The sequence below is a fragment of the Liolophura sinensis genome, chromosome 10, assembly GCF_032854445.1.
Source record: "Liolophura sinensis isolate JHLJ2023 chromosome 10, CUHK_Ljap_v2, whole genome shotgun sequence".
Taxonomy (NCBI): domain Eukaryota; kingdom Metazoa; phylum Mollusca; class Polyplacophora; order Chitonida; family Chitonidae; genus Liolophura; species Liolophura sinensis.
The window spans coordinates 30,633,159-30,690,790 of NC_088304.1; the positions used below are offsets into that span (position 1 = coordinate 30,633,159).

The 57,632-nt window shown below is 41.0% G+C and overlaps 1 protein-coding gene across 2 annotated transcripts; it reads right to left on the reverse strand.

The window, feature by feature from the left end:
* Positions 1-469: 469 nt before the first annotated feature.
* Positions 470-45,923, reverse strand: LOC135476390 (uncharacterized). Of its 2 annotated transcripts, none has more exons than XM_064756396.1 (2): positions 45,789-45,923; positions 470-3,134 (listed from the first exon to the last, which is right to left on the reverse strand). In XM_064756396.1, exon 2 carries the CDS (start codon positions 3,039-3,041, stop codon positions 930-932), a length of 2,112 nt encoding a protein of 703 aa, XP_064612466.1. In that variant the 5' UTR covers positions 3,042-3,134; positions 45,789-45,923; the 3' UTR covers positions 470-929. The 2 variants fall into 2 exon arrangements, with proteins under 2 accessions (XP_064612466.1, XP_064612467.1); XM_064756397.1 differs by lacking the exon at positions 45,789-45,923 and adding an exon at positions 16,784-16,898.
* Between the last annotated feature and the right edge of the window lie 11,709 nt (positions 45,924-57,632).

The window sequence follows — 57,632 nt, forward strand, 5'->3', positions numbered from 1 at the left end:
GGAACAATTTGTCCAACATCTGACAGAAGGCAATAGGTTTCGATAATACGTCTCTTCGCGTGTACGGAAGGATTCGGTACATTTAAGCTGAAAACACATATAAGAAATCATATACAGAAAGGCGGCACTTCCCATTGACAGTCCTGGTCACCTGGTTGCGAATTCATTATTTGTTGTGGACACATATTCAGAATAAATATATCCAATATAATTTCACTGCAAACATCTGTAACTGCTGTTTCATATCATGAACAGCGCGTTCATATGATATAATACAGGCTTTTCTCTGATTTTTTCTCCGAGCATATTTCAAGTATTTGCAGTTAAGTCTTGGGGTGATTGCATCACAATTGTCTGCTTATTATCCGTCTCAAGCAGAATGGTTTGAATTGGCACTTTAGAACGTTTAGAACGCGCTGAAGTCTTTGGGTTGAAATATCGCCCCCATCCCCACCCCACCCCCACCCCTATTTAAGACAGAGTTGTAAGCATATGTAATTTTCACCACACATTAGAAGTCAAAGCAATTGTATTTCCCTGCAGAAGTCGCCTTTTTAAGTCCGCTTGAGTGGGCTCGTGGATTCATCTTACGGTAGTTCTTTATCTCAGCTTGATATAGGAAAGCGAGCTTTTCGATGACAACCATACTTAGAACGTTTAAGAATGTTATCGCCATGCTCATTACAGGGGTATTCATAGATCATCTTTGGAAGTAGCACTTGCTGCTCGACATCACGACATATGATGAGCTGTAAGCATACCGGTATATGGAGCTCGTGTTAAAGGTAATTACCCACTGTTCGGGTGTTACTGGTTGTCTTTGCCAAAATGGGACAAACGGCGAAGACCTGTATCCATTTCAAAAGCCTGTAACCTACATGGGTTTCCTGTTTCTGTAACTCCTGATGAAGGTTAATTCACGCCACAGTCTAACTTCTTGAGATTAAATAACACATGAAAGTAAAACCCAAGAAGGAAACAGCTTCTTGTGTGTTGGGGTGAGTCAGTCTTGACCCAGAACTAGGCGGATTATCTCTACTCGGAGCTTCCACAACGGCAACGTTTCCACTATCGCTTTGAAGATTACTGTCCTTTGCTAACGACTCCGATGGAGGCGTGGCCACCCGTGTCACAGTTTTGGATCCCTGCCTTTGCCCGTAGAGATTCCTATGTGTGGTTGCGCTAAGGAGAACCTCGGAGCTCGTGAGAATGCGATATGTGGCTACTTGCGGGGGTCTGGGAGTCGTGGGTGGTTTCGTCGGGACGATCTTGCAAGAGATATCGTCCGTCTGAAAATTAAACTTTCCAAGCGCATGTCTCTTTCCACCGGAAGCCCAAACCCAGGAATTTCTGTCGCATTCACTGGCAGTCATCATCAACATTTCTCCGGCTCGTACCTCGCTGAAAATAATACACCGTGCGTCGGTAGGATCTTCCAAATTTTGTAGGATGGTTATCCGTTCCCAGTACTTCCCTTCGTACGTTGACAGACACCGGAAGTCGACTGATCCCGTTTTGTGGCCGCATTTCTCGATGTCCATTCTCAAGCGCGTGGGATCGTTACAGTCTTCATACAGTTCTCCTTTACAAGAATCTGTGCCGTTGAAGTTTCCTTGAATCTTGTGCACCTGGCGTAACTGACAGTTCACGACACTTCGTGGATGCTTCTGGGATATAACAGTTTTAAACGTGTCTAGGTTACCCCTGAACGTATCTCTCATTGGGGACGGATCCGCTTCGAACTGCGAATCCTTACAGACGGTTTCTGGAACATCTATCCTAGGAGGAAAAGGCCAGGCAATGCTTTTGCTCATTGTAAACGCCAACACCGAATGGCCGAAGCGACGAAACGCAACACACGTGAACCTCGGTCGACAGCCATTGGAAAATAAGGAAACTAACGCGTATTTCCTTTCCACTCGCTCTGTTGTTTTCTCCGAACGTACGCACTTAAAATTACCCATGTTCTGAATCGAGATCTTCGAGGAAGCTATCTGCACCTGCTGCTTGGAATCGAAATCAGTCTGGAGCCAGTCACCACGGTAAGGCTTTGGGAATTTGCACGAGAACATCTGTTCACCTGGATGGCAGAGTCCGCACGATTTGGGGCACGACTGTTCTGTGTACTCCGTGCAGCGCTTTTCTGTGCACCCAGAATACTCGTCCTGACAAACGTCATTGAACTGAGTTTCTTCCAGATTTATGGTGACAAACTTGACGCTGCTGTTGTAAGTTTCCTCGTCGCCACACATTCCCTGCAGGAAGAGGACCGACGTGAAATTATGCGTACGAATTAAAGGTGTTCTGAGACACCACAAATCCTTACGACCGAATCTGCGGAGCAGCGAATACGTGAAGCGACCGTCTATCCACGTGGCCGTGCAAAAGGTTCTTTGATCCACCTCCAGGGGCAAATCTTCTTTGCAAGTTTCATATCGAAACTGAAAGTAAATCCCTTCTCCCTTGATGCACTCCGCTTCCAGTCGCATTGGAAGCTCCATAGAGTTACAACCGAAAGCAGATCCTGATGAGGAACGGATCTTCATATTATACCCCCCAGAGAAGGAGCACACAGTGTGGTCCTTTACCACAGACTCAAAGGATACATAGAGCCACGGATCCAGTTTCATGTCGGCCGTATAGCAGAGAAGGGGGTCTATGTGCGTACTGTATCCAGATACACTCAACTGAAACACTGATTTACTTCTCATGATGATCTCCATACACAGGTATCGCGGTCTCTCGCCATCTTCATCGTGCATGACGAGAAATTTGTTAGCCGACACAGAATTTACACATGTTCTGTTAAACGTAGCCACTCCCAATGATTTAACATCCGGTATGTCGCCGGAACCCTTGTACACAAAACCGGACATCCGGTTTTCTCTGAAGTATAGCAATACGTCTCCATTGCGACCTTCAGAATTGTGAATATGTCCGGTCCATGGTTGCGTATCATTTCGCGTCAACACGTCAGGGAAGAAGCATCCGTGACTAACATCGATCAGGATTAGCAGAAATATTGCCGTGATTCTCCACATGTTGGTGATAATGGTCCTCCGTACTTCAACTAGGGCATGTGTTATGTCACCTTGTGCGTTCTGGCATATCTACTGGGGCGATTGCCTTGGCTTCTGAAAAAAGAAATTGAAAGATACACACTGAGTAATCGCAATTGCTACATAAACGAGATAGCGAATATTTCACATAACAGAGAGTAACTTTTAAGGCAATTTAAATGAATGCACACAAAGGCTCATAGTGCGATTTGTTAAATTAATCCGTCGAATGAAAATGGGCTAGAACACATTTTAGTTTGCGCGACTGATATCTTTTGACTAAAAGACTAATGACAAATTATATGTTTCGTTTTTGTGAAATTTTGCCAGTCTGTGCTATAAATCACACAGTGTAAACGGGGCTTAACTTTTCACAAAGTTCGAGTTATAGTCTATCTATATATATAGGAACATTTAAATTGTGGCACTAACATGTCACCCCGCACTTCAGCTTCAACGTAATTATATAGAAACATGTAATGTGTATCAAGGCTGGGAAGTGGTGAGTGGTTGATTTGCGCCGTTCTGATCGTGTTAAACACACACGCTTGTCACGTTGTGGGGCCCCGAGTAGATACCTAGGTAAGTTTGCGTAGCATGTATCAACCACCACAGTGTGTACTGCCACATGTCCGATAACAGGGCGTGCTGGCGTTACTTGCTTGAACAACTAAACTGGTGACATAAAGGATAGAGATAGAAATTCTACCTTCTCATTGGCAGACGCTCAACGGATTTAATGATACATTCACAATATGGCATCTAAGTGAGACGCCACTCCTTTGAATCTTGATGTTCTCAACAAAAAAATGGCAAGAAATAGAAGTCATTCTCATAAAGAGATGATGAATTTTCGTTTTGAATAGTCATCTGAAAATTTTGTTTCTTTTCAACAAATATAACATCCGTGGGAACGCTACCTTACTGGAGTAGCACATATGAAAATTTTTAGAAGTAATGTCACTACCCGAAACAAATATTTGACATACCGTCATTTTTTACAACCTACAGCAGATTACCTGTGTGGAATTTTGCGGCATAATGAAATATAGTACGGAAATGCCAATAGTGGTGAAGATTAGAATCGGGTAGGGCTATACTTGATTTACTGTAAATTAAATACAATTTTATATGATTTTTCACCAATTGTGGTAAAGCACGGTTATTACCTGTTGAAAAAATTGAGTAGAATTATAGGCGATTTACTGCACTCCGCATAGGTGAATAAATAAGATGGATTCAAACATTCGATGACATACCAATCGTCAAAATCCGCAATAAAATCTATATTATGGACACCGTACATGAAAATCAACTCTTATAGGTGGACGGTTTGCCTTTTTCCAGTAAACATCTTCATATGTATTGTCTACGCTGGCAAAATGCCGCCCAGTTCACGATTTCCTTGTCAGTTCGTATAGACCGGTTTACCAAAGCCAGACAGTGTTTATGTTATAGGATCTTCTACATCTGTTAAAGGGCTTACCAGACACAAAACAGATATGTTTTACACCCACACGTGGTCAGTGTAACAAGAACTTATCCGTTTGCCGCGAGCATTAATCTCCTGGTATCTGGAGACAGCCGGTTGGAAGTATAACTAATATAAGGAGATTAATGCTCTCCGGAGACAATCCCGGATACGTGAAGTGCTATCCCTATGAGCAGTGTTACTTATCTCCTACACCGCGATTTAATAAAATAGGAGTTTTTGAACAAAACCAGGACAAGGAAGATATATTTATGTTAAATTGAGAGATAAATCGCTCCAGGAATCCTCGGGGTATAACAGTTTTATCGTGATTCAAGTCAATGGGCATACATTTTGCATGAAAATATAAATATGAAAATATTACATGAACACGGACATTTTCAAACACTCTCCGGTTTTCAATATTGTGACGGACTTGAATTTTTATATGTAGGGGATTTGATCTCACGGCGATCGCGTCAGTGTCATTGCCCATGTGCCAATGTGCCGCGCTACACGCTAACCAATAGAGGTTCGTCGCTTAATTTGATTAGGAGCAACTGCAGAGAGGGTATCAGTGCTTCTCCCCTGTGCTGCGTCACTGTGACAGTTGAAAAACCGCGCCCGCAATAAGCATCAAGACCTGGATTTGAACCCGAGACCATCTCGGTTAATCCTCATTAATCGTATAGCTTGGTACTGGAGCGGGTGAAACCTTTTCCTGTGTAGTAGCAACTCGGGTCTAAGCTGTATTGTTCTCTTCCACAGCTTTAATTCGAAGTAATTTTGCTGGGAATGGCTCACTACTGAGCATAGAGACATTGCTTGTTTCAAACTGACGAAATATTACAGTATCAGTTACCATTAAACTTATCGGCATTATAGTTGTCAAGTAGTCACATTAAATGGTTAAACAAATGTAGGTTAAATAGCAGTGAAAACACAGTGACAACCTTCGGACGATAAATGTTAAACGTTTTGACCTAAGGGCTGTCTATGCTGAATGTAGCAGACATGATATGGTGAGAGTGGAAGAGCGAATTATTTTCAGCGAGACGGACACATTAAACCTCTAGGCCAGCGAGACCCCCAAAAGCACATATATTCTAGCTCAACAGATAAACTATATATAATAGCTGACAAGTGATAATACATGTATGTGCAAATTGGAAACCTTTTGCCCACTAAATCACTTGGTGTCAATCTCTATGCAGACTGTTCTTTATTTCTGGATAACATCATGTTTTACTTCTGGTCGAGTCAACATATATGGTATACACAGGTATTATGGCTATACTAGACCTCGGAAAGGCAATACTGCCACAGTGTCTAGCCAAATCGTCTAGGGATGAAAAACAGCGGTGTAGACAACTGGCGCCAACGCCATATAAATTAAAGCCTTTTTTGCTGATGTTAAAACTGAAAAGTTCATATCATTGTCCAGAAAATGTAAATTGTGACAGCTATTTCTCTCCATAACAGTTATTAATTGTTCGCACGTTGTTTTGTCGAATCGGAGTAAACGTTTAAATCCTGTTTAGATTTTGACTCTTTGGGATTGTGTGTATCGGGCCACGTTCGTTGATTTCGTTCGCATGTGTTTGATAATCAATCAATGTTTGCGCATCCAGACAATTAACAGATCCTTTGATATATAGATACAACCAAATATATGCCTGCTGAAGAGCAAGAATTATACGTTTTTTTTCCCATTGTTTTAGCGTCACACTGTAGAATTTCCCTTCTGCTCGAAACTGGTCAGGTTTACAGGTGGACGAAACATACGTAAGACTTCACAAACAACAACGCGAATGTCGCCGAACCGCTTATTGTCACCAAGATCCAACGAACAGTTAGAGCGAGAATGAGAATCTACCAATTCCTGGTCCAGTGCCGGATTTGAACCCACATCTCCTCTGTACTGCCGATTGAAACACTCTGCCCAGGCCTGCTCCCAAAACCACACATGTTAAAAACCACTCTGTCAAGGCCTGCTCCCAAAACCACAAATGTTAAAAACCCCTCTGCCGAGGCCTGCTCCCCAAAACCACACATGTTAAAAACCACTCTGTCAAGGCCTGCTCCCAAAACCACAAATGTTAAAAACCCCTCTGTCAAGGCCTGCTCCCAAAACCACAAATGTTAAAAACCATTATGCCAAGGCCTGCTCCCTAAAACTACGCATGTTAAAAAATACTCTGCTAAGGCCCCCTCCCCAAAACCACATATGCTAAACACCACTCTGTCAAAACCTGCTCCCCAAAACGATACATGTTAAAAACCAGTCTGCCAAGGTCTGGCCCCTAAAATCACTCATATTAAATTGGATCACTTTGCTTTGGGCTGAATGACTTGATATGTTTCCCTGAACATGATTATGAAACATACCTGAATATGAATTTTATTTATTAATTACGTCTTAATATTATAGTTACAATTTTCAGAATTATGAAAGTCATAACTAAACGGCCCAGTTTAACATGCATAGTTTCTTTTGCTCGCCATAGCAGGCGTATTGTTTCGCGGATGTAATTTATTTGCAGTCCTTGTCGTGGGCATGATTCTCTTGATGACAATGAGACTGAGTCGATGGTCGAGTCGTTGACTGAGTTGTGTATGGATGTTTGACATATATCGCTGATGCTTAGATGCCTGATTCTGGAGAGACCGGAGTCGGGTTTTACGTGCTATTGAGTAAGGGCTATACCCATAAAGTTCGTCTAAAAATATCGATTATACCACTAAATGTATACACACTCATTATGTTCCCCTGGTTCAGTGGAATTTCTTTACTTAAGGAATTTATGAGGAGTAGAAATCCGAGTACTCGGAGTAATCCACTGACCTTCGCAAGAATCCTGGCAGCCCTGCTGGCTTAAAAGCTTCAAACGAACCAGAGAGAGCTGGATTTGACCCTGTCACGTGACAGGGTTGATCGAGGCAAGACCAACGCTCCCAGCGAAAAAGCCAGTGAAAGTCCTTAACGTAATAAAAATCGTCGGCTTCATGTCTACATTAGAGTGGCGCTAATTATGCACACATTTGCCCTGCACTCGGCTATTTACAACCCGAAAAGAAATGGACACATAAGCTCTAATATTCAATCGCAAAAGTCAAAGTATTAATGGAAACAATAACTGTTCATCGCCGCGTGGCCTTTCCGTGTGTACGTACATGTACCCTAAGTGAATTCGAGAAATGGATGTGAATATCAACCCCATAAATCAATAATAAACGCTGTAATTTAAACGAATCAAGGTGGACATAATGTAGTGATTGCATTTAGCACATATTTGATGTAACGTAATCAAAGTGAAACGTCATCGGGACTTTCCACTCGACGGGAAATATTGAGGATGATAGACAGCTCGTGACAGTTGTCGTCTGCCTTATTCAGTGACATTTTTTGTTTACAAAATAGATTCAGCAAATGGCCAAGGCATTAAGTTCTGTAACGGAAACAAGAGTGGAGAAAACAAATGCGCTAGGCACCTTTGATGATCATCAAGTGAGGAAAGATGGACACCTTCATATAAGAGTGATTTCACCTTAGACATATCTCACGGTTAGAAATCGTTTACTTCTTAGTATACATAAAAAGTTACTATTTAGAAACAAAAGCAAATCTTTTGAAGTATCCTTTGAGTTAAACTTCTGAATTGTTCACTATATGTTGTCCTACGTTCGATTCACGAAATATAATCCATCGTTCACCATTCTTCCGAAAGATTGTTTTAGCTACCTCTGCTCCACTGGGATGATGTAAGCAGTAACATGAGACAGCAGGGTGGGGAAATAACACAAAAAAGTGTATTGTTGAGTGCCAGACATAATGATGATACATGATTGTATTATCCTGATCGTAGCAGTCTCTGTCGTGTTAAACAAAACTAATCGCTTTATGGTCCATGGAATTACGCCGAGAAACCCGCGCCAGTAATTGCTCCAGAGTAAATAGCATGGCTTGTTCCAGCCCATTATATAATACAGTACATTAGCCTATGTGTGACCGTGACGCTGTAATACACTGGTGTGGCAGAGATTGATATATGTTATATTACAGGGCAAGCGTCCAGGAGTCCAGACAAGACACAGGCAGGGAAATTGATGGTTAAACCGAATCAGACTTATCCGTCTGGGCCGAACAGATACCAGTTGCCATGCAATTGCCCTTGGCAGACTTGACCGTCTGCTGGTTTCATGTACTGACAGAAGCTGCCGAGAAAATCAGCGGAACTCCTTAAACGACAGTTCTTGGTTCGAATCCAACTTCTGCCATTTATTAGCTGTAGAACGCGTAAAGCAAGAGAGGCTACCAAACACTACAGTATAGAGAGTAAAAGTGACACAAGCAACGACGGTGTGATAGCTGGCAAATGATCATACGCAACAGGTGAAATTCGTCCTCTTTTTAAATTTTCAATTTACCTCAGTCAGGCTTTCATATTAACTGCACATGTAAATTCTTAAATAGTGTCAGTAGTACTAGCACCCCATTGCACAATTTTGCAGCTCTATATCCAGTATAGTATGTATAACTCAATATAGTGGTCTAACAATATATCTGTCAAAACACTCCAAAAATTATAATCTAATCATCACCATGGTTAGTACGGCGTAAAACACCAATCAAATAAATAAATAAATCAACACGGTTAACCTTCACGTAATACAAGGAGCAAAAACAGAATCCAACACGTGGTAGAGAGGCAAGTCAGTCGTGAAAGAAAAAATTCCTCTGCCCAAAAAATCGGCCAACTGTTTCTCCAGCCGAGTCGAGGCTGGCAATGTCATCCAAGAAACACACGTTCCTGCTGAATATAGCTGTAGTGTCTACAGAGTTCCTCAAATGAAAAACAACAATACATATTTGTACCAACATGACAACCTACATCTCTGACAACAGCCCAACTAGGATGCATGTTATACCGTCGTTTACTACGCCAGTGCTTGGATTGGCTTGCACATGTATTGAAGTATTTCGTTTACTCGCATTCCAATAATGTTACATGCTTGTTTGTACAAAGGCTTTTAAATGTCATCAGTGGTGTGTCATGATGTTTTAGTTTTAGTCACTTTCTGACAGATCAGTACTTTGAGGATGTAGATATTTTCAACGATATAAAAAAGCCCTCTTCCTCCCAGCATAATGATGACAGCCGTCGTATAAGTGAAATAGTCTGGAGCACGGGGTAAATCACCAATCAAATAAATACATCAATATCTACAAGACTTAATTAAACAAGAACCAATGAGGACAGGACAAAAATTACGATTAAGAAATATTCTTCCCGTATACAACTATATTTGATTATACTCGCAAATCATCCATCAGTGACATACTTAATAATGTCTGACAGATAGAATCGCTTCTATTAGTTGTGAAACACTGAAATGTCGGATATAGAGTTACACCATTCAGAATACATATATATAATAATTTGCAACAGTTCAGGGCATTATGAGACTGACACAAATTTACCTGTGCGAGATTTGAACTCAGGCCGTGATGTAAGCATTAGAACACCTCAGTGAACGATGCCAGCTGTAAACCGTATGTCCTTTCTCTTGCCTGAACTTCCCAAAACACCCCGTGAGAAAAGAGGAAGCAAACACATGAGCGCATGGTAATGAAAACTAAATATGGCGTTTCGAAAACTAATGGAGAGTAAACGAGGAGATATTGATACCCGACTTAAAAATAAACACAGCTACAGAGAGCGAGCAGAAAGCAGACGATAACAGAAAATGCCAGCAATTTCGAATGTAATCAATTTATCGCGACGCAGTGATGCATGCGAAATCAGACATTATACCAAATAAACACGACATTAAGTTCTTAAGCAGATTTAAAAAAGGCGAAGGCTAAAAACACAATACAGATATCACATGATGCTTTCCACAATTGCATCTGTTTATAATAAAAACTTAGCAAATATCATCGGTTGATACCAACCATGACAAAGGCCATTAAACTTTCCCCACCTTTTTTATGTCCTGCGTGGAACGTATAACCTGTCCTTCAGCAATATAATAATGCCACAAAACAATGATTAAAATATTTTTATTGACTTAGACCAAAGTCTTAAATCCTATGAGAGCCGAGTAAAGCTAAATCGTGCGTTCAGAGACCACATCAGTAGTGTGGCCGCCATCATAACGCAACCATCTCAATAAAGCGATCACCTGAACGAGGCCAAAATGCTATCCACAACATTAATGGTCGGTAGCAATGTAAGATGCCAGTTTGTCAGAGGTTACAAATAGATCGACGACTTAAACCTTAGACACACTATCAACGTACCTAAGCTTTTCGAGTTAGGTATCTTTTATTGCTGAAGGCATAAAAGAAGTCTTATATTTACCATATGACCTGTAATGTTCTGCATCTATTTTTGACCACATTTACTGTAACATAGGCAACTTGAAAAAAGCTCCACACAAAGTTATATAATGTACAGGAAAGATGGAAATGGAACAGAGGAGGTGAACGTTTGTGAGCTGTTCTGTCTCCGGAACACGGTGAGAATGGTGATCGGTAAATTACCGTGAAGAAATGTTGCCTAACATTTTTCACAAGTAACATGGTGCAGTAGTAATTTCGTTACCTTTAGCGACAAAGGAGTTTGATCGGAAAACTCCCCTATATATGGACTCCCAACAAAGGCATCAAGGAATATTAGAAACACATTGGCATTCACACAGTAAAAGTGCGCGGAGGAATAACGTGTGTTCTGATATTATATGATATTATCAAATAATATACCACCACACATAGTGAAATAGCAGACAGTAATACATGCACGGCGCCTAAAGCAAAACACCTTATGAGAATCCACGCTGTTGCCTGGCCGCTTCTGGGAATCTTGAGAAGCTTTTAAATCACTATGACCGGAAACATTGATCACTTTATTCTGAAGTGTATGTACTAGTCAGCCGCGGCAAATGTATCAGTCTCAAGTCTATTAATACAAACCCTATATATATATATATATATATATATATATATATATATATATATATATAATTGGCGTCTGTTACATATATATATATATATATATATATATATATATATATATATATATATATATATATATATATATATATATATATATAACAGACGCCAATTCTCACTTCGGAGTTGTAGTAAAATGGGTGAACGTATAATTAAGGAGCAAAACCCATGTCTGTAATGAAATATATGGCATTTGGCTGCGTAACTATCGTATATATCTATTAGCACACACATATACATACATACATACATACATACATACATACATACATACATATTCACGAGCGAATTGCCCGCTTGGCCGGCAACATTCAGGAAATATAAAGGCGTTAATTAAGGTGAAGCTATTTACAGAGAAAACTGGTCCGAAGTTCAGAGAAAACGGATCCGGGTAACAGACTCTGAGAGTGAAGAAAGCTTCCATAAATAAATTAAAGTAAGGTTATTATAGCATTCAGTACTCACGTAACATACATTAGACTGCAGGAGCCCAGAGAGATATACGCACTAACACTGCCACGCAACTCGTGAAGTACTAAATGTAAAATAATTCATCTGCACGTTAAGAGTAATTATAAGCTTGATTCCAGCTGCCGATATACGTTACCAACCTATATTATCCTCCAATGACAAGGTATATGTATAGACACTTAAACAAAAATGGCGACTACTTAATTAAGTGTCCGTGGCGTGTCGGAAGACACGACGCCCAACAACAACAACAAAAATTCTCAGTGACCATGGAACTGATTTACAGTTTAATATACGTCTTCCAGCTAGTCATTTATGTACGTGCCTGGGACTGCAGTCATCCCAGTTATCGTAGACACAGCATTTCCCATGCGGCATGCAGAGAGAAGTTGTAACGTTTATTTACTGTGACATTCAGACCGTGTTCTGGGCGGCAATTGAGTCTGTGATTGAGAAAATCTCCACCATATGTCGACACTGACCCCTAACATTTTCTACGACCCGAGATGAGCCACAAATCAAAACATTTCAAAGCCGTATGTGATACGAAGTCGCCCTCTAGCCCGAGCTCCGTCCAGATGGGGCTGTTTTCAATCCGGGCGATTCGTCCACCAGGCAACGCTGGCGTTTGTGTGGACTAGTTTTTGCAAGCGTCTTGCGAAATCATACCGTTAACGCTGCTATGATGTTATTCGTAGCATTTAGTGGAGTTCGGGAAAGTCCTGAACAAATAACTCATGATGTTCCATTTAAAGTGCTACACACCTTTCTAAATGTCTGCGTTTTGACTAAAAATATCTTTGGGCAAGCTGATTAACACGTTTAATAACTGAGTGAAACACGACGCATAGATATTCCAGAGGTATTTTTGTAAAAGCATCACAGATGACAGGCTAAAGACTGATATATAATGAATGCCCTTGTTAACGGGGTTTTCTTTTGGAATCCATATTATCACAAAAGTTTGCCAATGCATACTGTTCATATACAGCATTTCCTGGAGGAAATGGGCATAGCGAAGCACTAAGTGACCACAGGACGGGGTAGTTGGGCCCAGTTGCTGCTTTGTGAAAGACACGGGAGGCAATTGTTCAAGTAAGGGAATAGTTTTGCACTCACTGTGTCTAATAGGTCTTGAGGGATTTCACCAAGACAAGAGACTGACAGGGGGTTAGATTCTCTCTCGGCAGATCTCGCAACTCGAGTCAGAATCACCCACAAAGACAGCGAGCACTTGGCTGAAAGATACCCGTGTAATTACTCCTGATAACGCTATCACGAGGCCCCGTCACGCGTGGTAACCAGGGCAACCCGATACGCCATCGAGGATTCTGGGTAATTTGTCAAAATATTGACTCTGGCGTTTGTTCGGGTGACGGGTGTCATTTGCAGGGGACGTTCCAAAGTGTCTGCTAGAAATCCAGGCAACCCGATCGGGTCTGAGTCTGAAGCCGGTTTGGAATGCGTATTAGTTTGTGGCAACCGTGGCACGCGGCAGTCATGCTGAGTCTTTGTACTTCATGTGTTTTGTGACAGCGGAGGCACTGCAGAAAATGACCTATAGCTGGCGGTCATATCTAATTTGCATAGAAATTCACTGAAGTTCCAAACAATATTATAAACGCAAAATCCACGACAGCTATGAAAGCTGCCGTTTAGTATTATTAAACAAAATAACAACCTGGTATGTATGTACATATATTTGTCTGTGTGTGTGTATGTGTGTGTGTATGTATGTATGTTTGTTTGTATGTGTGTGTACGTATATATGATTGCCTGTGTGTGTGTGTGTGTGTGTGTGTGTGTGTGTGTGTGTGTGTGTGTGTGTGTGTGTGTGTGTGTGTGTGTGTTTGTGTGTGTGTGTGTGTGTATGTATACATGTTTGTCTGTATGTGTGTATGTATGTATATTTGTCTGTATGTGTGTATGTACATCTGTTTGCTTTGGGTTTTACATTTTACTTAACAATTTTTTGTCACATGACGGGGAGGAGTCATTAGGCGTATGTGCATATGTCTGCCTTGTGGCAGGGCTAGTGATCAGGAGATTGGAACCTTGTTCATAAGTGATTTGTACAGTGATCAAACTGAATTTATTAATGAAACTAGACAAAACACACTAAACAGGCTTCAGGAAGTTCTTAAATTACCTAATCCAGTGGTGTAAGAAGCGATAAAAAAAGAACACCGAAGCGAATTCGCAGAAAGGCCACTCTGGGTGAAGCATTAATGCATATTTTGAGCAGTTATAGTATCTTATGATCCTATGCCTTGACCGCAACGGTACGATCATTGGTTTTGGAAAACTGGATTTGCTATGGTTGAAATCATCATTTCCTACAATATGTTTCAAGATTCCAGAACTTTGCTCAATCTATAACCGTCCGGGCTAGGGGATGTATATGTTTCTTTCTGTCTACAATTGCGGTTGGTTATATTAACAGTTGCAATAAAAGCGCAAATGTGATACATATTTGTGATTCGCAAAGACGCATAAATTAGTATTGTACATTTAGATAAGGTTTAAATGTTACACGTTCCTTGCATCGTCTCCGCATTTAGAAAAATGTTGGCCGCATCTCTTTCCGAGAAACCGTCCTAAATTCATATTTAACTTACTGTCTTAATTTTTTGGTGGTTTGCGTTGAATATTGTTTTAGATATTAGCCTTGTAATTCTTGGCCTAAAACGTCCATTATGGCTGATGACTGTTACGTAAATGTCTGATGCGACGCAACGATTCATACCTTTGCATGTTCGTTGTAACAGCACAGACAGCATACACTGACCTGTATAATCTTAACTCGGTTCGGTTTTACAACCACTCAAAAAATTAATTTGTTAATTCTAACAGAAAATCTGTTATGTGAGTGATGCTAGAATGTATTCTGTTATTGTAGCAGATTGTTCTGTTGTTGTAGCAGATTATTCTGTTGTTGTAGCAGATTATTCTGTTAAATACAACACACATGTTCTGTTAATTCAAAATAAAGATTCCAACAGGATATTACGTTGAATCTGACGGAATCTTGTGTTATAATAGGGAATACATTCTAGCATCACTAGGATGACAGACTTCCTTTTAAAATTAACAGATTAATTTTTGGACTGTATACGTTAATTATACATCATTTCTCACACATTTCCAACCAAAGACTAACTCGTAATTAACTAACTAGTACTTTGTACAAACACCTAATATCACTGGTACTGCAATGTGTAGATTAATCATTCACTTTTCCGTATATACAATGATTTATTATTCGCGACCTTGTAAACACGCTCTGCCTGAACTGGTCCGTATATCCCATGGCATTTCCACTTCAGTTGTACCCGTCCGATTTGACTCCGAAATCCGGTGGCTAAAGTTTCCCTCATTATCACAGGCCTAATTTAGTACATGACACAAATACACCGGTCCGCTACACGTACATGTATACAACATCAACGCTGCGTGCGTGAAGTGGCCAAAAACGCTGTGACATAGGTATGTGTGCGTGTCCTCACAGTTTATATAGTTTGTACAAACTATAATTAGTAACCTGGTAACTGCCAGGAAGGCGTATCGCCACGTACCAATCCATCCTGAATCAGTAATTAACACAACTACATACCAGATTGGGAAATTCCACGATTTTATAGGAAGCACGGACACATGGCATATCGATGTCAACGGTAAATTATTGTCGGTGTTTCCGACTGGTGTCTTTTTTATGTTGAGTACATTGGAGTTATGCAATGATTCTTTACTCTAGGCTCTCAGTAGTATAAAAATCCAGGAACAATTTCCGGCAATAACTTACATAGCGGAACCATTCCGGAAGTTGGGGTATTAAACACGCATAGGCTGAATTACTAAAGCGGTGTAAATCAATGTACCAGACGAAACCGTTATACATGTATGTATGCACAAATGATGTGATGTATGTATCAGCTGATGATGAACGCTGACGATTTCCGCTGTGAAAAGTTATAGGTCTATGCGAAGATGTAACTTCCCTTTACAAATCTTTACAACTTTGATACTGCTTAAGACTCCACTTGATAATGATCCCGGCATCTTTATCGAAAGCTTGTGAAACCTTTTACGTTTACGTGGTGATGCCTGGACTTCATTATGATTATTAACTTTGATAACGTTACAGCTTGCTGTGTAGACGTGTTCCTGTTAGGCAAAATCCTGTACATCAGTTACAAATGTTACGTTCCCTGGGTTGCTTTAAAACTTTTGAAATGATTTATAATTGTAAAAGAAATTGCTTAGAAACATATCTGTTACATATATTATCGCCATGTTTTATAAATGGAAAGAATTGAAATGGTCTATCAGTACACGTTTCTCTTATATTTTAAAGTAATTGACATGCACCGCAACGTCGTTATCCCAAAGTAAAATAAGATCAGCAGTAAAAATGCTTCTAAAACTCTGTTTTATTGCTAAAACTTTTTTGAAACCAGAACGCCTGTATTCAACAACATATCCAGCCGAAAACACTCAAAAGTTTTTCCTGCCTCAACAGGAAGTATTTACGACCATGGAATAAGTGTTTGCTTCAGGGATTTTTTTTTTACCGAAAGTTCAATGTATGTTATTATGTTGTGTGACATTTTTATAAAGTGCTGTGGGGACGTGACAGGTGTTCCGGCCATGTATTATAGAATTGGTTAAGGGGTTGGATTTAGCGTTCGGCAACCCCATTTCAAATCTTCGCCGTCTGGGTAAATAATGGACATTTCAAGTTAAGTGTTAGAATTAGCATCGCCTTACCTTGCAGCTATGGAGATCTGCGGTAATAGTGAGACGCTGTCCGATGGCGAACTCCGCGCGTGAAAACCATCAGGAAAACGGTCGGTAAATCATATGTTACAGGTTAGCCTCAGTCTCCGGGGAACGAGCACTCGACTCCACTGGGGGAACTCCACTAATCCTTCCTACGCCAGCGATCCTCGAGGCAAATGAGCCGAGATACTCTCAAAGGGCCCAAAGCGTTGGAATCGGTCAGAAAACGATCCTGCCTGATATGCTTGCGCATCTCGATCTGTTGAGAGGTTTTTTTTTTGTTATCCCGTCGCGCACGCCCTCCGCTGAGCAAACCTCAGCGCACAAATTGAATCAAATCAAGTCGCTGTTTCTCTCTGTTTAAGGCCCGAGTTTTCTGCTAACTGTCTACAGAGCGGCAAGTGTAATGAACGGCGGAATGAATCAAGCGCGGCTGGGAATTCGACCCAACAAATCTTCCAGCTCATTCATACCTTGGCTCATTCACCAACTGACTAACGGTAACTTCTGTAATGTAAATCAGTGGTAAAACTGAGCTGCGTGTCGCTTACCGTAGTAGAGCAGGGAATCGTTAACTTTGGGATGAAACTCTTGCAAATCTGCCTTTTTAACGACGGTGAAAAAGGGCCTGGACCGCAACAAAAAAAACAGAATGTGCCATTCTGCGCACTCGACTCAGTGAGACGTATCGGCTATCAACCAATCATTCTACTCCCTCCCTCTGCAACTATGCTACCACCACCCCTCCCTCTTTCCCGAACATAAAGACAACTATCACTAAGAAAGCTAACTAAAGTGTCAAATACCCAGTGTTTGCCTCGTCTGGAAGCGTTTTAAGCAATAGCTAGGTTTTGACATAAACAAAAAGCACCGGTATATCTCGAAAGGAGCAGCTTGTCAGTTGGGAAAAGAAGATGTTAGTCATACAGGAAAAAGCCTTGTCTTTAACACTGTGATTTTTAAAACTTATCGTACGTTATTTTGGGTGGTCACATTTCCAGCATGCCATAGATGTGCTTTTCTAAACAAACTGTTACGCGCCCGTCGTCAGAGCTCTCGTTTACTAAGACTTGCGCAACATTTTATTTACATAAAAAAATATCAAAAATCGCGGATAACGCTGTTTACAACATTACACACGTTTTAAATTCCGTCAGGAGACGGCCTCGTTCGTAAACTTTGTGTGCAAATCGGCGACGTTTTCCTTCTTGAATATGACGCCGTACTTCTGTCCTGTCATGTAAAGCCTAACATGTCAGTCTTGAAGAAAAACAATCATTTCCGGGCTTTTTCTGTGAAGATATCGGTAAACACGTCAATCAGTTGAAATTGAAACGAGACATTTCAGTCCCAGGCTGTCCGGTCTTTTGTACACTCTTGTGATTGTTTTAAGATTTCTCGAAAGTTATAATTCCCGTTCAGCACGTGCATTACATCAGAGCAATACTTGCTCCACATGTAGCTTCGACCTGATTCGTTTATCGATTGTTTGTCTGATTGTTTGACAGACTGCCTGACTATCTGGCTGACGTCAGTCAGTGAATAACTGACTTTTTGACTCACTGACTTACTGTTTGACGCAATCTCTCCCTGACTGGAGGGGTAAATGTTTGATTGACGTCCTTACCAAAAGTGTCGCTTCACATTCACACAATAATGTCCATAGTCCATAGGAAGAATTTTTTCACTTATGCGATGATGATAAGTTTTATGGGTAAACGAAAAAGGGGGTGTCAAGGATAAACTAGCGATCAGCAACGTGATAGCTTTGATTTTGTTTCATTTTCCTTCAAATATGATTGAACCCATGCAATTAAATATATATCTAAAGTCAAAGAAAACCTCTGTTCACCTCACAAATATGTGTGTGAAGATACCGTGGTAAAGTTTATCTCTATTTCGTTTGATTCCATATATGATTTATCTCCTCCATCACTGTAATGCGTCCTAGGTCTGTAAACATGCAAGTATCCCATAGAAATTGAAGTCAGAACGTTACAGAAACTGACTTACAGACTTGGTCACCGTATAAGGGTGGAATACAAGTGGACTTCATTTGCGCAAACTGATTATCAAGATGCCCGATCGTTTTGTGTCTCCCAGGCCCTTACAAAGAGTGAGAGTGGGGCACTCTGTGATTGAAAATATATGCACGTCAAATGTGAGAATGTTTGTTAATTACTTACCGAAGGTCGATGGTTTTATTCCGGATCCCCTGGTGTCCCTGCTCGACCCATGATGCTAACCGTCATCAAGTTAGTGAATATTATACTTGAGTATGGCATGAAACACCAATCAGTCGAAACTTTCCCCGTTCAGTCATTCATTGCACTCGATTAATCGATAACTATAGTAACACTGTCAATTTATACAGTTTTGCTTGCTCACAAACATCACGTGATTCCTGAATAAGACCCCATGCATGTCAACTTCGTGGTGAGCTTCTGACAAGCACTGATTTTCGACTCTGCGGTAGGTTAGCTACTTATTCATTATACTGACCGGATTTGATGTCTGAGCGCGGTCCGCGGCCCGAATTAATATCAGTGATAGTTTTCAATGCTCCCTTTCTGTGCAGCAATGCGCAAGTGTGAGAGTTTGGCGCTAAGCTTATACGGAATGCCAGGAAGTTGACATTGCTTGCTTTTCACCCGATTCTTCATTGTCATTTGAGGTTAACTTCGGGCACTAGTTGCCCATTGGGAAGCAGGACTGGGTGCACAGGGGCCACTTCATCGCAGTGGACTTCGTCACTCTGACTTCTCCGGTATTGATTTCTTTTTTCGCTTTCTGTACCCGCATCAACAGGCCGGTGTTGAGTAAGGCCAATAATTACACCCTCTGTGCTGAAGCTACAACAAAACACTGACAGCGCGCGTCTTTTTTCTTCAGCTTTTCACTGTGGAGGCAACAGTTAATTTAGACCGGAAATGACAGTCCAATTTTGCAGAAGATTTGTATGCTTTCTCAAGAGAAACATAGCTATTTCCCTGGAAGATGCGCTCAGAGATATCGAAAAAGAAAGGAAGCGAGAGATGCCATGTTAAGGGCCCTTAAAGAAAATATATGACGCGGTCATTGGGCTAAATCATGCTGAAGATAAGCGGAACCGGGTGGAGATTGACAGAGAAACAAAGTCGTGCATCACATTGTGACAACGTATTGCAAAATCTATATGTCTTCATGTAAAACACCCACGAAGCAAAGGCTTTTTCCAAAAAGATTTCTAATAAAAACTATTGACTTTAGTCTGAATATGATTTTAACGTAGACAAAAAGACACTCGAAGACATGGTACTGAGTAAAGATAAATCGATCGTTCCACACCCAACCAGCCCTAGGATTAAAACAGCAGTGTCACTGATTGACGAACTGGTGTAGGAACCTGTTTGTTGCATTATTTTGTCTGGCAAGAGATCATGTACTTAACGTCCAGATATTTACTCATCGTGTGAGAAATTGCCATCCAAGAAAGGTAAATCGAAAGCCACAAACCAAGACATGCGTGTGAGAATGAGTTTAGCATGCAGATAATGAAACAAACAAGTCACACGAAGAACTGTATTCTCAAGCTGATCCACTATTATGCATTTACCTTTCTGACAGAAGGAAAAAATTTCAAACGTACGATATTGCACATGAACATTTCTTTACCGGTATGAAAAATGGTCAGCGGTGTGCATATTTTAATGACTGTTGTTATTATCAGCATGCCTGTATGTATATTTATTTATTTATTTATTTATTTGATTGGTGTTTTACGCCGTACTCAAGAATATTTCACTTAAACGACGGCGGCCAGCATTATGGTGGGTGGAAACCGGGCAGAGCCCGGGGGGCACCCACGACCATCCGCAGGTTGCTGACAGACCTTCTCACATACGGCCGGAGAGGAAGCCAGCAAGAGCTGGACTTGAACTCACAGCGACCGCGTTGGTGATCCGTATGTATAAGGCCACTGCCACGCACTCCACGTATGCTTCACATCCCTCGCCTTATTTAGCGCCCATTCATTATTAACATTAAATGGTATTAAATAGTAAAAATGATGCTAATAATCGGTCATACCGTTCTACATGCATAAGCTGTCCAATCCAAACTATACCTACATATATATACATATATATACTGTATGCAACTAGGCTGTTAAGGCTTTTGGTTAACGCTGCATTGTTTTCGTGGACTCTAACCTATAATACACAGCTGGCATGCCCTGAGTACGCCGGACTGATAACGATGACAAAGTAAACAGCAAAAAATTAAGAGAATTTTCCGGGTTGGCGAGATGGGGAAAAAAGCAAAGTGCAACGTCAATATCATAAGTGTTGTTTCAGCATTAGGGCGTTTGAGGGCGACGAAGAAGTAGAAATCGAACGGGACTTAACAATAGAGAGCAAAACTTGTCTAACGTCAGTTTATCTTGAAAAATGACCCTATACATGTCTCTTATCACCATCTTTTGTTCATCGATTTTTTCGGGAGGAGCATTCTTAAAGCGTCGATATGACGAGTGTGGGAGAGGATGCATTGAGTTACAGGAGACATGGTGGAGTACAAAGCTAATCCCCGCTGCTGAACCCTCGCTAGCCTATCGCGCTCTCTTGGGGGATTTAGCCGTCAGTTTCAGGCTTAAAACACTCAAAATGTTCCCCAGTGGCTGTTGATTGAATACAAGGTGCATGCATAAATCCACACATCATCCACAATGCTTCATATCACAGGCATGTAAAGGCTTAGCATCCAGATGCATCGTGCACGCGTCCAACTGCGGATTGTAACTGGATGTTATTCTTTAACTTTTTGCATTGCCTGCATTTTGCATATTTTTTTTCTCAGAACTTGGAATTATTTCACTCTTCTTCATATCAAAATGACTTTTGCAAACTAATTCAGTTGTTATTGGCCGAGGGCTAGGACGACCTTACCACCGCACATTTATTCATTTATTTATTTATTTATTTATTTGATTGGTGTTTTACGCCATACTTAACTTTATTTCACTTATACCGCGGCGGCCAGCATTATGGTGGGGGGAAACCGGGCCGGGGGAGACCCATGACAATCGATAGGTCAAACCAACTGGTCAAACCATGCACTGTACATTACAAAGGAAAATTAAACAAAACCAGCATCTACACAGACAAATGTTAGTCGCGGTAACGAGGAATGCAACCCTGGAAACTGAGTAAACTGCTCTAGCGTGTTATCGTGCAGGTGTTAAGCAGAAACCATGAAGTAAGACATATGTGTATGAAACAAAAAAGTGATGTTAATCGACTGGATCTTGACAGGCATGCGCCTTAGATAATGACGTCATATATGTAAGGGCGTAAACGGGTCAGGGCACGTGCAAGCGGCAACTGGATGGGGGTAATGAACCGAAACTAGGTACCCCGAAACATGTTTGCCAAACACCGTATAGGATGAACCTGGTTTTGTAAACATAGCACAGGTTGGTTAATGACAGACAGGCGTTATCTGTTAAGGGTGGGAAACATGGGAAAAGGAGACTCATGGTGCCTGAGAACTGCAAGGCCTGCAGGAAATCTGTTTGATGTTTACTACACGTGGGCCACTCTGACAGCACTCCCACGGCCTTATTTTCGTAGTACGAAGGTAAAATGTGTCATGGTTAGAAGCCCACCATACAAAGAAAAAAGGCAATGAAGTTCGATCTCATTCGATTGATTGGATAATTAAATGATTCCTTTCCGTTTAATTATCATTCAGGTCATTAAAGTGTGATCTGTCAAGAATGCAGACTGTTACACATGGTATAAATGACTTATGACTTAACAGTTGTTTTATTTATTTATCTAATTGATTGGTGTTTTACGCAGTACTGGGTAATATTCCGCTTGTACGACGGCGGCCAGTGCCATGGTGGGAAGAAACCGGGCAGAGCCCCGAAGGAAACCCACGACCATCCTTAGGTTGCTGGAAAACACATAACAGTTGTTTTACTCAAATGATCCCAGCCACATACATAACATTTACTATTATTTGGGATATCACTTTCTGTAGGACACAGCATATATTCTAGTGCTAAAACTCTGTGATACACTGAAACAATTAATCTGTTAAATTGAACAGAAAGTCTGTTATCTGAGTGATGCTAGAATGTGTCCTGTTATAAACATTCCATTACGGTAACAGGATATTATGTTGAATGTGACACAATATTGTTTATTAATAACAGAATACATTCTAGCATCACTCAAACTTTCTACTAAATTTAACAGGTTAAGTTTTTTAGTGTACCACTCCAGGTTTCCAGTTTCTCCAGCCGACAGCTACTTGGAGTTAGGCGCATAAGTGACAGCAATACCAGGCGATATACTCGGAAATTACCCACCAAATATCGATAATACTGTTGAACAACATTTCAAATGATCTCCACATATCTGATTTTTGCTGTATGAACGACATAATGTTGACTTAAACTTTTGAAACCGTTGGCTCAGAATTAGTGCTTTAGCCTCTCTTCATGAACGCATATCTCCTCCCGTCTTGTTACGCTTGGCCATGTGTTTGCCTGCCTGACAGAAGTACACCAGCAGGTGTGCGCATTCCAGGTCATCTAACATGGCAGCCACACGCAGCTATATGTTTATTTATACAAACTGTGTTAAAGAATCAAGGCTAGGTGCAAACAAATGAGTGAGTTCTGGAGAAGACACGATATTCAACGTAAGGGTGTGGTCGAAATATGCCACACTCGATGTGCATTGTAGGCCTACAGGGAGTGAGTATATTATTAGAAGGTTAACAATATGCATCGTAGATTGACCCGCTATATGTGAAAATATATCACAGTACTACCCTACACTGTACTAGGAAACGATCAAATAAAAAAATACATTGGAAACCCACGACCATCCGCAAGTAGCTGTCAGATCTTCCCAGAACGACCGGAGAGGAAGCCAGCCAGAGCTGGACTTGAGCTCACAGTGACATAAATAAATATTACCCTGATAAAATGAATCAACAGATGCAAACTTAATGTACTTTAAAATGAAATGTTGACTTCTTTTTGGCCGTGTTTGATGTGCGCATGTGTCTAGAGTGCATACGACGTTTTCATCTTGTTTATCAAACCTTCTTTTGTTATATAATCCAGCCTATGCTCCATACATGTGAATCAGTTTACAGTATTTTCTTTTCCAGGAAGCGCTTGTTGTAGGAGTTCATTTTGTTATAGGAGATCAGGTACGTGACGAGAAGGTACAAGCAAAAACATAAGGACCCTTTCCTGTAGTAGAATATACAAAAATATTAGGACTGAATGTTTTCTTTTCGGTAAAGAAACGTATAAACTCTGCAACTTGAGACCGATCTTGCCCTCTTCGAGGTGTGTTAATGCATAAATAACGACTGTAGGTCAGGTCATTACAGAAAAATGCCAAAGGAAAAAACAAACATGATATTTACCTATGCCAAAAAATGATTTGTTTATGGTGTAATAAATCTTCATGCTGTGCTGCATGCCTGGCAAGCCATTATAATGGCAGGTATTTATATATACATATATCCATTCTATCATCGCTTATAATAACGAAATGCCACTGTCATACACGGCTTGATGGCAAAAACGGCGTAAATAGAAGGAAGATTGACGTTCAAATGTTATCTTTTTACAAAATGTTGTTAAGTTTTCGGACAACAAAAAAGTGCTTAGACAACTCATGCAGTGACGTGTTTGCCGAAAGATTAGGAGAAACAGTATATGAGTATATTCGAAGTGGGAATAGGTGAAGTGAAAGGACTTCACGTTTCGCACCATGCTGCATGCGCATAGAATGAGATTTAATATTAAAATAAAAGACAACGCTATACTGACCACATGTATACACTCATCGATAAAGTATGCCAAAGAATGTTTAAAAAATAAGAATTTTTATTTGTTCTACAACTGAGACATCGCAGTTAAAAGAAAGGCCATCGCGCTCACTGAGACAGTCGAAAGCGCCGCCGTGCTTCAGTTTTATCCAATTATTTCTGTAACCCGAAGACGAGTCTTTTTCTGCTTACGTCACCCAAAACCTTGGTTAACGTTTTAACCATATATTTGTAGGGGAACGAGTGACGCAACATCGCGTTTCCGGTTGCTCTAAGATGGAATACAGAGTTACCAAGCACGTCAGAAAAGATGTCTGTGGCTGTTTAGTTAATTTTGAACCCCTCTTCCTAACTATCTCGTTGTCCTTCCTTCTAAACTTATTTCATGATAGTATAACTATGTGCCAGTTCTGGGTTCAGCACGGGCGAGGGATGTATAGTCACGATGCCTAAACACGTCTATGATGAAATATTTATCTGTCGGTAGAAGCAGGTGTGTTGACTGTCACCGTATTAATACACAGTAAAAAAAACAACAACAACATTTTAATAATTTATTTGTTTGATCGGTTCTGTTAGAAGTATGTTTCACTTGTATAACAATGGCAGCCAGGTTTATAAGTGGAGAAGGGGAGTTAATTAAACCACTGGTCTTCTGGCACACAATTGATCTTCCGCCACGTGACGCCAGGATATTTCTTCTCCGACACTGAATTTGTTTTCAAAAAATTAACGTTATTCTTCATTATAGCAAGTGGTGTACTGTGTATTAGACTTCCATCAGCTAAGTCAAAACGTAACCACAACGCAAAACAAACAAAGCCGATAGCAGGAGAGTACCTAATGACTTGTCACGTGACGCCTGACGATAATTGGGCCTAACCTTGTCGATGTTGACTCAAGGGGAAACCGATCATAATTGATTACCGCTTAGCTAGTGATGTTTGCCGCCGCCTATATTGGCCGGAAAGAGACGCTTGGCTGCAAATGGAATTGAATCGACTGCTTGTTTGAGGAGGGAGCTAAGTAAAGGCATGTTAACTGCATGGCAATACCCTCACTGTAGCTCGTGGATCGTATATATTGGAGTACATTAGACCGGACAATATGGGCGAGAATTTTTCTCAGTGAAACAGACGATTGATCAAAGGGTAGCCGATCTGATACTGTTTTTCACTACAAAAGGAATTTAGTTCACAGTAGCGTTCTCCACTGATTGGTTTTCCGGTTTTTTTAAATGGACAAAATGTTGCTCATTGTATACGATATAGAACGCAGGAAAACGTCTCCGAGTCACAGAGTCTGTTTGGTTGTTTTTGGCCATGGATCTATAAGCTATTACTTCATGATTTGACATTGTCACATGTATTCATTTCACACTTTATGTCGAAGGCACCGAATCCTTGGATCTCATTGGAGCAGAACAGTCACGAGATCCACTTATCCATCCTGTCAATGGCGTGTTCAACAGTTGCAATCAAAGCACAACTGAGGCAATTTATAAACTAGTATGAACAGTATACACTATTTAGGTTCTGGTTAAAATTTGCGCACCTAGGACGTTCCTTGCGTGTTTTCGCTGTCATTGCAAACTGGGGACTTCTTCTCTTTACATCACACCAGTTTCGTACTCTACATACACTTTCTTAATTGTTCCTTCGCGGTTTGCGTTGAATGTTGTTTTGGATATTGGTGTTGCGATTGTTGACTTGAAAGCTTTATTGTGGTTGTCGGTTTTATACTAATGTCTTTTACGAAGTATAAGCGGTTACAAAGTGCCTATGTCAAAAACATTATCTCACCGAAATTCAAGGTCACGTGGCACAGAACACCTGTAAATACAGGAACAAATCAAAGACAAAAAATGAAAAAAACAAGTGTTATCGGCATGGCCCCGGTAAATACTAACAGCATGAACCTCACGAATACACGTATTTCAGTTTTATACAGGAATCCAATTTTAATCCGACCAAATTCCGTGTTGAGTGTTAGGACATTTTTATAGCCTTTATATCTATATACACTTGGATACTTTGATTGATGTGAAACAGGCATGTATCGAATATAATCTAAATGATTTATGATATTAAAATCGAACATTTCTCTTTCGCTCATACTATCAAAAGTTTAATATAACTACCGTGTGTCGTGTACTCCACATATACGCAACAGCAATACGCATTTAAATGTTGCCACGTGGTCTTGGAAACACGAAACATTAAATCTTGATTCGGCATTAGAAATCATCTATGAACATTGTAGTGTCTAACCTAGTGCAAATGTGCAAATATCAAACTATAAATGTTTCAAATGTGATTAAACATGATCATGTATAACATTTCTGCATTCACACTTTCTTACATATTCTGTCTTAATTGCGTGATGTATCGTGGTGGGTTAAATCTATGATACCGGGCGTTCTAACATCTCATCCTTTGAGGGTCAAAGTGCGGTTATCTGTTGACTGTTCTTCGAAATCCATTCCCAGTCAGCACATTATTATGACCGTTTGTGATAACATAAAGGTCAATTACGACATCAGTAGAAGATTCGTCAATGAACAGAGACGCCCGACGTCCACAATGAAAGTATACACTCGGTGAAACATGAAGCAGAATGTGTCTAACTAACCAACAAATCTATATAAGAAATAATGCACTGGGCTTATAATTCCCCAAGTCCTTGCTTTTGAGTGGAATAAAATGTAAGTAATTATAAGAAAAAGTAAGGCTGAAGACTCTGAAGACCATCGTCCATAGGCCTACTCATCCAAATCCACTAAATATCAGACTGTTGTCTGTGGCATAAAATCCAGACCAATCTAATCCGCGTTACGACAAGCCTCCAGGCTACTAAAGTGGCAAAGGGCCAACCAATGTCTGTATTCGATTATCTATAATTCCGATAGCCGCAGGCAACATGCGTCTTGAGAGTCCCATGACTTTGCATGTCGCCGAGGATATATGCGTGTTAATCTGTTAGAACACAATACGTTTACATGTTTTTATGTCTGTGCAAGCGTAGACTTGATGTCTATCCTAATATTCTCAGCTCAGGCCGACTTCCTCTCCGGCCGTACGTGGGAAGGTATTGCAGCAACCTGCGGATGGTCGTCGGTTTCCCCCGGGCTCTGCCCGGTATCCTCCCACCATAAAGCTGGCCGCCGTCATATAAGTGATATATTCTTGAGCACGACGTAAAACACCAATTAAATAAATAAATAAATAAATGTACTAATATTGTAGCCCCATGGTTCTGTAAATGACGGCAGTCGTAAAATAGACATTTAAATTCGCATGGCCAGCATCCACAACAGGTAAGAATGTACCAATGACTTGGTCTACTATCACAGAGGGTAAAATGTACCTACATTAACCAAATTAATTCCTGCTTAATATATAAAGGACGGCCTTGCCAAAAGGAGGATCAAAGAAATTGAAAATGAACAAAAACAATTCAAGTAACAAAGTAGGTAAAACATGCTTTTGAAGTCATGTTTAAGAATAAGAATAACATAAGAATAAAACCGCTCAACCTAGTATGCCTGTTGGATGCACACTGAAAGCTAACGTGTTTCATTGACAGAATACTGTGTTTCCAGTTATATATGACACGCTTGCTCTGTTATTTTAACAGAATAATTTTACAGGTGTAGTAATGAGGGTGTTGTGAACTTTGTCTATGTAACATGGTATTATGCTGCAGTATCAAATTCTATTCTACCTTGACTCAGACAAGAAATTATGTTAAATTTAACAGATCCCGTAAGTGGAAAGGTCTGCAGCAACATGCGGTTGGTCGAGGGTTTCCCCCAGGCTCTGCCCGGTTTCCTCCCACCATATAATGCTGGCTACCGTCGTTTAAGTGAAATATTCTTGAGTGTTCTGTTAAATTGAACAGATCAGTATTTAGAGTGTACTTTAGCGCGTAAAATCGTGCGGGGGTGGCCTGTAAATGATGTATTACGCTACCTTGGATGTATGCTTTACTTGTCATGAGTGGAACCGGATTCGGGTAATCACATTTAGTTCCGTGATAACAAAACAAAACCCTCCGTGGACCTGTCCATTAAATGTACTGACCCACTGGCAGTAAGAATGCCATCAGCATGCAACCGTGTAACCTGGACACAAATCAAGGAACATATCCATGCCATGGTACGAGGACACTGCAATTAATGATTTTCTCTGCGAGTTGCAATGCGAGGATTTCCCATGTTGATAGCAGATATGACAATAGGCTTGCCCGTGCGGGTCGGTAACGTCTCTAAAACAATCGGACCGATCGCTAATCGGATAGCGCGACGAAATCGCGTGTCCCGTCCGATTCTGTGGACTGATCTTCGCATGATTGCTAGCCGCAGTTTCGTATAATGACGTCGCGCGCCACTTCAATCAATGGTCTCCTGACTTGTACTATTGGAAACATCACGTAAAACTATACATCGATAGCATCTTTGGTCTGATGTCTCCAGATAAATACACAGGCCGATTTTTCTTTCCAGCTCGGAATGTATAACAAACTTGGATAGTTCCATGAGGGAACTGGTATTTTATTTTGTTTTAGAAATGGGTCTTGCAATTATTGACTTATTGATCGCACATTCATGGTCTATGAGGGGTATACGAATGTCGGACCTGAGGTTTAGATTAAAATACACGAACATACTGCCATGTGGGGTGTATTTCCCATTTCCTTCAGTCTTATCGTTCACCTTACTTTCACGTGACAGTTTTACTCTGGCATTTTAGAACTACAACATCAGCTTAAATCACCAGTTTTCCCACAGGCTTCATTCATGAATAACATTGTCATTGAAATGAAATAAAATGAATGAGCTGCCAGTCAGCATTTGCTAATTGAAAATATAAAAGCGGTCAATGATGTTCTACAATGCCGGCAATGTATAAGTACTATGTCAAACGAGTTTTGCTACATCAACTCCGTTTAAATCCGATGACTTCAGCTCTTTATATTAACTCATATAGCATACAGTCTCCAACCAAAAAGCCTCTTAGTCTATACATTAAAGCAACAGAGCGTACTATGCAGTCTAGCCTGAACTGGATATAACCCCTCAATGAGATTTTCGTGGTTACTAATTACATCATTATGACCCTACGAGCAGTGCAGGAGATAGGGAATCCAAAAGTTCTGTCCAAGGTAGGAACTGAACCCGGACCTGGTGTGTCCTGGTAATTGAAAAGAGAATCGATAAAGTGTATCGCTAGGCGTTAAATAATGATTTATTTATTTATTTGATTCGTGTTTTGCGTCATACACAAGAATATTTCACTTATACGACGGCGGCTTTAAACGATAATTGGTGGTTGATATTCATCAATGTTGGTGGAAAGTAATATCTAAAGAGCTTCACAAAAATTTACGTAATTCTAGACCAGTAACGTCCAATAAAGTGCAATCAACATCACTGCAGTTTTTACTTAATCCTGCATAAGCCGCGGTGCTAGAGAACGTGTAATTTTGTACTATATAAGCATTTAACATGAACAGTTAGAACAAAAACCCGAGGTAAACCGACAAGAGGCCGTATTTCATCGGTTACGTGTGACTATATGATAGCTATTACACAGTCGTTGCTGCTCTAATTTTACTCTCTTTGTGGTCGGTCCTATATTTGAACGATATAAATACTGATTTCACTAGAACATACCTTGCATTTCTCCAACATCATTGAAAATTGTTGATTGCTTTTCTTTGCATGATTCCGTCCTATTTTCGTACTTTATATACTTTTATAGTTCTTTGGTGGTTCGTGTTGTACGTCGCTTTTGTGAATTGGCATTGCGATTACTAACCTGGAACGTCCCTGTTGGTTGACGGCTGGTGTACGAATGGCTGTTTAAACGCACAGATATATATATGTAATTTGATAGCATTCATTCAACAAATCAGGGTAGAAATATGAAAAAAACAAATGCCCTGCAATGTTATCTTCGACTATCTGATTGATTTGTGGATCTCTTCAAGTTTAACGCCCTCTTGGAACACTATTTCATGTTTCAGTGTAAGCCACTCCGCTCTTCACTATCCCATTAACGTCCGGCTTTTTCTTTGAAAAGCCATCTCGAAAGGAGCAATTTATAACGACCATTAAGCCTTTTGGTCATAAAAATTTTACCATTGTTCCGTGGGGTTTTTCTTCTAGTCAAAAAACGTCGTGATGAATCGGCATGGGGAAAAAATTCGGTAGAAATTCTTTGAAATTTATTACGGTCATAAACTGAATTCATAGGAACGAGCAGAAGAAAATAAACCTCACAAAGAAAGAAGCTGAAAAAAATGAGTGTTACTGAACGCCTTTAGTGTTTACCTTTGTAGCGAGTGTGCACAGGGAAATCTGCACAGGAAACGTTTGCAAAGGTTCTTCGGTGTTTTGAGTGATCCGTCCAAATACAGCACTATATATCATGGCGCTATTAGCCTCTAGGTCCGAAGAGGGCTCGTCGCCATTAGTGTCAACAGTGTTTAATCCGTCTGACAAGACGTCCGAGTCTATGGAGAATACATCCATCAAGTGGCGCTGTTTGTCAGGCCTCTGACATCACTGCAAAAAATAACTTTCACGGACGACCTGGAGTTACTCCTCTTTGGAACTGCTTGGACACGCTTGAGATAGACTTTGCGTGATTCGCGTTTGAAAATTATCGCTTTCTGTGTTATCTTTCGCTCAGGAAGTTGTTGTTTTTATTGATGTGGTTACTGATCCTTTTGAATCTTCAGACCGAACACTAATTAACCGTTTCTGATAACTTTTAACGTGTGAAAACCTTATAGGTGATATATGTGTCTGCTTGTAAACAAGAATGACACGTACTGACGAGCCTGGAAATGTACAGCCTTGTGTTTATAGGCAAGATTTCTTGGCTGTGAAACGTATTTAAGTTGGTTTGACATTTAGCACTCAGTAAATAACAAATAACGAAAGCAAAACAAACAGAAACATTTTCCATTAATTTGAGACTATATGTGTGCTAGTAATAGTTAGTCAGACTCTGTTATGAGCTGCATATGGGAGGTTATCTTTGTGTGACTTTCTGGTGGTACTGGCTAATCCATAACGCTGAATGGACAAGGGTCGGGTTTGTGACGCCCTGCCGTGGTTGTCCATTTCGCGGTGCATGCGTTGTGTCCTATCCACGTGTTGCGGTCTTGGACGAATTTTTGAAGAACGAATGAAGCATACATCATGCCTTGGTAAGAAGGAGCTGTAGGCCTATCTGAACCCTGAACCTCACTGATAGTGGTCAGCAATTTCAGTCTCGCTCAGCAACATGATTTCCTCAACACCTTCGATTTTATTCAATAGTTAGCGGCGTCATACATGCCGTGAACGCTTTCTTGTTTCTTATATGATCGTCTCTATATTTGTAAATACCTGCACTGTTTTTCTTCCAATGGACTGATGTTCATAAAGCCGCACATGTATATACACTTACCTTGTATATAGCTCTCTATAGCATTTATTACTGCAGTTGCCGTTACATCTGATGATGGAAGGAGTTACTTTCGAAAACGTGTAAACTCGTTAAAAACAATTACGAAGAGACTTTTTGTCGTGTTGATTTGACCAAGTAATTCGTGAAGATTGCTCTCAGACAGTTTCTGCATATTCATACAAGAACAGATATTGGTGAACCAAAAGAGGGCCACCATGTATACCCATGGCAAATATCGGACCTCGCCAAGAGTCAGCTGGACTTGAACCCTGTACTTCACTGATAGGGGCCATCCGTGTGCCATATTACATTCTATCACTTTCTTTGATCCGGTAAGGTCGCGTGTTCGAATCCGGCTCCGATTGTATAGCTGTAGGTGTAAGATGTACGGGTGTGAAAGATATCTATACAAGACGGACTGGGAGTGGTTCAGTGGTGACGTGTCTTTTTCTGGTACAAACTGGTCAAAAGGGAGAGGGTCTTACGACATCTTCAGTGTTAACTCTGAGCTCACGAAGCAGTCGTAAACTGCCCCTGGTGTAAGCTCCATGACAACATATAGTGCGGAGATGTGTCACAACTGGAAATGCGCTTGGCATATTTTTACGGTGACGTTGTAGAGCAGGCTCTGGAGCCATTTTACTTGCCCTAACCCAAACTGCATGGTCGAGATTTCATACAGAGCAAAGGGTTATAGTTTTTGCTTTATGCATGCCTCTGTGCCGATGCCCCCAACCCCACCTTGTACACACATACACACACACACAGTGCCCAAATTTGACTGGAGGGCACTTAAATCCGGCCATGATTCTATAATCGTGAGAACATACGTGACAATAGGCGGCTAATGACCTACTTTGACAATTACCGGCGAAGTTGAGCGCTGTCTTTTCCACCACTAATTACCTCTAAACGGCGTTCGACATTCATAAACCGCATTCGATATATTTGCCTCAAATGCCATCCAATTATGACAGACATTGAGAAAGCCAACGTTTTCCTTTTATTCAAAACTTGGAGACTAATCTCATTGCAGTGCAATACGTGCCACAGCAAGGCCGCTATCATTACGCATACACTCTGGAGGATATTGACCAATCGCGTGGCGGTTACGGTCGGTATAATTACTGGCACGCGGCCAATTCGAGATGGAACAAAGTTGAAGCTTTGTGATTACTTTTCGAGCTCAGCAAAATATTCATTCGCCAACAAAGAGCGTTTGAAACGAGCCACTGAGGACTAGGCGTAAATAGCCAAACATTAGAGAGCAGAGTTATATTTTTTTATCTTCTTGGGGGAGAGAAAAATCTATTTCCTCTAATCTCAGACACTCCATCAAGCTTTAATCAATCAGGAATTTATCCGAGATTTATTCTGATTCCGTGGAGGGTGTCGCCATGTCGAACAACTTCCTGGACTTGCTATTCCCTCCTTCAGCACTGAAGATCAATTCTTGCTGGGTAGATGGGAAAACGATGTTATTACAGTTCTGAACTCGGACTCGCTGTCAAATCACTTTAGAGGTCCGAATGGGTTAATGCCGTTAAGAAAACAGATCCTATCGTTAAATTACACCAACGAAGACTTTGTATCTTTTTCTCTCGACATAGACTAAGAGAACGGACGCGACTACAGAGAATATAAAGTAATTACATAGAACGATATTCAGACTGAGTCTAACTGCATTTTCTTGATATCTATCCCACAAAGAGAATGTATGACGAAAAACACAGAGAAAAAAAGAGAAAAAGCAATTCAACAAATCAGGTTTAATTTTGAAGAGTTCTTCCCAACTCTATCTGGTGAACATTAAATTTTGTCTGACAAGGAGACTTGTTGTTGTTCATCATGGTCAAATCCATCAAGTCACAAACGAAATGAAAAATATCTGTACAGAATTATCATTTCTGGAGCTAGCGGATAAACGTTGACTTAAAATCCTTTTCAACTTGAGTGGTTAAAGCTGACGCATCATGTATTTAAACGTTTTATGACGTTTAAGTTACATTGCCCGCACTATGCTTCTTTCCATGTACAGTACTGAAGAGTGAAATAAAGCAAACAGCTAGTTCCGCGCTTGGTTTACACAGCGACTTCACTAACTGATCTCTGACACGTATCCTTTAATACATTCTTTGACATAAGACGTCTTATACCGGGTACATTTTCATGTATTTGATTGGTGTTTACAGCGCAAAACTCGACAATATTTCATTTGTACACGAATAGAAACTTTAGACCAGTGACTGACAAATTCTGTGATCTAAAACGCGCGGCAGGGAAACCTACTTTACCGGTTTTTTTGTGGAGACCGATTCCATTTGTACTTTTCTACACCGTTTTTGTTTCTTAGGACATAGTGTGCATTTCACAAAAAGACGTGAAAAATGCACAGTGCTAAGTGGTTTACATTGTTATCGTTCCCTGATATAAGACTCCGCACTGGAAGCGCGTGCGGACATGAGAGTGTCCCAAATCCAAGACAGGTGGCACACTTGACCTTTTGGGCACCCGAAACCCTTGTTTACAATGACAATGCGAGACAAGGGTAAACAAAAGCTCTGGTCGTTATCGACGGAGGCAACGCATCTGTTGGGCAGAGCAGTTGTACAAAAGGCTAGCCTCTGCCTCTTTATCGACTTTGTGTTTTAAGGCATTTAACTCTTGCCAGTTTAATCGACCATTTATTTTTCTAAGGGTGGGAGTGTTTCTGCTATACGGTTTTGTGGGGGGTGAGGGGGGGGAGGGTATAAGCAGCTTTTTTCTTATCTGACCGGTTGATTTGGCTGCACATATCCACGAGACGTTGCCGAGAAAATTTATCAGCGTTTGACAGCTAACTGTTACTATTATCAGTCTGCCAGAAATTAAGCCCCTCTATGCCTACAGATATTCAATTATTTTTAATCAAAGGCTAACAATGCCTCTATTAAATTGCCTAACTAGATCGCTGGACCTTATCGTCCGGCTTAATCAGTGACTCGTATTGTAATAACATAATGAAACAGCCGAGTGATTTACGACGTCATGGCGGGGGTGGGGTACTATATAAGTGAACAGACCTGCCTCATTGTTTACTCTCTCTCTCTCTCTCTCTCTCTCTCTCTCTCTCTCTCTCTCTCTCTCTCTCTCTCTCTCTCTCTCTCTCTTTCTCTCCAGTATTGGGACAATCTGAATCACCCGCGGTTCGAAACGGTAACATGGAAATTTTGCCTTTTGACACAATTGGCTTCGAGATGACCTTTAGTAGTGAATGGCCTTGGTGACTGCATATTTTACATAACCTTTCGTACTTTTTCCATTTGTTGCAACATAAATAAGAAATCCGACTCTGAATCTTCATATGAAACTTCGTAGTGTAAAATCATATATATATCTATAACTGAATATTCCCTGCCCTGAAACATAGCGGGTATGGTGAGACATTTCGTAGCTCGGTTAAGTCTGCAATGAACATTGAAGCCAATCCTTTTGCAGCTCAGGTAACGGGTTATACATTAACAGTTTTCGACGTACCATCATTACACATCTGGATTGACAGAGGCATATCTTAGGGATAACAACTCCTGGATTTATTGTGTTGGTGACGTTTCGATGTAGGTTCTTACATCGTTATCAAACCATATGAACATACAGAGATACAAGACAACATATATACAGTAAGAGAGTGAGCGGTGTCAAAACAGGCAACAATGTAACATAGATAATGGCTTCGGGGTTTAAGGCGGTCACTGTCTCAACTGATTAGGTCATTGTAGGCGCTCGGTAGGTGGTACCCGCTGTCTCGGTTAAGCTGTGGATTGTGTCGTCGGATCATCATGGCTTCCAGCAGTTTCCTTCTTTTGTAGTCTGATTGGTTGTTCAGACAATGCAGGAGTTGTTATCCATAAGTAATGCCTCTGTCAATCTATACCATCCCAGTTCCTAAATGTCTCTAAAAGAAGCCATTACACCTCTGGCTGTGATGTGTATGGATACATGAAATTCATTCTTTTCGTAATGATTATCTGTTTAACGTCCCTGTAAACACGAATTCGGATAAGTCCGAATATTGCAATTTAAAGGTATAAAATCACAAGTTTAAGTGACACACGAACCAACTTAGGATTAAACCCCGTGGGTGTCAGTTCTAACCAGCAGGCAGGTCTAGCTTCTCCTCCAATGTGGTGGTAATACCAGTTGTTAGTCATTGGTATTGGGCCTAAGCCAGAAAGGAAGGAAGGTCGTATGCGGATTAAAACAGGATTAACCTTGAAGTAACTGGTCTGACCAAAAATTCAGAACCCAGCTTTAAATTCATCATCTGGTGCTTTAAAGAGCATAGCGTCAAGATTTGAGAAATTTCACATCTTTAGTTCCGTGAAATTCCAGAGGAATTCTGACGTTGGCTTCACTTCATGTAAGGGTGTACAAGGTTCTCAAAATCATGTCGGTCCCGAAACCACAGCAGTCTTAACACCGACTTTTCTCCCATTGACGCCCACCCCTCCCCGTACATCTACCACCACAACCCACCCAACCCTTCCCAACGACTTCATCCCGACACACCTCCTGTCTGTCCTCTCCAGAGACTGAACTTCGATCGAGAAATGTCAATATACAAGTGGTACTAGTAGTCGGGTAGTTTTATTGTACGGTAAGGTCATGCATGGCCGAGTTGAAGGCTATAGGAGAGAGTGCCATGAAAGCGTTGGACAAAAGACGAACTAGTCATGATTCACTGAGAGACAATAAAGCATTGTGGTGGAAGCGAAACACTCAGCTTGTAGCGGTATCATTAATCCGAGCCCTACAACACTCATCAGGCGCAGAGTCTCTCGTGAAAATTGCACGTCTCCAACCAGAGTCGTTAATCCCGATGCACGCTCCATGCCTGAGTGATAAACACTGCTGTAAGAAAACACAAGATTCCGTGTGTCGCTCAGCGCGCCATTTCCCTTTGAACCATTTCGAGACGACCTTAACGGGGATTGGCAGAGAGCGCATGCACAAGGAGGAAAAAACCGCTATTTTATATGTCCATTAGAGGCCTATCTTTTTTAAGACCTCCCTTTCTAATGGCAGGGTAACACCACTAAAAGATGCTTGAATCCGCATTAAATACGCACCCCGAATTGAGGTGGAGAAATTTGTTTTTGTGATTTAAATAAGACCGCCTTTAATGCTTGCTGTGGGTTACTCTCTGGCACTGCCGACTCAAAGTACTAAACAGATTAGCGATGGGGCCAGGAACGACGTTTTTTTTTCTCATTCCTTCTTCCTCTTTACGCTGTAATGAAAATTGGCCACAGTGCCAGAAAACGCAGCGAAAATTATCAGTAGGCTCATTGTATCGGTCCGAGAGGCAAAGGCATTCACCGACCAGTCCGTCACTTAGAAGTGCCGCGGATAAAAGGGTTGCCGGTGAATGAATCTAGAATAATATCGCGTTGAGCCATAACTTTCCGCGTGCAATCGATCGCCAGGTCTCAGCAAAAACTGCGGCGAAACTTCATGGGCACAATGCCGATCTGTAAATGATAACAGAACACGACTTTGAGGGTCTTTCAGTGGATTGGGAAGGGCTAGGATTCCCCGTTACAGTACCAGACGGACACAGGCCGCGATTAGGCGCAGAGGTAGAAAAATGAGTACGCCATATATTCATGGCTCCTAGATTCCTTTGACATCCACGTCGAGATTCACGCCGATGTCTGTTGGCTTCAAAAGTGGCCAGTGATCCAGATCAATCGATTGATTGATTGATTGACAAATTGATCTTCTGACGCATTTGTCAACAAAATTACAACTGCTTATTATTACAGCTTATATAGCTGGCGCGAGAATCCCACAGATGAAGTTAATCTTCTGTTTTTGTTGAGGAAATCTCGACGTTGGCAAGCTCCACGGCATCAGTAGTTTACCGATCACTGATAACTCTCAGTTAGTTTAAAAAACACTGCACAAGCATGAGTGTTATGTAACAAAATGATTTATTAGGCATGTTTTTTTATATGAAAACACATTTGTACACCTACCTATTGCTCGTCAAAGTTTATCCCATTCCTTTAACCCGTTTGAAGGACACCGGTGGAGTTCAACGGTGATTTAATAACAGATTAAAGGCTGAAATATGTATAAAAAAAATACACTGTTGTTACATGCCAATATAGCGAAAGGCTATACCATGAATTCCGGAGATTAATACTGCTACCAAAACTTTATCCCCACCCCTCACACACACACAACAAAAATGTTCAAAACTTTTGTTTCGTGCAAAGATAGAATCTCTCAAAGTCTCTCAAAGGCTCCTCTGTCTGAAATCGGATTAGCGACAGTTACATGAGAGATGTTATTGCGAACAAAAGCCGTATAAAACACCCCTTTACGACTCTCTGTGGCGTCTTCTGTCTCCACGAAACAAACGGCACCCAAATGGTTTGGCAAAAACCAGAGAGGCTGGAAGTTGTCCAAGCTTCGTAAAGCATATTATTGCGGCTTTGTTGTCTTATTGCCGATGGCAAACAATTTACATTTATTGACAAGCCATAAAGTGAATTCGAACCATCCCGACTATGCGGACCTTCCATCAGAATGTGGTTGTCCTTTGGAAGGCTTCCGCAGGGTCGAGTGGCGGGGCGAAATATGGAAACAAATTTATCTTGGAACACTGACGGACAGGGCCACGTGCGCCTGCTGAGCCTGCTGCGGAGCCTGTCCGCCAATCTTTACCAGAGACACAATCAAACTGAAGCCCTATCATGTAATAACTTCACATTCAATCAGGTTCTTTATGGAACCCTCGACGCATGGGGGAGGTACCTCCGACTCGCAGTTCCCTGGTGGATGGGGGAAGCATCTGGGGACTCATTCTGTGCACGCAAACAGACGAAAACACAGCATCGTATCGCATAGCATCGCCTATTAGAATATGAGATACCGAGTGTTGTCTAATGTGATATGCCCCCCCCCCCTCCCTCCCCGATGTCAAAAACATTAATACTACATATAAACATATAAAAATGTCCCATGTCGTTCGAAAATTTGAATTTTTAAATTAGACATTGGTAGCACATTTGCAGCCATGCAGTCTGCATACAGTACTAATCTAAATACAGTACTAAGCCCAATAATTATAAAACATTTGAACTCTGTTTCTTATATATGTAAGTATATATAAAATCAATATTTACTTGCGGTAAGGAAAACAAAATCGCGAGCGTGCAAACACTCAAACCTAGAACAGTAAGCAGGGGAAACCAAAATCCAGATAATTATTGGTATGGATTGGCTTAATCCAAATCCCGAAGCGCTATAAAGTCTGGACAAAATCTGAAAGGCCTTAATGACTTAGAAGGAAAAGTCCATTAGGATAATCACAAAGAAACCCGAATCTACCATATGGATCCCCAGAATCATAGGTTTAAATCATGTATGTCGCCTATTTGTTTTTCTGCAGTCAACCTCATTCATGCGCAATAGTGTTAGCTGTTCTGTTCGAAACTGACTTTTTGATTATCCATTCTGAACATCCCTTATTCCGTGCCATATAGTTCAGTATATCCAGCAAAGAATGAATGATTACGTGTAAGCACCACTTTGGCAGTATTTCAGCCTTATCATGCATAACGCCAATATGTTTAAACCTGCAAACGTGTCAGTCTGTTCAACAAAAAAAACCATATGAAATGTATTGGAAAAGATAAACATGAATCAAAAATCAAAGTAAACTATTTTATATTTTATAGAAAAATCGCCTTTAATGAGGGTATCAAACAGTCTAAAAAAATAGACGTGAATGTAAAATCTTCGTCGAAAAATTTATTTCTTTATATGATTGGACTTTTACATCCTTCTCAAGAATATTTCACTTATACAACGGTTTTCAGCATTATGATGGGAAAAACCGTCAACATTCGGCAGGCTGATGACAGACCTTCCCACGTATGACAGGAGGGGGTGCCAGCATGAGCTGAACTTGGACTCACATCGGGTCATTTTCATTTCCCATAGTTGAGTTCAAGACCAGCTCATGCTGGCTTCCTCTCCGGCCGTACGTGGGAAGGTCTGCCAGCAACCTGCGGATGGTCGTGGGTTTCCACCGGGCTCTGCCCGGTTTCCACCCACCATAATGCTGGCCGCCGTCGTATAAGTGAAATATTCTTGAGTACGGCGTAAAACACCAATCAAAAAAAAAAAAAAAAAATCATTTCCCATAGTCATTTTGCTGTACTTATATAGCACACTTATCTCTCCGCTAAGGAGACCCGAAGGCAGGGCTGAACCACAGTCGGATAGCTGCCCCTTAGGCACGGTCATATACCCCTTTCATGAAGAGTCCTTTGGTTGACGAGAGACCATAATGTGTTTTATACGGCGGGAAATCATTTCCCTCCAGCTGGAGGTCAATTGTTTGACCTCTGTTATTCAGCACGGGACGCGTCAGTGTATTATCAAACACTTATCCAATAAACAAGCGCCCGAATGGTCAGACCTGAGTTAAACACGGCATTATATTCAGGACAAGTACTCCGGAACAGCTTTAGTGAACGTCTTCAAGTTTGGTTAGTCACGCACGTGTCGCTATTATAAGACACGCAGCTAAAGATCATCTTCAGATAAAAGAAGAATTATGCTAATTTTAAATAAAGGCCACGACGATGAATCATCTCCAATCAATGCATGGTTCCGCAGCTCGTGCGAGGTCAGCGTGTGTAACGGACCGTGCCATTGGCGCAAACTGTGCCAATCAAAGGGATCCTTGTATAATATGATTTACGCCGAGTGCTCGCCGGCGGACTTGGCTTATTGGGAAAATCAGTTAATGGTAACTGGATTGTACCCCAAGGTTGTTGTGGTAAAGGCACTTTAGTCCCCACTACAAAGAGATCACCGCTGGATCCCAATTCCATCTCTGGTCAATAGACCGTCAATAATTTCACATTAGTGCCAGTGTCCGTGGAAGTGAATGATTGAAATTAAGCAGGAATTCGCCAAATTGGCAACGATTAAATAGAAGCGTATACACCCCGACCCGTAAACGACCTGAATTTGTCCGATATCTCGAGGAATAAATTCGTTTGTGCCGTGATTTTCACTCGTGTCCAGTATAATTTAACGAGATTTTTTCTAAGGCGCATCAGCAAAACATCTCTGACCATTTGACAACTGTTAATCATACCTTCTACCATGCCATGTATACCGAGATTTGATTTGAAGCCAAGACATTTCTACAGCATTTCACGCGGGGTGTGCATACTCAGACGACAGGCAGCAGCGATAATCTCAAATCAGTATTCCTTGGCACGGAATGTCGAAAACAAGACGAGGCATTGAACAAGTTTTGTATTAACACCTGATATAAGTATAAGAATAAGTAAGCGAATAGTACTAACACAATAACACAGATTAGGAATTACTGCTGGGAAAGTTGGACAGTTGGACGCTGCTATCGAGTTACGTAGCTCACAAGTCTGACAGTTCGGACAGCTGACAAAACAGAACTGTAAAACACATCTATACGGTAATATAATAGGATTTGAGATCGTCTGTTAAAAGGAAGTAAGATTGAGCCCAGTGAACGAGGCTCCCAGTGAACGAGGCGTACATGGGATACAAGAAGCAGTCGTCAAGGATTTAGGCACTATGGATGAGGGAGGAGGGTGACTGAACAGGCAGAAACGCAAGTGCAGACTTTAACATTTGAAACATTACTTTCATGTAGTTTATATATTAATTTGTATGTACAGAGTTGTTTAATGCGATATAATAATAAAGAATTTTTTATCTACACGAGGCTACCAACGAACATGTGAGCACTAATGCACATCATTTTAGAGGAAGACAAGTGATCCTCAACAAACGTTAGACTGTACAAACGCCTAGAATGGGATAAAAAATTCTATCCACGGTTTTGAAACCTTAAATCGTGTATCCTGACAACCGATTTAAGATTTTGTTCCACCATATAGCTGAAACATCGCTACTGCCAAGTCAATTGTATTTATGCAAAGGTACAACGTACATGCCTGTGCAGATTGTAATAAAAAAGACCATACCAAGTTTGACCCCTGAGGAAGATCATGTACGGCCTAATTAAAACTAGTATATGTGGAAATTCATGAAATATCGTTTGTAGGAGTGATGGGTTGAACTGATACAAATACCATCTGTGAATGTAACTCAGTGAAAGAGCCGTAAGCTATTTTGATACAGGCTTTACCCGTTACTGTCAAGTGGCTCAATTCCTAAACACGTGCTCATAAAAGCCTACATCAAAGGCAAAACGGGATGGCCACGTGGCTATCCACTTATGATAGCGCGGTGGCCCCCTACGCCCGCTATGCCTCGAGCATGACGTCACAAAAGAGCCGCTGTTTCGTATACACAGATAAGAACTGTTGAACAATAACACACTTTTCCTGCGTCATCAGATAATCTCTCGCTCGCATAGTGCTGCTCCAGTGTGCTGTCTTGTTTGATTGATGAACCAATTTTTGCCTCATTCCCGCAGTGTCAGAGCTCCTGGTGTATGCCTTACATCCAGTGAGCATGAAAAAATGTAAGTTTCGAGTGTTTGAGAAATGCAAACCTGACTGAAAGATTGCCCAACGAACAGTGTAGGTCTATTCTATTTCAAGCGACTATTTTAATTTTCAGTCGATGATTTTCGATGGCCGAGAAGTGTAATGCGTTCTCTCCGCACGTTGTAACTGGCCCTTGATCAGCGAGTTTCAAGAGGGTGAGGCCTACTTCTTCAACGGATTCCATCATTTTTTTATTTTCACATCTTACACCAAACTGATTGATCACTTTGGGCATTGTGATGAATTATACAAGCTGAAGTGAACAAAGAGCCTTCTTCATATTTACCAGCATGTTTTCTAGCTATCAAATTCTACTTCGATTAAGTGATGTCACGGGACAAAACACCGTTTTTCATCGGTGATTTCAAGCGTGGCATACTGCAGTAAAAGCGTTAAACTGTATTTATTTAGGGAAAGAGACGAGTAAGTCTTCTTGAACTTGTTCCCATTGTGTATAGCACAATAAAATATGTTCAATTCAGCATATACAAAACAATCATCAGATAAGTAAATAAAAAAATTAATAAATGCTACATCAAACCCCACAGAAGGATGTGTTTTGCTGGTTACGCCTTCGTTAGTTTGGAATACTGTTTGTTCAATTTCAATCGTGGTTTAGTTTTAAGGACGTATCCCCTGAGAGATACTCACAAACTGATACATAGTAGGTATCCTGAGAAATCTGTATGAATCGCACACTGCATGCTGATAATAAAGCATCGAGCCAGTGATTTGTTTAATGCATCACGATAAAGGTGGGCCTGGAAAACGACGATGCCAGATCACTTATTTCATTAATCGAGTGATTATTTAGTTAAGCGGACTAATACGCCCGGGCTAATTAATTAAGCTCATTAGCTTGAAGCAATTATGTCTGGTGACCGCTCAATTATGCCCGAGCCGCACAGATCGCATTGAACATAACGAAAAAAAGTCTTCCGTAATCCGATACAAGTTGACGCAAAATGTGGGCCAACCCTGAAAGGCACGAATTATACAAGAGCCGATAAGGACACAATATCCAAGATAGACTGAAATTCGAACATAAATCATATGGACAGGTTTTGCATGCAGTATGAGCTTACCGATTGGACATAGACAGTAAAACTGGTATCAGTTGAACATGTTTCTTGATTACTTTGTGTTCGCTATCGCAAACTGAACAACAGGAGTCCGTTCTATGAAGCATTCTGTGCCTGCCGTAAGTTACATGACAACATATAGTGAACTGATATGTCACATCGTTAATGCGTTTCATACAGCGTTGTCACAGCTTGGTAGAATAGGGTTCACAGCTGGTATAGCAAAGTTCCACCAATATGGCCGCTTCAAGTACCCTATGCATAAGGTATATATAGTACTCCAGGCATCAAAAAAGACATTGTTATACCAGCCGTCAATCAAAGTGGACGTTCTAGAGCGATATCCCCAAGATCAGGTCCCTTTAGCGACAAGGTGCAGCGTTCTAGCTTGTCTAAAGTGCACTCATTTTAAGTTTAAAGCGCCGTCTATAACTACAAATTTACCCGCAACAATTTACATACATAAGCTGGTTAGAAAGTCATCTGACCAATTAATACAGGAAAAAGACAAATGAAAATTCCCGCTTTCTTTGTGCAGAGAACGGAAACTATGCCACAAAGTATCGGGAATCGCAAAAGCACAATTTTTGCACGCTATATTATGACAATATATATAGTCTTACCCATAACAGTTAAGAGATACAGAGGGAATACATGCATACTTACAAAGAGTTGCATGTACACGTACGTGATACTTAAAAATCCACGGTTTAAAACACTTTTGTAAGTGTCTATATAAAGTAATACGTATGTCAAACTTTGTGAATGTTCATATGGTCGATCTTCTAACCTCGTAGTTCTCGTATAGGGGCCTAAGTGCTATGCGCAACACTACGAGTCAACTATATATTTCAGATTTTAACAACATCCAGCTAAAACGCTTTCTTTGCGGCTTTGTAATATGAACTGTAATTGGCGCCCACACAGGCGAAAAAAAAAAAAGAAAACACAAGAAGAGAAAATGGCAAACGTGCGCGTAGGTCGTGAGACTAGTAATTTTGTTGCATAAGCCTGTCAAATAAAGTCTGGTTTTACGGGCGCTGGGAGAGGAAGTGAGAGCAATAAATGACAATCGTGCCCTTCTTGTCCCCGTTGTTTCGGAGTCCAAATTAGTGTGGAGAAAGGTTTACACGAAGTTAAAAACGCGGAAGAAAATTAGTATAAATGCAATCGGGTGAACGAACGTCAAGTATTTTAATAAACCCTGTTTTATTTTCTGGAAACACGCATTTCCACTCGTGATCATCGAGACAGAAGAAGTGGGATGGTGACAAAGGTTACAAGTTGTGTACACATGTTTTCATTATACCAGTTGTAACCTTTTTAATATCTAGACGGAATTGGACTAGTTTTTCCTAGTGGAAGATTAACAGACTCACTGACAGATTCACTGGTTCACCGATTCGCTGATGCACTGATTCACTGATTGCAATATGTAGGCCCTATAAGGGTAGGAAATTTATATACCGCAGAAGTCAGAATAAAAATGAGTGAAGACCCCCAACATCCAACCCCACCCCTCCGACCACAACCCACAAGCAGAACCCCTCACCGGCCAACCCACATACCCACGCAGAGTAATCCATTCCCTACCCTACAGCAACTACCAATATCGAACCGGTATGGTTTTTTTTTCTGCTATCAATACAAACCTCACTTGCAAATGAATGCATTTTTAGCAACGATATAAATAACGCTTGTAACAGAATTCACTGCGAAGTAAGACTTAAGTAAGAAATAATACCGTGTTGTACAGGGAATTTATAGAGGACAAAGACGGTCTCAGTGAACCTCCATACAAGCAACTTGTTACCAACCATTTAAATGCAGTGAGGAAAATAATGTAAAACATAATAAAACTTACATTTGGAGTCAGTTTATTATAGTCCTTCATGTGATTTGTCACTGCGTCTTCCGTTGTTCTGTCTTCCAAACTATATATCAACTCCAGTTATTATGTATTATGTTGCCTACAGAATCATTCATCAATCAATAATCGCATTTATACAACAGGGAAAAAAATCGATCTAAAAAGTTTATAACTCACCAGGAACAGTTATTTCGGCAAAGGTAATTTCCGTAATGTGAATTCCAAACGTAGATATATCTCATAAGTCCAACCGGTCGTTGGGAGCAGTACGAGAGGAAGTTGAGAGCGCAGGATAGGAAAGCACTTGGGACTTGGCCGCTGTTCATACACTGGACGTAGCCAGTCCTGCCTGCCGCGCATAGGCCTGCTGTATTAACTGATACCGTGAGTGCGCGCAGCCAGTCACTGTGGAACGAAGACAGCTCGCCTACTGCAACCAGGTCCGTCGCATTGGGTCATCAATACCGACAGCGGATCCGCGAAAGGAAGTGTCCGTGTAAGGCTAGGAGAAGGCAGCGACACGAGGCGAGGCGCGTGCAGGGGAGTCGATAGCCAGAGTCAATTTAACCCCAATAATAAACTACACAAGATCGACATGGCCATTATAATCCAAATGCTCCGCGGCTGACCCTAAAAATCGAATTTTCCCGGCTCTAACTTTTCAATTATTTTAATCAGTTTTACGTCACCTAATCTAATTAGGGAACGCGCCACATAATACTTTTAAAAATGCAAACGAACCAGCGTAACCAAGCCGTGAGCTAATGGATTGTTCTTTAATGGTGCATGCAAATCCATTCGGACCGTTGTTTTTGTGGCGAAAATGCTGTGTAAAGCAAGACAACGATGATTAACACCAGCTCCAGTGCGCAGGAATGCCAACCATCTTCATAGAATGAGTTTCATTCCCATTTTTTGACCTTCCGATGCATTAAATATAGCTACAACCAGAGGAGGAGAAAAAAGGAATGGCCAATTTCATTTGCTGCAGTATAAACGAATTATCCGACAACTCAAGCAAAGAGACACACACAAATCTAGTCCATCCACTTTTTCTTGCAGCGACAACTGCGAGTCCAATAAAATAAACTATGATCTTTGAGACATGCTGACAGAATAACTGTTTTACTCTAGGGGCTGCGATAAGCGCTCTCCCATTACTTAAAGAATGAAAATTAATTTCTTCTTTACCACAAAAATGAAATATTTACTTTAACAGTTACAAGTATAGTTCATTTTTAAAAACCGAGGTATGGGCGTATGTTGCGTGCACATCAGTATATGTATACTCCAGCAGTATACACATATATGTATATATGACTATATGCAGTATAGACCTGCAGTATTTCACTCACCAAACGATTTATAATTTATACTGCCTCTGTTCAACAATTGTTTTATATACCTTTGTTTAAAATATCATGACTAGCGCTTTTTTTTTCTCTTCTTTATTTTTGACAGAATAATTCGCAAGTCGGTCATCAAAGCTCAGAGTAATCGTTCCTTTAATTTGAGATTATGGTCGTTTAAGCTGTTTAAGGGCATACCGCGGACACTCTCATCTAGCTGTGACAGTGCATGCTTCATCGTTAGAAGATAACAAACAGCGATGACCCACGTAGCCTCGGTATACTGACACCGAGCTAACCGACACTTGGCTATATCCTCTTTACTAAGCACACACAGATAGAATACCAAGTTTGCCATTTTTATAGTTTTATAGATGGTATGAGACGATTTGGTATTGAAATTTATCCTCCCGTTACAAAAAAAATGCATATAATGGTTTACTATCTATCTATGGAGTTAATGCATTTTATATTTTATTCAGGGTAGTAAACACTGACACGTATATCAAATTATATTAAACAATTCATCGACCTTGAACATTTGCCTTTTCGCGATATCAGTAGAAAGTACACACAAAAGAATTCACTGACCCAGCATTAACACATGCCCTTTGTCGACAACAGAAGAAAGTGTAAACGAATCCAATGATCTTGAACACTTGTCTTTTCGCGATATCAGAAAAGACTGTACACTTTACTCATTTGACGCCATTGTGCGATATAATGAGTAAAAAGCATAAGAAAATTCGTTCATCTGTCTTTTTTGGGATGTGAGTATTCCTTGATTTTGAAATCCAGGCTTTGCGCGACACAACAACAACACCAACAACATCAATAATACAGAAGTCGAGATTGTTTTACTTTTTTATTGTCGTGTATAGTTCTTTGCTTCACTCTAAAGTCTAAACGCCCGCACTCTAAGTTTCTTCATTTTACAATGGATATAATATAGACTCTCTACAGATAACACAGAGAGTAAAAGCAGAGTAACGACGACAGTGTGCGAATAGGCAAATGGTCAAATGACAACAGGTGAAATGTGGCCTCGTTTCTATTTACTTCAGTTTTATTCTAACTGTTCATGTAAACGATTACATAGCAGTAAATTACACGTCCCCCAGGCACCATGGCTTAAGCAGAATTAAGTAAAAAAAATTACATTACATTAATGTTAGTTGCAATATATTAAACGCCACTGGCATAGAGTTACTCAGAATGCTGTGTTGTTATCACATTTAGCTTACAATGACATTAGAACAATGCAAAGGGGCCAGATATCGGAGATGCTTAGTTCTCTTTTATAATTCGTATACCTTAGTATATTTATCTTCTGAGATTATATCAACGGAGCGCCCAGTGTATCTTCTGAAAACTCCCATTCAAACCCGGATCGGGTCATACACTTGACCCAGAATGTCCTTCATGGTTTGCGATTGCAATACAAACGTTGGTTACGACGTCTGTGTTCGGAAAATCGTGAAAACACAGAAAAGATAATAAATAGCTCAGATCACAAACCTCGAATCACATAAAATGACAGACATGATTATACAAGGCCAGTCAAAGTTCATTTGTTATTTCTTGCTTCTATGCACGTAATACTCGGCAAACAAAGATAAACATGATCTTGAAGCTCATAACAAGAAGTAAAGCAACTTGGTGTGTTTTATTGACGCCCCAACCTTCTCACGACCAGGGACCAGTATTGATTTCTCAAAGAAGCGTGTTTAAATGAAGATGCCACAGATTTGTTCTGGCCTGTCGAGTACTTAGAAAACCTTGCGAAGCAAAGACAGAACATTTTATGTTGTCAATCCGGGTCGCAAACACAAACATTCAAGTGATCCTTGGTCGACCTGATAAAGCCATACCAAGCTTAACACTGCGGTTTCATTTGTCCTTAATGATCATTTTCGGTCTCTAAAAATGTAACCCGCAACCAACGGGACAAATAAAGTTCGGCTGTGAAGGTTATACTGTGAGGAGATCAACAAGTCAAATTCCCCAGCCTGTACTAAGGCGTAGTAATACACGTCTGGGAGCCGAATCTGTTAGTCCGCATGAGGCAACCGCGTTGTAAACTTATATGCATGGATTCAATTGGACAAGCGCATATCTACGCTAGAAAAGCTTGTGTCTATACAATATAATAAGACTTTTGTCAGTTTACCTCAGCAAAGGGTTTTATTCTAAGCGTTCATGTAAATGCTTAAATAGTAGAAATAAAATGCTTAGAGCGCTAGGTCGCACGTTTGAATCGAGATGTCTCTGTTATCGTGGGGGTTTTGGTCAGGAAGCTGGTCAAGTACCTGGCGAAGGCTGGTTTACTGCGAGGAGGCTCTGGTTTCCTGCACACACAAACCTGATTGTTGTCATATAATAGACAGGGGCCTCAGTGGCTCAGTTGGTTAACGCGCTAGCGCAGCGCAATGGCTCAGATGCCTCTCACCAATGCGGTCGCTTTGAGTTCGAATTCAGCTCATGCTGGCTTCCTCTCCGAACGTAAGGGGGGAGATCTGGCAACAACTTGTTGGCAACAACTTGTTGGCAGCCACTTGAACAATCTGCTGCAATAACAGAATACATTCTAGCATCACTCAGACGGGGCCTCCAAGGCTCAGATGGTTGGCACGCTAGCGCAGTGTAAGGATCCAAGAGCCTCTCACCAATGCCGTCGCTGTGGGTTCAAGTCCAGCTCATGCTGGCTTCCTCTCCGCCGTAAGTGTGAAGGGGTGACAGCAGCCTGCGGATGGTCGTGGGTTTCCCCCGGGCTCTGCCCGATTTCCACCATAATGCTGGCATATAAGTGAAACATATAAGTGAAACATTTTTGAGTACGGCGTAAAACACCAAACAAATACATAAAATAAAAAAATATATAAGAGAAAAATGTTTCAGTACAGCGTTAAAGACCAATCAAATAAATAAATAAATAAATATGGTTGCAATCAGCTCGTCAACCGGATTTTACTGGTATCATTACTTTCAGACAAGGGAAGAAATGTTTGGGCCATTAATTCCGATTATCCTCGGGTAATCGGGAGGGTGGTTGGTATCGGGTAATACCCGAGGGTAATCGGGGGGGGGGGGGGGGGGGGTGGTTGGTATCGGGTAATACCCGAGGGAAATCGGGAGGGTGGTTGGTATCGGGTAATACCCGAGGGAAATCGGGAGGGTGGTTGGTATCGGGTAATACCCGAGGGTAATCGGGAGGGTGGTTGGTATCGGGTAGTACCCGAGGGTAAACGGGAGGTTGGTTGGTATCGGGTAATACCTGAGGGAAATCGGGAACTAAAAACTATTGGGATATCAGTTCTCAGTGCTTGCCCTGAACATCAGTGCCGTGCAAGCGCAGCGTTATGTGCCACCAGCCTTCCAACTACCCTGGGTTAAAGAAAGATTTAAATATGAAGGGATTACAATATAGGCTACAGAGTCACTCCGACTCGTCGTTAACGATTGACCGGCACGACATAGCATTGTTTTTATTCAAATATTAAAACACTTCTTTTTCGTTGGCTCTTTTTTAAATTTTTTTTTTGTAACGCGAGCCGAGCACTACAAAGACAATCCTATAATATATTTACGATGTCATGCAAAATCGACTTTTGTTGCATAAAACCCCAACTTAACTGCTTTGTGAAAGAGGACACCAGCCAAATGACTCCGACGTGCTTCCTGGCCAGTTCTTTTATGTCTGCTAGCCTCCTCAGATGTTGCTTTTGAAAACGCTATGCAAAATAGTATAACAGAGAGTTGCCTTTATTTCTGCGTCTTCGTTGGAGTGCCATATCAAATTTTGTCTGACGACGTTTTCTCAGATGGATGCATCAATAATTCACTTATAGTTCTTCGGGTGTTTTCTTGGACTCCGTGCACCATAAATACGTATCACCGGCATTTTGTTCTGCGCAGATAGTTTTAAAGCCCAGGCAAGGGCAACGTGGCAGACAAAGGTAACATGATACCTCACAGGGAACAAAACAACCACCAAATTATGACGGGGAAGTAACTTATGTTCCTGATTAGGCTCTTTAAAATTTTTCATTCTCAAGTATATCAAATGCGCCAGTGTGTTCTCGTGCTCGTCCAAATATATTGAGCACCTGTCAACAGTGTAATGTTTACGAAAATGACACGATGGTGTGAAATCGTGTATTCTAACATATCATAAATTCTCCTCATTAAAGTTAAGAAAAGGGGTTTGAAGTATTTTTAATATTTCTAGATTAGTTGAGTTTAATAAGCTGCCCTTATGCTGGCTTTCTCTCCGGGAGTACCTGGAAAGGTCTGCCAACAAACTACGGTTGGTTCTCCGAGGTCTACATGGTTTCCTTCCTCCATAATGCTGGCCGTCATCGCATAAGTGAAATATTCTTGAGTGCAGAGTTAATCAGAATAAATAAATAAATAAATAAAACGTTCTCAACCATTATTATATCTGACATATCCGCAGCCCAAGATGTTACGATTTTTGGCAGGCTTTCATCTTAACACCTTCTCGGTCATTCATCTGTTCCCAGCGTCCGTAAATATTTTAGCATGTTTATGACCCTTGACCTTTTGGTAATACCCCGGTGACTTTTATGATGATTTAGCGGGGAAAGGTCACTCACGACAATATCTCGTATCTCGGTACTTTACACGTGCTTCAGATATCATTCCAACGTGTTGCAATGAAATGTCAGGACTTTTTGTATACATGTATGTGATACACTGGGCGGACCCTTCATTTGTGCCATCTTTTATCCACATTTTGACCACTTGTTGTTCCTTTAGAATATTTAGACTATAGACATATGGACCTGTTTCACAAAGCAGACGTATCATTTCGCGATAGTAACCATAGCACTGATAGCAACCTACATGTAAGTATATAGGTCAACAACACTGCATAACTCTCATGCATAACTGTATGAAAAAAGATTAGATTTGCTATAAAGAACATTAACTACAGTCGGATGACATTAGTTAGCATTTTAATATATTAAAGGCCTATTACGGCTTACTGTGCAGCAATGCTCAAGAATATAAACCAAATTGATTGGTTTATTTATTTATTTATTTAAATGCTTGACGTTAGTCACATGAACTTAAACGATTTTTATTTATTAAACTCAGCTAAAGTACTGTTTTTCAATCATACGACGGTGGCCGGTATACATAATGTTGGAAGGAAACCATTACCACCACACAGTGCAGAGAGAAAAAAAATAATTTTCTGGAGAATCCAGGGATTGAACCCGCGTACTTTCACAGCCGAAGCGAACGCTGTACCAATGACCAACGTCCCCACTTACAACGTTTCTCAAAACTGACAAGAATTTGATTAAGTGGAGTTGCGCTTTAAATTATAGCCATTATTAAATGGACCAGTGAATGAAATGAGGTAAACAATGATACAGCCAAAATTACATAGGTTGAAAACTGTTACAGTAAAGTTTTCTTCTGTGTAAAGACAGGCTGAAGATTTCAGCTTGCTTTGAAGATGACCAGACCAGAAAATGACTTTTTCGACAGGCTCTACATATATTGTGTGAGACATGATTTATTTATTTATTTACTTATTTGATTGGTGTTTTACGCCGTACTCAAGAGTATTTCACTTATACGACGGCGGCCAGCATTATGGTGGGAGGAAACCGGGCAGAGCCCGGGGGAAACCCACGACCATCCGCAGGTTGCTGGTGACCTTCCCAGGGGAGTGGTGTTGGTGGTGGTGGGTGTCTCTGTGATTGTTGTTTTACTACGCAAAATTTTTCTGATTGCTTCGTATGGCAGATTCAAGTTGTTTGAAAATGAAGTATTTATTTATCTATTTATTTATTTATTTATTTTACTTATTTATTTGAATGGAGTCTTTCCCTGTATTTAAGAATATTTCCTTTATACGACGGCGGCCAGCTCATTTTTTTGAAAGATGTAGCAAATTTATTTCCAAGAAATTTATACAAGGCTTATATGATTACACACAACATAGGTCTACACAAATTCGCTTAGTTATTTTAAAATAAACATCACACATAGGATCTAAATGAACAGTCATAGACAGACAATCACGTATATTATATAACAACGCCTAGTTTATTCCCATGCAGCGGCCTATGCTTGGGCGAGGGGTTTTGACCCGGGACCTTCTCACCAATGCGGTTGCTGTGAGTAAAGTCCACCTCATGCGGGTTTCCTCTCCAGCCTTACGTGGGAAGGTCTGCAGCAGCCCGCGGATGGTCGTGTTTCCCCAGGCTCGGCCTGGTTTACTCCCACCGTAATGCTGGCCGCCGTTGTATAAGTGAAATATTCTTGAGTACGGCGTAAAACACCAATCAAATAAAATAAAGTAAACATTCCCAGGTAGTTTGGCAATGACACCGATTTTCTTCCATATAACTTAAAATCATTACTCACATGCGAAGCGAACGCTCTATCACAGATCTACATGCCCACTTACAACCTTCTCCAAAAATTGACAGGAATTGGATCAGGCGAGATTTACCTTTAAATTGTGGCCAGTATCATTTATTTATTTGGTGTTTTACGCCGTACTTAAGAATATCTCACTTATACGACGGCTGCCATCACAAGGGTGGGAGGAAACCGGGCAGAGCCAGGGGGAAACCCACGACCATCCGCAGGTTGCTGCAGACCTTCCCACGTACGGACGGAGAGGAAGCCAGAATGAGCTGGACTTGAACTCACAGCGATGGCCAGTATTAAACAAACCCGTTAATGAAATAAGGTAAACAAAGATACAGAAAAAAAATACGCACGGTGTTTTACGCCGTGCAAAGGCGGCCCTCATGATGATGGGAGGAAACCAGTCAAGGCCCAGGGAAAACCCACGACCGTCCGCAGATAACTTTATTATCAACTGTTGAGATTGCGTATTTGTTCTGCGTTTGAACACGCTTTGCTTCCTTGTGTCCATATACAACCCATGACTTCAGGCTATGTACCTTTTTTTATTTGCGTCTGGGTCCAGGACTAATTTAGATTTTATATCAGTCATTAATCTCGGGCTGCCTAGCAATCGCCCTCTTATCGGACAAACTGTTCCCTTAAACAAACATACAGTTGTTGTAACCATCTGTTAATACGCACACGTAATCACGGCTTTCTTGTCCCGCCAGATTTGCCCCCACCAGTACAGACTATGGTTGATATGGCAGCCATTTTCCCCCTATATGGACACAGACCCCCATTACAACTTCCGTTTTTCGGTAGGGACGATTGTAGTTCTGTGAATTTTAGGGTATAAAGTCTTTTTTTGCTCCCAGGCGTCCATTTTTGGTGCACAGGTGCATGCTTGGTATTAAAATGCTGGAAACTGTCTAAACTTTGAGGAGGTATGAGCTTTATTGATGAAAGTTTGAAATTCTGGGCGAGATGGACACAAGGTGTGAGGTAGTGATGAGGCTGCGAGTGACGTCCCCTTGGCGTTGCTAGGCACGCCTCCCAGCTGCCGGCATGGAAAGGTCCAGATTTTGACGGTCAACCTATGTCAAGATTTTTATGGCTTCTTTCTCACAGGCTGGGCCAGGTATGCACCAAAGCTTAATGGCCACGGAATGTTTGGGACTGAGCTACAGCGCTAGACGTTAACATTGTCGCTTATGGAAAATTAATGGGGGTCCGAGGCCATATATCCGCGACCAAAAGGTTTAACTATAACATACCATGAATTATCTCCCTTCCAAAAATATAACTTCATTTTGTGCCGAGGTACTCTTTCGAGCAGAGCTGGCAAATGAACGGTCTCTCTGTTGAGATTGATAATCTGTACTGTTTACACATTCGTCTGTTGTCAATGACCCGACACGTAACGCAATGGCGCCCCATTCTCAACTCACAAACAATCGAGGCCATTAACAAATTTGCTGACATTCCAGGTCCTAGGTATTGGTGTGGATCCGTATATAGCTTCTACTCCAAGCTTTCACTAATTTGCACACAGAACCATAAACGACAAACAGAACCTATAGTTATACGGTGGCGTGTTAACGACACGTAGATCCGTTTGAATTTTCTTATGTTTTCTATATATACTTGATAGTATATAACACCGTTACGAAAAATTTATCCCGAATTAATACGGCAGCAAATCGGTTTCTGCTGGCGAAAATTTCTTTCAGGGGAGATTTTTCTTCTTACAAAGGAAATCCTTTCCTTAGGAAAGCCTACATGTACAATTGTTTAATTTATAGGTCACAAATTCACAGGCTGTATAATTAACGAGACAAATCTACGATAAAAGAAAAAAAACAATAGAATATCTATTTCACTGAATACGAGTACGGCGTAAAACCTCAAACAAATCAATGAATATACTGTCCGTGATGTCCAGAACTGACCAAGAAGATACAAGATTACGCCATCCTATATACAGTCAAATCTTTGAGCCTATCTCGTCAATCTTCAGAAACCGGTACTTCTTATATATAGATATTGGTTTATTCGATCGGTTCGGTGTTTTATGCAGTGCTCAAGAATATTTTACTTGTACGACGGTGGCCAGCATTATGGTGGGAGGAAACTATGAAGATACGATGGTCATCTGACATGTTATGATCGATGTCTCAACGACGATTGTATAGGGTCGATTCTATTTTACGATTTTTATGACTTCAATGAAATTGAGAACACATTACCGGTACATTTCAATGTGCTAAAAAGGAAATTGTACCTCCTAGAGACCGCAAAAATGAAATGACATTAAAACAAAATACCTTTTCCTGACTTTAGACTAAACTGCCTTTGTGGAATAGGCACTGAGACTTTTGTTCACGAGGCGGGCGAGTTGAGATTTCGGTCACCGAGATTACAATTCTCCGGACAGAAACATACAGCCGATACAGCCTTAGCTGGGCTCAAACCTACGACCTCTTTGACCCAGAACACCGGTCTCCAGCGAAAACACTACATACAACTTGGCCAACGTGGTAATTCATCTTCACTTTTATTCTGAATCACAATTAAGTCACTTTCTACTCGGAGCTCTTCGGGTTTCCCGGTGGGCTATCGAATGAAGAATGCGCAGTTCGTCTTCTTGAGCAGCATATATTATTAACACCATCGTATATATTTATACACTACATTCATCCTAAATCTTATGGCCCTTGTCAAGAATGATGCGTTAGAGGATCTGTTCCGTTCGTTAATTTCCGCTGAAGTCGTCACATTGACGCAATACAGGTGTTTTATGCGGACTTAATTCCTGTCGTTCCGTCAACTCATCACCGACGAACACTGTTTTAAGGGCTGACAAATTTACACGAAGCATTTTAACTTGTCTTCTATTTCCTGAAACATGCTGTTAGCTGAAACATCTCTGCAGGTATTTCAAATTGTATATAAGGAATAATTCGTTTTTCTTAGTAAAAAAGAAAGAAAGAAAACGCTGAAGTTAAATAACAATTTTATAAGCTTTTCATTGCAAACCCATCCTATATTCTATGTGTATGAGCAATGTACGAGATGTAAGGGAAATGTACGAGATGTAAGGAAAAACGGAAGGGCAGTTCTTACAGTCAGCGTAAGAAGGGGATCATGGATAAGGAGGGATAATAAGGGTAGGATCAACCCCAACCCTCCGCCCACCCACCCCCACCCAATTCTCATTTCTGGTGTCAGTGTAATATGACTGCGTGGGTGGCATATCTGGTATCGCTGTTCCGTCTGGTGTCAGCACACTGTGACTGGGTGTTCTGTCCTGACTGTAAATCCGAGTTCTCTTACATTCTTCCCAGTTTAGGTTTCAGAAATACATGGTTTAAGTGGAAGCTAAGCTGGGAATATGACTAACAGATCTCAGAGATATCCTGTCTGGTGTCAGTATACAGTAACTGGGTGGCTGGCAAGTCTGGTATCAGTGTACTATGACTGCGTGGCTGGCATGTCTGGTATCAGTGTACTAGGACTGGGTGGCTGGCATGTCTGGTATCAGTGTACTATGACAGCGTGGCTGGCATGTCTGGTATCAGTGTACTAGGACTCGGTGGCTGGCATGTCTGGTATCAGTGTTCTATAGCTGGGGGGCTGGCATGTCTGGTATCAGTGTACTATGACTGGGTGGCCGGCATGTCTGATAGCAGTGTTCTGTAGCGGAGTGGCTTAGCATGTCTGGTATCAATGTACTATGATATGTGGCTGGCATGTCTGATGGCACTGCACTATGGTATCAGTATAGTATGACTGGGTGATTGTCATGTCCGATATCAGTATACTATGACTGCGTGGCTGTCCTGTCTGGTATCAGTATACTATGACTGCGTGGCTGGCATGTCTGGTATCAGTGTACTATGACTGGGTGGCTTGTATGTCTGGTATCAGTGTATTATGACTGTGTGGCTGTCCTGTCTGGTATCATTGTACTATGGCTGGGTGGGTGGTATGTCTGGTATCAGCATAGTATGACTGGGTGGGTGTTATGTCTGCTATCAGTGTTCTATGACTGGGTGGCTGTCCTATCTGGTATCAATGTACTATGACTGGGTGGCTGTCATGTCTGGTATCAGTGTACTTTGACTGGGTGGCTGTCATGTCTGGTATCAGTGTATTATGACTGGGTGCCTGTCCTGTCTGATATCAGTGTCCTATGACTTAGTGGGTGGTATGTTTGGTATCAGTGTACCGACTGGGTGGCTGTCCTGTCTGGTATCAGTGTGCTATGACTGTC

Excerpts from the sequence above, each read along its gene's own strand:
- LOC135476390 (XM_064756396.1), bottom strand. The coding sequence starts at position 3,041 with ATGTGGAGAATCACGGCAATATTTCTGCTAATCCTGATCGATGTTAGT.